At 40.8% G+C, this 72,089-nt stretch overlaps 2 protein-coding genes across 8 annotated transcripts; one reads left to right on the top strand and one right to left on the bottom strand.

The window, feature by feature from the left end:
- Positions 1-17,536: 17,536 nt before the first annotated feature.
- LOC133781619 (pentatricopeptide repeat-containing protein At5g11310, mitochondrial-like) lies at positions 17,537-21,074 on the top strand. Of its 7 annotated transcripts, none has more exons than XM_062220668.1 (3): positions 17,537-17,802; positions 18,474-18,586; positions 19,090-21,074. In XM_062220668.1, exons 2-3 carry the CDS (start codon positions 18,497-18,499, stop codon positions 20,794-20,796), a joined length of 1,797 nt encoding a protein of 598 aa, XP_062076652.1. In that variant the 5' UTR covers positions 17,537-17,802; positions 18,474-18,496; the 3' UTR covers positions 20,797-21,074. The 7 variants fall into 7 exon arrangements, 6 of the variants coding, with proteins under 6 accessions (XP_062076652.1, XP_062076651.1, XP_062076647.1 ...); XM_062220667.1 differs by having other exon boundaries at positions 17,537-17,813; XR_009870173.1 differs by lacking the exon at positions 18,474-18,586 and having other exon boundaries at positions 17,537-17,813; positions 19,090-19,201.
- Positions 21,075-21,294: 220 nt separating this feature from the next.
- Positions 21,295-25,346, bottom strand: LOC133781620 (probable CoA ligase CCL12). The gene is made up of 14 exons (XM_062220669.1): positions 25,090-25,346; positions 24,758-24,887; positions 24,427-24,686; positions 24,134-24,335; positions 23,884-23,924; positions 23,369-23,497; positions 23,211-23,284; positions 22,905-23,125; positions 22,721-22,815; positions 22,418-22,634; positions 22,172-22,297; positions 21,937-22,035; positions 21,642-21,848; positions 21,295-21,531 (listed from the first exon to the last, which is right to left on the bottom strand). The coding sequence occupies exons 1-14, from the start codon at positions 25,344-25,346 to the stop codon at positions 21,418-21,420; spliced, it is 2,172 nt and encodes a 723-aa protein (XP_062076653.1). The 3' UTR covers positions 21,295-21,417.
- Between the last annotated feature and the right edge of the window lie 46,743 nt (positions 25,347-72,089).

Here is a 72,089-nt window from a genome sequence, read left to right as displayed (position 1 = left end):
CCGATCGACCTTAGGCTCTCCGGGGTAAACAAAGACCCAAGGGCCCCGAGCAGTGCCGAGGCTAGTCGTGGGGTCCAGTCCCGGCCGTTGGAACCAGGACAAAACCCCCTGCAATCAGTTAGTCGCGACAACAACTTCTTATTGAACGGTGAAAGGAAAAATCTCTTAAAAACCAAAGGAAGAAGCAGTGTTTAAAATTTAATTACAAGCTAAACACATTAACAAAAGAACGAGGCCGAGACAAGGGCCTACAGCGCGTCCGCCCAGAGGTCCGCATCCTCCCTCTCCTTGGCCTCATACTCGGCACGCTTCGAGTCAGGATTAGGGAAGACAAGGAGGTTCATGTTCTTGTCCTTGCACCAGGCCATATAAATGGCCTCGTCAAAGGTGACATCCACTAAGTTGTTGGCCTCCTCCTTCTCCTGACGGGTGGTTTCGTGTGCCGCATTCTCCTGAAGAAGGGAGTCGCCCAGCTCAAGGACTCGGGCTTTCAGGATCTAGATCTCCTCCTTGTCCTGGACGGACTGTGCCGCAGCCGTCTCCAAGAGAGTCGCCCTTTCGTCAGCTATTTTTGTCGTCCGGGACAACTCCTCTTCCAACCCGGTCTTGGCACGGCTAATTTCCTCGCGCTCCGCCTTCGCGTGGGCCAACTCTTCTTGGAGGCGGGCTGTCTCATTGTTGAGATTTTCCTTGACGGCCTCCCTCTGGTTCACGGCCGCCTCTATTTCCAGCTTGGTCGTCTCCATCTTAAGGGCAAGCTCGGCCATCAAATCAGCACTCCTTTGAGATAGCAAGGCAACCTAGAGCAAACGAAAGTCAGAAAAAGAAATCACCACCAACAAATGACTAAGGAACATGAGTTGAAAATTACCGCGGTAGCCTGGTGGCGGAGAGCCTGAGAGATGAACAGCCCGTCCGGATTGGCTATCGTGGCGTACCTCTTCAGCTAGAGGTTGGACATAGTGCTCCCGACCTGATCGAGCAGATCAGCAGCCATGGGGGCAATGTCCTGGCCCAGCTTGGGGCAGAAGCCCATCTCGGCAGCTAGCCGATCCACGATCGGCTGAGGAGCGCTGAACTCGGCAGGACGATCCGAAAACTTGACCTGATGACGGATCGTCAGGGCCTTGTAAACATCGTCTCTCCAGCATCGGCCGCTCTCCCAGGTCCGGTTGACCAGCCGGGACTGCTCGTCCCGCTGAGCGGACTCCCCCTCCTCGAGGAGGGTTGGGCGGAGGGGAAGAACAGGCAGAGCAGGGATCTCCTTCGCGGTTAGCCTACTCTCCCCATGTGATTCCTCGGCTGTCTCTGGCAGCGTCGTCGGAGGCCTCTTCCCGAGGTTGCCCTCCCGGGCATCATCTACCGGGCCTTTCTTCCCTGAGCTCCGACTTACGGCCTCGCCCGCTTCCAAATCAATTACCGGGGGCTGGTCCGAGGGGCCGTCTGCGGCCGGCTCCACGGCCCGGAGAGGAACCACGACCAATGTCTCGCCTGGGCCGGGCGCTGCCCCGGGTTTTTCGCTGGCGGGGAGGAGCTCCGTGCCGGCCGCGACCTTTGGCCTTCTGGCCGCCTTCAAGGTCGACCTTTCCTTGATGAGCCTCCTCATCTCCCTGGCCGGGTCAGACATGTTGGAATCCTCTGCAAAAATACAGGAAAACGAAGTTAGTGTGATAAGCCAAGCGGGAAAGCACAACAGAAACAAGAAAGTATAGCCCGGGACAAACCCTCATCTAAGCCCCGGGCGAGACTCAATTCCCTTAAAGCAAATGAGTGTATCCGGTCTCCTACGTCATCCGGGGTTAGAAACCCCCCGTACTGGAGGAACCCGGACAGGAACATTAGGGTCTCTGATCCTACAGGGATGGGAGATGAAGGCCTCATCCCCCCATCAGCCCCAAACGCGGGGCCCGGCGGCTCTAGCCTATCCCTAGCTAAGTCCCCGAATTGAGGATCATAAGTTAAGACTAAAGGGGAGTTACCTCGCCCCGATACGCTAGCCCCGGGGGTCCCAACGTTTGGTAGGGCATCTTCGAAAAGCTCCTCCAGCTCTTCCGAGGTGGCCTCTTCCACCGGAAGTTGATTCTTCTTACGCTGGGTTGCGGTGGCCCGCGCCGCTCTCACCACCTCAGCGATGTGGTCAAGGGCTAGCCGCTCCCGGGCCTCGACGTTCTTCTCAAACGGGATGCCCCGGAGGCTAGGGACAACGATGGTCTGGGTGGCCGCGAGTAACCCTACTAGCCGGAGGTTTCTATCATTGACATAGCCCCCAACGTCCAGCTCCTCCGCGGTCAGCTTGGCGTAGAGCCTCCTCCTTTCCAGGAGAAAGTCGGTGAGGGGGGTTTGGATGAAGGGACCTGCGACCCGGAAGATACGATGAGAGATGGAAAGCGAAAGATGAGTAAAATAGAGGGACCGGGGGAATACTTACCCACTCGCTGGAAGTCTAGCAGCAGCGTGGGATTCTTGTCAATAAGGAACCCGGATGTCATAAACCAGTAATGCCTGACATCCGGGGGGTGCTTCCAGGTGCTGGTAGGGGCAGGACAGCCACTCCGCGGCTGCAGCCTGTAAAAGCCGTCCAGGCTCTTGTCTTTGACGCTGACCTGCGGCACCAACTTGTAGAAGTACAAGACTTCCGTCGGGGTAGGCTCCGCGATCTCTTTCGCGACACAGAACACCTTCCACCCAGCAAGCAGGCGGTATGCTTGTGGCAGCAGTTGGAATGGTGCGATCCCCACATACGTCAGTAACCGCACGAAGTAGTCATGAAGCGGGAGCGTAGCTCCCGCGCTGATGTGGTCGGCACTCCAGGCCCCGAATCCATCCACGGACGTATGCGCCCGCTCCTCTAACCTGGCCATACGATTGTGGAATAGGCCCGGAGTCGATTCGATGCCCAGCCCCGTCTCCAGGAGCTGCATTATCCGGTAGTTCCGGAACAGGTTGGGCGTTACGTCCATCTCCCACCTGTTGCCTTTGGGCGTCTTGGAGCCGGGAATGACTACAGGAGCCCTATTAACCTCCTCTTCGGAGTGAAGTGTGACGCCCGTGGCCATGATTGACGATCTGGGAACAAAGAAAGAAAGGCCAAGCAGTCAGTACCTAAACCCAAGAGAGTCAGTCGAGGTACAGGGAGTCTCCTAAGGATTGCTTGGAGTCCCGACGGATCAGGTCCGGGACTCCGAAAAGCCCTGGGACCCTGATCGGGAGGAAAGGCTACTAAGGTCCGTCCCTTGTCCAGGGAGCATCTGGAATGGTGCAACCCAAACCGGGCAGCCTTCCTAGCAGATTCTGAGGCGTGGAGCCTAGGTACATGAGTTTAGAAAGCCTAAATTCACAAAGTTGGCAATAGAATTAAAAGATACTTACTGTGTGGTGTCGACGTTTGAGGCTGGCGGTTGTCCAATCATAAGGACAGCAGGACCTCGTTCTTGAAGTGGCACAGCCGGTGCAGCAGTTCGTCGGCGGGGCAAGTCTGAGAAGCGCCGTCAGGTTGCAGAACGAAGGTTGAGGCCCTGGGAAACAGGCGGTGGCGCAGAACTAGCAAACGGCGAAGTATTTCGTCGGCGAGGTCGGACATGCAAAGCTCTAGCGAGCGTTCTGGTTTTTCTTTTTCTTAAGCTGGTTCGGAAGTGGAAAAGTGCCGAATGTTTGTAGTCTGAGTCTTTATATCAGCCCCCAAATCCTGGCCCCCAATCCAACGGTCAGATGCCTCTTCATCCGACGACCAAGGATCGCGCAGAGGACATTTATGAGCCCTATTTGGTCTGGATCCTCAGTACCTCCAATCCGACGGTCCAGGAGAGGCGGATGCCAAAGGATGCCCCATCCTACGGTCCACCCCATTCCAAGGAAATTAATGATGACTCTCCCCGTGCGGATGGGACGCCTCGTGACGTGCGCTGACACCCTAACCTAGGCCTAGCGAACTTTGGGAGGCCTAGGCGACTCTTCGAGGCCCTTGCTGCAGTTACGTGGCGACACGTGTGTCACTATTCTTGAAGCGGCCCAAGGGTAAACGTCCTCGGAGTACATCAAATGGTCCGGGCTGGGTAACCTGCCACAACCACGGCCTTCCCGCCAAGCCTCCTGGGCTTGACAGAAATTGGGGAGGTAACTTGGCAAGAACCGCGAGGGTGGTGCAACCCTCCCCCCGGCTAGCCCGGGTGAAGGCTTAGGGGGTAAATGTTATCACCATTTCCTGTCAGGGTCTTGGGCCTTCACCCCGGCCCACGGTCAGGGGACCAACTCGGTATTTGGGCCTTGCCCGAGGACTCCGAACTATGCCTGTATAGGTGGGTCCGGGACGTTCCTCCGGGTTCGTCTCCAGCTTGAACGGTCCCGGCAATGTCCGTAGTGCCCGGACTGTCGCGGCCATCGCATCCCTGTCCCGACCCTGGAATGGTCCGGGCTCGGAGTAAACGTAGCAGGCCAGAAGTAAACGAACTTGGACCGCTTCTTCCCCAGGCGTCCAGGACACTGAAACCGCCTCATTTCGCATGAGCCTTGTCCCCCCACTTTTCACCTGCAGAAAGGGTCACCTTGGGATTATCTGCTGGCGTGTCAGGACTGCGCAGCCAAGTACTCTGACCGGTCTTGTCTCCCAAATCGGCCTCGTGACTCGAAGTGGTCAGAGCCAAAGTGCCGTTTTGTCGGGGGAATGCTTGCGTCTCAGGGCAACTAATTGGGCCTGAGCTAGTTTGGGTTTGGTGTACTGTATATCTTTTTAGCCTGGGCCTCCACTAGGAAGGTCCCTTGTGCACGTTCCTCGGATGGGTCCGGGTCGGATCCGGCCCAAACCTGATGTCCCCCCTCGTCCTATAAATATAAGTTGTAATACAACGTAGAGAGGGAGGCAGAACCTCTGTTCAAATATAGTTAGAAAACTCCATTGTAAAAGCTTATCCTAGCTCTAATACATATTTATACATGGACTCGTGGACTAAGGCTAGTTAACGCCCCAACCACGTAAAACCCTTGCGTCGATCTTCCATTTTCATTATTATTATCAGTAAATATCCTTCATTAAGATAGTTGCCGAAAATCTCGGTAAACACTAGCTAAGTAAAGTTCTTGGACTCCACAGTGCTCGAATGTGTCGATCATGCTCGGGAGCTCACCAGTAGATGGGTCCATCTAAAAAAACAAATTATTTAAACATTGTGACATTTATAATATTTTCGTAAATGTAAGGATATAGGTTATTATAATTTACGTGATCATAAACATGGGCAACGATGGATTTGGAACCGTGTCCTCCTGATGTGGTCATTTTTGCTCGAGCTTCTTTATTTTTCTTCGATATACGCTTCAAACAGAAAACAGTACTCATTAATCTAGATTGTAATTTTATAATTAAAAATTAATGTAAAATCTACTACATACCTGGTGAGAATCAGAAGCCCAAAAATCACATAGAATTGCCCAATCAGAAGAAGTAATCGACCCAAAAGGTTTTGACTTCGCTCTCTCATTGTCCACCTCTCCTCCAACCTCTACCCAATGCTTCTTCATCGTGTGGCGCCAATCAGTCAGATGTTTTTGCATTTGTCTTACCATGGCATCGTTGATTACTGGATTGTCTTGTGGATAAATGAATTTGTCCTAAAATCACAATTAAATTTGGAATTTGTTAAAATATTATGAAGATAGACAAAATATTTAATAGTGAGTTATTAAAGGTTTAAAAAATGCTTACAGATAGCCTATTTCGAATAACTTGGATATCAGCTGGTTTTAGTTGTTTCCAAGCTAGTGTAGTTGGGGGTACGGTGTTATGCAAATAACGAGCCATGGAATTGTTGAACCATTTGCCGTATGTTTGAATAGATTTTCCAGTTTGTGCATCAAACTCTACTTTCAGATGGCTAACTTTTTTGGTGGCCAGCTCTCTCTCGATATTGGCACCGTAATAAGCTCCTCTGCCCCTCTTGGAGCCACCACCTATGTCATTACTTGGTTCGGCCATTCTACATTAAAATATTCATTAATTAACTAATTCAAATTATGTATGTATGTTGTTTTTTGTTATAAAATTAACATTTATTCATTATGGTATTTCCAAACCTACCCTATTCCGACCTAGTGGATCCATTGGAGATAGTAAGGAGTCATGTACTTCTCCTCATTTTTTAAAAATGTTTCTCAAACATTTTTAAAAAAATGAGGAGCAATACATGAATACATTAGCTATCCCCAAGGCATCCACTAGGTGCATCACTATTTTTTTTTGTTATAAAATTAATATTTTATTACTTATTGTCTTTCCCAACTTACCATATTTCGACCTAGTGGATCCCTTGGAGATAGTAAGCAGTCATGTAGTAATTCTCATTTCTTCAAGATATTTCATCAAATATCTTGAAAAAATGAGAACCACTATATGAATACATTAATTATCCCCAAGACATCCACTAGGTGCATATCAATTGTTTTTTTTTGTTATAAAATTAACATTTTATTACTTATTGTCTTTCCCAACCTACCCTATTCCGACCTAGTGGATCCCTTGGAGATAGTAAGCAGACATGTGCGAATACCTATTTTTTCCATGAATACATTGACTATCCCCAAGACATCCACTAGGTGCATCACTATTGTTTTTTGTTATTGAATTAACATTTTATTACTTATTGTCTTTCCCAACCTACCCGATTCCGACCTAGTAGATCCCTTGGAGATAGTAAGCAGACATGTGCGAATACCCATTTTTTCAAAATATTTCATCAAATATCTTCAAAAAATGAGTACCAGTATATGAATACATTGACTATCCCCAAGGCATCCAATAGGTGCGTGTGTACCTATATCTGATACTATCATTAATTAATGATAATAAACAAAGTTTTCATTGAATTAAATAAAAAGTTACATACACTTGTTCAAATTACATATCACTGTCCTCATCATCACTAACTACAACATCATTACGAACATCACTATCACTATCACTATCGACTAGAACATTATCGTCATCCTCATCGTCTTCATACTCGGCTAACGTGTCGTCTTCAAATTCAACTTCATCATTGACAACAAATTCATCTGAACCTTCGCCAACCAAATCATCGACGTTGTAGACTTCAGTGGCATTGACATCAACCCGATCATACTGAAGATTATCAAAAATTGGAAGTTCTACCCACAACTGAAATGAAGAAGAATTAACTTCTTGCAATATTGGTATATCATTTGTGGTCTCAGTATCATCAACATCGGAATTTGAGAAATCCCATACATTCCTCGGAATGTATTCATTAACGAGCCTCCAATCATCCCCATTTTTCACATCTCGAAGATAATACACCAACTTCGCTTGAGATGCGAGAACGAAATGATCATCTTTATAACATTCTTCTTTCACATATACGCTCGTAAAATTGGATTCCACTTTAATTCTACTTGTATTGAACCATCTACACTTGAATAGGACAACACTGTAACCCATCAAGTAGGACAATTCAATTACTTCTTCCAAAACTCCATAGTAGTTCACTCCTTCCTCACTTGGCACCGTTACACTGCAATTTTGTGTTTTAAGCTTCATATCACGACCACGAGTCACAAATTTCACACCATTCACTATCATCCCTAGATATGAGTACACGGTGCCGCTTGATTTGTTTGCGAGAGCATACAATTCATTATTCACTTCAGTAGGTGTTGACTCATGCAAACCGTTCACCTATCAACATTAACATTGAAAGTTAGTTTTGGATTGATTAAGTGGGGTTTCGGAAAAGAATTGACTAATATACATACTCTTTCTTTGAACCACTGAGGAAAATCATTTTCTTGTTGAACTTCAAGATTTGAGCCCCCCCGTCTTCTTAATTCATCCATATGCTCACTACAAATGGACAACAATATTATGATTTTGGCCTTTACTCGGTATATAAACCAAACATCATTATTGAAAAAAGACTAGAAAACACACCTAAGGTAGTCCTTAATTTCGGCACAATTGTTCAAGATATACCACTCAGCCTTTTGCTTTAACTGCGGATTGAGGAGCATACTTGATTTCTTACCAAATGGACGACCAACAGCCTTATAAATAGAATATTCTCAATTTGGTTGGGATTCAACGCGATCGTCATTCCTCTCAGGTCGATTGAATCGAGTCTCAACCCCCCGAAGGTACATTGAGCAAAAGGTTAAGGCCTCATTCACCACGTAAGCTTCTGTGATTGAACCTTCCGGACGTGCACGATTTCTTACTTACTGTTTATAAACTGCCATCGAACGTTCAATGGGATACATCCACCTAAAGTGGACGGGACCGCCAAGAATTTCCTCTTTCGGAAGCTGCAAAACCAAATGCACCATAATGTCGAAAAATGCTGAAGGAAATATCATTTCCAACTTGCATAAAATGGTGATAATGTCTGTCTCCATCTTCTCAAGGTCTTTCACATTCAAAGTCCGTGCACAAAGTTTTTTGAAAAAACCGCACAACTCAATAATTGGCTTCCGAACTTCAGGAACCAAAAACGACCTAATTGCGGCGGGCAACAACTGCTGAAACAACACGTGGCAATCGTGTGATTTCAGCCTAGTTATCTTGCCATCATTGACATTGACATTCTTCAAAAGGTTTGCAGCAAAGCCGTCCGGGAATTCAATTGACTTCACAAATTCACAGAAAACTCGACGCTCCAGGACACTGAGGGTGTAACTGGCGTGCGGTTTCTTCCACTTGTTTCCCTCTTTGCGGAGGTGGAGTTTTTCCCTAATTTTCATGTCTGCTAGATCAAGTCTTGCCTTGTCAGTATCTTTAGATTTTCCCTCTAAGTTCAACAAAGTTCCCAAGACACTGTCGCAAACATTCTTCTCAATGTGCATTACGTCCAAGTTATGCCTCAACAATAACTCCTTCCAATAATCAAGCTCGAAAAATATGCTATTCTTCGACCAATTAAGTTCAATCGGAGCCCTTTTGCGTTTCACACCACCAAATTCTTTGTGTTTCCCAGGATGTCTAATCTGCAAATTCTCTAATTGCTTCAACACATCATCACCGGAGTAATCTTTCGGTGGTGGCCTGAGTTCCTTGTTACCGTCGAATAGTGCTCGTTTGCTCCTCCATTCATGATCCATATCAAGAAACTTCCTATGGCCAATGTATGCAATTTTACTTCTAATCCCTACAGAGGGAGTTTCTTCATTGCATGTGGGACACGCCTTGTACCCTTTTGTGCTCCACCCAGACATCATAGCATAAGCTGGGTAGTCGTTAATGGTCCACAAGATTGTTGCACACATATTGAACAAGGTACTATTGTATGCATCTCGTGTCTCGACACCATTCACCCATAACTCCTTCAACTCGTCAAGCAAAGGTCTCATATAGACATCGATATCTTTTCCAGGTGAAGAAGGACCTAGAATTAGAATAGACAACATTAATGATTGTGGTTTCATGCACTTCCACGACGGCAAGTTGTATGGGACAAGTATCACAGGCCACATGCTGTAAGAGTTGCTCATGTTCCCAAAAGGATTAAAACCATCTGTAGCCAACCCAAGCCTAACATTTCGAGGTTCGGCTGCGAAAGATGGGTACAACTCATCAAGGTGCTTCCACGCCTTACTGTCAGCGGGGTGCCTCATCACACCATCTTCCCTTGGCCTTTTAGAATAGTGCCATCTCATATCCTCTGCAGTATATCTAGAATTGTACAGCCTTTTCAATCTCGGCGTCAACAGAAAGTACCGCATGACCTTATGGGCCACTTTCTTCCCGTTCCCACGATTATCTTGCCAGCGACACTCACCACAAACCGGATAGAATTCCAAATTCGCATTCTCCTTCCAAAACAGTGCACAGTCATGCTTGCAAGCATCGATGGACTCATATCCCAATCCAATACTCCGCAACTTTGCCTTCGCCTCATAGTTAGACTTAGGTAAAATTGTTCCGTCAGGCATAGCGTCGACTAACAATTCCAGCAAACCATCAAAGTAATGATTGCTGCACTTGTTAATAACTTTCAGATGCATCAGCTTCACCAAGAAGTTCAACGCGAAATACTTTCGGCAACCCGGGTACAGTTCACTTGACATCTCCTTAAATAAATTGTCATACTTGTCGCGATGTTGAGGATCATCTTGGGGAGGATCATTATAGTTTCTAGCGGGAACGTCATCTTCAGCGTAAACATCCTCCAGGATATCCGTTATCTCATCTCTATCATGATCTCGTATCACAGCTGGTGGCGATGGCAGCGCCTCTCCATGGTAATGCCACACTTTGTAGGACTGTACGATGCCATTGTTGAATAAATGCATTGAAATTGCATTTATAGGCTGGAACTTAACATTCCCACATTTCTTGCACGGACAGCGAACCAAACCCCGATCGTTCAACTGATTTTTGGCGATATCGAAGAACTCCTTAACACCATTTCTATACTCCAGAGACCAACGATTCCTCACACTCATCCAGCTCCTGTCGCTCGCCATCTTTAAGCGAAATAATTAAGAAAATATTAATAATTGTCTTAAAATGAGGGAAATGATAGTCAAAGTATTTCATGAATGTTTGTCTCCCTAATTATCACTAACTAATAATAATATCCTATCTCTGGCAAAAATAATTATTTATAGGGATATTTGCGGCTAAATTACTCAAACTTACAACTTACTAACACTTAAATGACACGTGGCACCACATGATTGGTACACATTATTATTATTATTATTTTAAATAATTTTTCATAAAAAAAAAATCATTTTATATTTTTCATTTTTAAAAAAAAACCCAATTTATTGTTTTTTAATTTAAAAGTAACAAAAAATAACTTTTTCTCATTTTTTTAAAAAAAAAATCAAATTTGTTGCTTTTAATCAATTATTTAAGATTAAGTAAAAAAATATATTTAATCTTAAATTATTGCTTGGATTTTAAACAAAATTACTTAATCTTTAATTGAAAAAAAGTAGACAAAATGATAAATAGGAAGATTTTAATAATAATAATAATAATAAATTAAAAAATTTGATGATATTAACAATAAAAAATTAAATTTTAAAAAAATGTATTTTTCATACTTATTCTTAAATTGAAAAAAAAGTTTGATTTTTTTATTCAAAAAATGTAAATTTTATTTTTTGTTAAATTGAAAAATAAATTGAAAATTATTTTAACAATAATAACAATGTGGACAAATCATGTAGTGCCACGTGTCATTTGACTAGTCAACTTTAACATTTACTTATTTATTACTTTTATTTTAAAATTAATTTAATTATACATTAATTTCATTTTGTAATTTTTTATTAAATTCTTCAATTTGTATTGGATTATTTACTTAATCAATAACAATTTTATTATATTTATATTTTAATTAATTATATTTTATTAAATCATTTTTATTTTTAACTTTTTTCAATTACAAAACATCTAATATTAATGTTAAAATTAATTATTATGATTGGTAATTTTATTTTATTTAAATTATAGTTAAAAATTATTTTTTTTGATGAATTTTTAATTATACTTAAATTTTTATTTAATTAATTATTAAAATTTTATTAATTTTACTAACTCTAACAAAATTTGGGCAGTATAAAGACAATATTTCAAACTATCCCAAAAATTGAAAAACCTACAAATTAAATACATATATACCCAGAATATTCCTAGATCATACAAAACATATATATACATTAACAAATACATCAATTTACATATATACAAATATTTAACCACAAAAAAACATATACCAAAACTGATTTTTTTTATTAATACAAAAAAATTATTAAATACATATTTACAAAAATATCACATTTAATATAAAACAATTTAAAAATATAAACATACATTATTAATCTGATTTTTTTAAGTTCATACTTTAACTAAAATACATATATCGCAAAATACAATATAATAAATATTAACAAGCAAAATTAAACAAATACATATAACACATTAAAATAAAAAAAATACATATTCAAATCTGTTTTTTTAATTTTACAAAAAAAATTAATAAATACAAAAAACATATATTATAAAAGTAACTTAAATATAGTTGTTATTAAGATAAACAAATACATATAAAGTATTAAAATAAAAATTAATGTTAACGGCTATATTTTTTGTAATTAATGTTAATTTTCCTAAGACTAACAAAATTTGGGCAGCATAACAGCTATATTTTAAACTATCCCAACATTTTATAAAACCTGCAAACTACACACAAAAATATACATAATATTACTAGATCTCAAAATACAGAATTTTCTCAGAGCATGCATAACATAAACGCATATTTACTTAAAATTTCTAAAATATTTTAAAATTTGATTTTTAATTGCTAAAATTTAATCTTATTATAATACCAAATCTAATCTCATAATCTTAAGATTAATCAAATACTAATTAAATTAATTTCTAATTATGAGATTATATTAGATCATCTAATGTAATGATTTTTACTATACTATCATGCACAACATAAAATTTGATTTTTTCTTGTACCTCTTTTTCTAAAATTTAAAACAGAAAATAAAAATAAAAAAAAACAAAAATTAAATCATATATAAACATAAATAAATAAATAAAATAAATAAAAAATAAGAAAATACAAAACAGAAAAAAAAAACATAAATATAAATATAAACATATACATATACATTTTAAAACATAAAATATATATAAATATATATATACCGTTTTAAATATATATTAGTTTAAATATATAATATATATCAGATTATATATAATATATAATATATTTCAGTTTATATATATAATATATCAGTTTATATATATAATATATAACATAAATATATATCAATATATACCTGTGCAGTGTGGTGGTCCAATGGTGGCGGGGTGGTCCGGTCGGCGGGGTAGTTCGGTGGTGGCGGAGTGGTCCCGTCGGCGGCGTGTACAACTGAGAAAAAAAAATGAAATGAGAAGAAAATTTATGGGCAAAACAAACTAACAAACAAAAAAATAAAATAACTTACCCTTGAAAGAGATGGAGCCGTTGAAGAAGAGAGAATATGGGGAAGAAATGAGAGAAATGAGAGAAAATGAAAAAAAAATGGAGAAGAAGACTCGGGCGGTTGAGTTATAATGTTATGACTTTTGCCGGCGCGTTTCGTTGCGCCGGCAAAAGTGTATCAGAGAAACCCTAGTTCAAAACGACACCGTTTAAATAAGCATACTTTTACCGACGCAATTTTTGACTTTTGCCGGCGCAACGAAACGCACCGGCAAAAGTCTAGCCACCTACCTCCTTGAAAACGTGCACAGCATTAATTCCACGTTCACTTTTGTCGGCGCGTTAGGTGAATTGCGCCGGCAAAAGTCCCTTCATAATATATTATTAAATTTTTGCCGGCACAACTCGGAATTGCGCCGGCAAAAACAATGACTTTTGCCGACCCAATTCACTAAATGCGTCGGTGAAAGTTATTTTTGCCGGCGCAATATGGGATACAAAGAAGAAGCAAAGAAGACAATCTCAGCTCTTGTTTCTGATACTTTTTTTCTAAGCAAAATTACAATAATGGGATACAACTAATAATGTTGAAATTATATAAAAAAAAATTAAATAAAAATGAGCTTTTGTTTTCTTATAAATAGGTTGACATTTCATATCTCTCCACACAAAACAACAAAACAAATAAGATTTTGGGTACACAAAACAAATTATGAAATCTCACGCTGCTACTATACTCCTTCTGGTCAGTGTATATATATATATATATTCATTTTCTTAGTGTGTGTTATCTTTCTCTGATTATTTTTTCTATAATTAATTTTAGAGAAATTTACATCTAATATGGTTTTTTCTTTAAAAAAAATGTATTTTTTTTATGTGTTATTCATTTTGATTTATTTAATCAATATTTATTAGTTTACATATTTGTTCATGCCTCTTAAGAAATTGAAGTATTTATTATTCTTATTTAAAAACAATATTAAGTTAGTATTTTTTTAATCTTGATCGTTGAATTTATATCGTACATATCTTATAAAATTAGACATATTCAAAATATATTAATAAATAAAATGATGTTCCCAAATAGTGTAGACAAAATATTTTGGTTACTAATTAGAGAGCACGTGATTACTTTTGTACATTGGTTAATTAGATTTGATCAATCCAACGGTATCTCTATACATATTTTTTCTAGAGTTAATTAAGCATTAATTAACATAATACAAGATAAATAAATGAGTAAATAAAATAACTAAGAATTTCCTAAATTTTTCATCATAAATAATGGTTTGGTTTGACAATTGTGATGCGATTTTACAGTGAAACAAGTGCACAATACAATATTATCTTCAAACTAAAAATTTTATAGAGTCAATTTATATAATTACTTCATTATAACTCTTTTCTCTTTTGATTTTATTTCTCTTTTGATGCAGTACTTTGTGAGTATTACTACTGAAGCAAGAAAAAATCCAATGGGAAATTCCTTTGTCAAGAAATTAGATATTGGTGATGTTCATCATGAACAACAGTTACAAGAAAGTTCTGAACCAAATAAAAATATGGTGTTCTATAGCTATTATGGGAAAGAAAATAGTGATTCAAAATCAGCAAAAGTCACACTTAAGAATTTAGGTCCAGCTACAGTCTACCAAGATAATGATGTTCGTCCTAATAAGCAACAGACACAAGAAAGTTTCGAACCAAGTGAAAACATGATGTTAATTTATAACTATCATGGGAAAGAAAATGGTGATTCAAAATTGACAAAAGTCACACCTAAGAATTTAGGTCTAGCTACAGTTTACCAAGGTGATGATGTTCGTCCTAGACAACAAACACAAGAAAGTTCTGAACTGAATGAAAATATGGTGTTCTATAACTATTATGGGAAAAGAAATATGGTGATGATTCAAAATCAATATAGTCCTTGGGTAATAATTTAGGGCATGCCAAAATATAGTTTATCAAAAAGCTACTACTATGGGGTACCATCAATATTAAGAATATGTTTATGTTGGTGTATTTTACTATTTTCAATAAGCTTTACTTAAGATACAAAATGGAATGGAGTAAAGCACATGTTGTTATTCTAAGAAAAATCTATTATTTTAAGTAAAATGAGGTGTTTCTATTGAATTAAATATTTATTGTTTTATATACGTTAATATATGATTTGTGTGGTGGTGAGTTAGTTAAAACTTTCCTGATATTCACTAAACTTGATTCTAATTACTTTTATTTAAAAGAATAGAGAGTAAATCCTCTACTTCAATTCAGCATTAAAATTAAAAGGAAAATTAGAAATAAATTCAAACTTAGAAATAGCAATGACTCGGATTGTTAACTTCAATATAATAAGTTTGTGTCTAGAGCCCTCAATTAAAGAGACTCCTAAATTTAGAAAAATACTATCTTTCTTTTTATATACACAAATGACTAAAATTTAAAAAGTTACCTATAACACCCCAATTTTCTAAACTAGTTAATACTTAAGTATTCTAGGGAAAAAATATATATATAATTTTACACTTTAAAACTCAAAATTGAACATTTAAAATGAATACATAAAAGCTTTATTTAAAATATGCAAATTCTCGGATAAAAACATAAAAACATGCTCTTTCGACATCGAGGCCCAATTCAGAAAGAGTAGTTCTGTGCTCTTAACATTCTATTGAGGCCCAGTCCGGAAAAATCCTAGTTTTGCCTAAATATCTAAAAATAAAAGATAAATAAAAATTTTCATTTCTTTTTCATGTTTAGATAATTATAATATCAAAATTTGTTATTTTTTAATCAAATACTTGCAAAAGTTTTTTGGTAGAAATTAATTTTAATACAACAATAATATCCTTAATTTATTTCTCTATTTACTCTTTGAAATAGGTTTTTATTAAATAATAAAGTATTTGTGTTAATATATATATATATATATATAAATTCTTCCTAGTATATATAAGTTAGATCAAATAAAAAAATAATATTGTTGACTGTCTTTTTCGCTATCAACTTATTTTGAAAGATTAAAGGAAAAATTAGGAAAGAACACAAGAATTTTACGTGGTTCAGACTATAAAAGAGTCTTAGTCTACAAATCTCTATTATAGGGAGTTGGAAGCTTGTTATGACAAACTTTAATGGTAATTATTAGACAGCGTGTATATTGCACTGAGTTATAGAGTTTATTTCGCTCTCTCTAAAAAACAGAACCATTTACAAGGAGATACCCCATCCCTATTTATAGGGGTTGTGATCATTAATACTAATAATCTATCATTAGTCAGAATTGTCCACACAGTTTTGCTGCAAATGCTCTCCAAAAGTTTGTAATCAAGTATGCATATCTTGCCAAGCATATACAGAAAACCTGCAGTAGATTGATAGAGAACAAGAACATCTTAAGTAAAGAATTCAGGGGACACAAATGGGAAAAGAGTTGCTAATAATCTGAATTTCCATTCCTTAGGATAGCAATCTCTGTGGAATAAAGTAAACTGATATTAACCAAAATGAACAAAGAAAAGAAAAGACTGAAAATAGTGTCTTAAATTTAGTATTTTGCTCAAATTGTGAACCACAATATCAACTCACCGCATCATCCCCAAATCTCACATTCACCTGCTCCAGAATCAAGCTCGTCTTCATTAACATTCCAATGCTTAGTTAACTTGGAAGCTTTACATCTTCCCGCTGCAGTAATTCATGTCAAATTAAGCAAGCAATTGCATCACTTAGTGATGAGATAATAAGTGAAGAGATAAAAAATAATGAAATAATAAGTGATGAGATAAAAAATAAAGAAATTAAAAATTACCAGAGAGAGTGATGAGACAAAAATGAGAGATAAATTAATGATGGAGAAAATGATGTGTGATAATAATAATTAAAAAGGTTATGTAAGAAAATAATTGACAAAAAAAAGTATAAGAATAACTAAAAACAATTTTTTGTTGTACTCAAAATTTTCTGTTTTTTGTAACTTTGTTTTCAAAAATTATTTTCTGGAAACAATTTTTAGGTTTTAAAAATAAAAAATAGTTTTTTAGTTAAATAGTCAAGCACCCTCTTATATTTTTCTTTTACTTTTCTATTATTTTTCAAAATAAAAATAAAAAATAAGTATAGAGGCGCAACATTTTGAAAATATTCAATATATTTACTGTAAAAAAAAATTTAAGTATAAAAGTGCAACATTTTGAAAACATTCAATATATTTACTAGAAAACAAAAAAAAGTTTGAGTATATTATTTTAAAAACATTAAGTATTTTAGTCCTAATTTACTCATTTAATAAAAATATATTTATATAAAAAAACATTAATTAATAATTTGTAACAATAAATATAGATGTTAGTTGAAAATTATTTATTTAAATAATTAAAAAAATAATATTAATTAGTTGTTAAATTTTTTATAATATTGTAATTTTAATATTAATTAAGTATATTATATTAATAATACATATTAAGATCAACAAAAGTTAACTCAAATAAAAAATATTATAATTTTTATAAATAAGAATATGTGTTTTTATTTTTTTAAAACAAAAAAAAATTTACATAATTTAAAAAAAAAAACCGGCAAAGAAAGGATATCTCTCCCTCAGTCCCTCTGTCTTTCTCGACTCTCTCCATCCCAACGCCGACCTCTTCTCAACTCTCTCCCTCTTCTCTCTCGGCAGCGGTCTTCCCACGGCAGAGGCTGTACAGGCACCACGGCAGCAGCAGAGCCAGAGAATTCTTCTGGTCTTCTTCTTTGTCTCCGGTTCTCCTTGAAGCCAGCTCCAGTCGAGAATTTCGACAAGCTCCGATTGTGGACTCCAACAGATATTGACTCTTGAGTAGTGAGTTTTAGGTGATAATATTGTTAATGGCGATAAGCTTTAGATAGGGTTTATAGCTTGTGAATAATTGATGTGAATATATTTTGTGGTCTATAATTATATGTTGCTTAATTTCTTGTTTCCATTGAAATGGGTTTATATGTTTCTGCTGAAAAGATTCATTTGCACATTTGATTTCACGTCTTCTATGTTGCTCAGCTTTTCAATTCAAAAGCACACAAGGTGTTTGACAAAATGTCTCAGGGAATTTTAAGCATATTTGAACTGATTGTTTGTTTGAATATTAAGAATATCTCAGAGAATATATTATATATATGTCATGATCTTGGTTGTGTGTTTTCCATACTTTTTGTGTAATATAGTGTAGTAGTAGATGACTTGGTTGTGTGTTTTCCATTCTTTTGTGCCCACAATATTCCACTATGTCGTCTCTATTAAGGAATTGTTTCGTAGCGGAGAGAGTCAGGGATCGCAATATCACCACCAATATTGATATTTAGTGACTTTGACTCATGTTATGAATTACTCTTGGTTTTCCTCTATTTATTAGCGTTATTACCTCTTGCTGACAGGTATTGTAATGGTACAGTTTTCTTTGTTAGATTCTTGTTTTGAGCCATTGTACCAACTAGTTTTTGTTTGACCTTTATTTTATTTTTATTTTTGGTTAGGTTATGAGTGTTTCAAGGCTAAAATGGAAAAGACAAAAGTGGCTAAATTCATTTTGCAAGCTTTGCGTTGTTTTGACAGAGACATATTAATTGAAGAAATGACTGAGATTATGGTATCAAATTTAAATTAAAAGAACAAGTTAACATTTATTTTATGCTCAATGATTATGTTAAAACTGTCATCCCACGTCAATTTTGTAGTGGTGTGTTGTAGTTACATGGTGTAGTTTTTTTTTATCTCTTTCTTGGATTGAATCTAGTTCTAGACTTTGGCTTCTTCTCTGTTGCTTTGCTTGTATGTTTGCTGCCTTTGTGGCTTTTAATGGCATGTTCTGGTATTCTCCTTTTTTTAGGAGGCATTTTCCTTCAAATGAACAAATGTGGCTAGATGTATGTGGATGGTTCTTGCTCTTTTTCTGTGCTGTATTTTTTCAATTTATTTATAACAAATATACACTTTGCTCTTTTCAAAGTGATTTATGTGATTTGCACTGTTTATATTTTGCAGGTGTAATTCATGTTCATGGTTCTCAAACGTTGCCGCTCTATCCCACTAACCCCTCTTCTCTTTGGACCAAATCCTAATTCCAAACCTTTTCATTTTCACTACTTGCAGTTCTTCTCCTCCGATCAGTCATGGCTGTCCATACCTGGCAAGCCCCTGATCAAGTGGCCTCACGACATCCTCACTCCGCCAGCCACACAACTAGCCCCGGTTCCTGACTTAGGCACTAAAGTTTCTCAGAATGAGTTCCTCACGGTTTCTGAGCTCGTTACCAACCCTGACATTTCCTCTGGTCCTTCCCTCCATGATGCCTTGGACAGGACAGGAATCAAGCTTGATTCAAGTTTGTTACAAACTGTGGTCGACCACTTTGATTCTTCCCCCAAGTTATTGTACTCGCTCTTTCTTTGGGCAGAGAAGCAAACCACATTTCAATCATCTGCTGCGCTCTTTAACTCCATGGTCAATGTACTTGCGAAATCTAGGGAGTTTGACTCAGCGTGGTCTATGATTCAGGATCAAATTGACAAAGAGGATGAACCCGCTTTGGTTTCTGTGGATACGTTTGTGATCATGATCAGACGATATGGTCGTGCAGGTATGCCCGAATCTGCAGTTCGAACTTTTGAATTTGCGAGTACTTTGACTACAGTTGTTAGTTTGGGTTCAGAAATGAGTTTGTTTGAGATTTTGTTGGATTCTCTTTGCAAGGAAGGGCATGTTAGAGATGCTTCAACTTATTTTGATAGGAAAAAGAAGTCAGACTCAAATTGGATTCCGTCGATTCGAGTTTACAACATCCTGTTGAATGGTTGGTTTCGAATGAGGAAGCTCAAACACGCAGAGCGACTCTGGATGGAGATGAAAAAGGAGAGTGTGAAGCCTACTGTTGTGACATACGGTACTCTTGTCGAAGGTTACTGTCGAATGCGTCGGTCTGAAAGGGCAATTGAACTAGTTAGTGAGATGAAAGCAGAAGGAATTAAGCCGAATGCTATTGTGTATAACCCAATAATTGACGCGCTGGGGGAAGCCGGGATGTTCAAGGAGGCATTGGGCATGATGGAGCGCTTTTTTGTTCTGGAATCAGGACCCACTATCTCAACATACAATTCTTTGGTGAAGGGTTTTTGCAAGGTAGGAAATCTTGTTGGGGCAAGTAAGATTCTCAAGATGATGATAAGTCGGGGATTCGTCCCAACACCAACAACTTATAACTATTTCTTTAAGTACTTTTCAAAGTTGGGAAAAATTGAGGAAGCAATGAACTTGTATACTAAGATGATTGAATCTCGATATTCTCCTGATCGACTCACATACCATCGGTTGTTAAAGATGTTGTGTGAGGATGGGAAACTTGAGTTGGCAGTTCAAGTTATTGAAGAAATGAGATCCAGGGGATGTGATATGGACTTAGCTACAAGCACAATGTTAATCCATCTTTTTTGTGATATGCGAAAATTCGAAATGGCGAGTTTGGAATTTGGAAATATGATCAGAAGGGGCATAGTTCCTCAGTATCTTACTTTCCAAAGACTAAATGATGAACTAAAGAAACAAGGAATGACTGAGATGGCACGGAAAGTATGTGGCCTGATGTCTTCTGTTCCCCACTCTACGAAGTTGCCAGATACTTATAAAAAAGATGGAAACGCATCTCGTGCGCGGAGATCCTCCATTCTTCGAAAAGCTGAAGCAATGTCGACTGTATTGAAAACTTGCAAGGATCCAAGAGAATTAGTTAAATATCGAGGTTCGTCTAAAAATGTTGTTGCAACAGCGAACCCGTTGATAGAGAATATTAAGAAGAAAGTATAGCAACTCGCTCTCTTCTCTACCGCCTTGGGGAGACGAAAAGGGAAAGGGTGCAAGAGTAACTGGACAAGTTTGAGAATCATTTCTTTGTATAATAATAATCAAGGATGAAGCTCTCTCCTCGGGGTAACTGGTCCTTGTTCTTAGCACTTTTTTTTTTTTGGTTTATTTATTCCATGTTTTTAACCTTATAATGTAGTGTTGCAGTTGCTCTCCTTTTTCCTTAAACTCCAACTACACTTCTAAAAACAGGGTAAACTAAAGGCCCTTTGATTGCAGCATATTCATCTCCTTTTTCTGGTAAACTTCATTTAATCATTGTTGTCTTCACTTTTAAGAATGTGCCATAAAAAGAATTTGTCCATATATCATCATTCACTATTATAAATACTATAATTAAATATCAGATATTAACATTAATAGCATATAAATTATTCACACATTATACAAAATTATAATTTTTGTTTTAGATAATGTCTACTTTCTCAGTTTCTGTTTAAATATTTATAATATGAAAATTTTATAATTTATTATCATATGAATATTTAAATTCCAAGCATTTGATCACATTACACATTGGTTATTGGTTAATATATGTAATCAGCAGAGTCAACAATGTTTACACTAAATTTTACTTCGAACCAGCAGTTCATGCTTCATTTGGTCCCTCAGAACTCTCCTTAGTAACTTGTTAGATGCTGTTCGAGGAAACTCTTGAACAATTTTCACAAAGCTCACCTGTTATAATCCAAGTGTTGGAAAATCACACAAATGAAGAAGCAATTAAAACTAGGCAATAAACAAATAAATATATATATATATAATAACTTGGAAAATGAGAGTCAAACCTTAAACAACGGATTAAGATTGCTCTGAATGGCTTTTGAGAACTTCTTCTTAAGCTTTTCTGCTTTGTTGTTATGTCCACTTTTTAAAACTACAAACATAACCAGCTGTTCTGGACCTCCATTGACTGGAGCTACACTAACTGCTGCTGTCTCCATGACACTCTCATCAGCTCGGTTGCATACTCGTTCAATTTCGATAGAGCTTGTCTACAAATCAAGAATATCAATGTAGTAAGTTAAAGGACTAATTCAAATTGAAGAGAGGAATGATCATAAGTGTTTAAGCTCATTATACCTTAATGCCACCAAGGTTCATGGTGTCATCAGCCCTGCCGTGTACTATGAAAAAGCCTCCAGCAGTTCTCTTGAGGATGTCTCCATGTCTCCTAAGACTCTGGTAATACATGTGTCAGCTTTTAGAATATGATTCTTCAGAAAACCACAGGTTACTGTAGTTTATATTATAAGAACACAGAAAGAGCTTGGTCTCTCTACAAAGAAAAGTGAAAAGGGTAATTTTAAGCTCTTACCATTCCATTATATAAAGGCATTCCCTTAAAGTAGACTTTTTCATTATCTGCATTGAGTAGTCTATCAGTTGCTCCCAAGTACAGAGGGAATAAGCCAACTTCACCGGTACATTCTTGCTTATCTGGCTGCCAAGTTGATCAAAATGTTTTTATTTTTTTTATTTTACTATTAGCATAACAAAATTGAATTGCGATATGGTCTAGTGACAGGTACTTGAAATTGGAAACTAATCAACACCAGCTTACATAAGGAATTCCATTTTCATCAAGAATGACAAGACCAACTGTCATTGCTGCTGTGCTAAACGCTCCGAAAGCTTGTGGTTGCACTAGACTTCCTTGTATGTAAGATGATGCAAGTTCTGTCCCTCCACAGCATTCCATGATGGGTTGGTAATAAGCTTGTGAAGAGAGCCAAAGGTCATCATCAACATTAGAAGCTTCCCCGGTGGAAGCAAACACCCTGTACATATTATACATCGGTTCATACTTCCATGTCAAGCAAGCAAAGTTACCATAAAAGAGTTTGAATTGTAAGATTTTTCTTACTTTATCTTTGTCCAATCCAGGCCTTTCATACACTGTGTGCTTTTCCAAACTTTAACGAGGCTTGGAACTGTGCCTAAAATAGTCACACCTGAATCCTGGACACGCATCAAGTAGAAGTTCTAGTGAAAGTGTTTAAGTAAGAATAAACCAAGTCACTGATGGAAACTATTGCAGCAGTTGTTACCTGAACAAATTTTCCAAAACCATGGCCTAGAGGAGAACCATGGTAAAGAGCAAGAGTTGCACCAGTTAGAAATGAAGAGAATAGTAAAGCTGGACCCATCGCCCATCCCAAATTGGTAGGCCAGCAGAAAACATCTCCAACTTGAGCATCAATATGAGCCCATGTATCAGCTGCACAACAAAGCGGAGAAAGTTGTGTCCATGGAATGGCTTTCGGTTCTCCTAAGGAATATGGGAAGATAAAGAAACTGAGGTTAAAGAGGCTCAAACATACTAAAAACTAACTATATATCAACAAATGTTTTACCTGTGGTTCCAGAAGAGAATAGTATATTTATCAGAGAGTCTACAGGCTGATAAAATGGAGTGTAATGGTTCGATCTGCCACAAAAGAAGAGATTAGTCTGGAAAAATTCAAAAGACTGTCCTAAATATGTCAAGTAATATAGTCTTGTTATGCATTACCTTGCTTGGTTACTAACATTGGAAAGAAATTCTTCCCATGATATATCTTGTTCTCTTAACTGAAGTCCTAAATTACTGCCATTCACAGGGAGGACAATAGCCTTATGCGGTGCAGCATCGACAACTCGACTGCACGAAGGAATAACAGGTGAGGCATGCTATTCATCTTGTGAGCATAAGAACGGCAAATAAAAAACTTGAACTCAAAGGCTTATAGAAAAGCTCACACAAATTCTAGACTTTGCATTGTAATAAACATTACATAAAAAATCTTCTACTTGCCTCAAACCAGCCTTTTATATAGTGAAATGTTCCCAACTTATAGCATAAAGTTTCTTTAGTTCAAATCACTCACATATTGGAATAGGTGCAAGGGCTCCAGTCACACCTATTATGTTAATTTTTACTTGAAGAGAATTTAGAATGTTCATTTTCAGTTGGTCATTTCACTTGTTATGAATTGTCTATTATAATAGATTTCTCAATAAAGTGCAGTCTTTGGTATAGTATTATACCTGTATAGTGGAAATTTGCGGCCTCCTCTCAGTATGAAATCCTAAACACAAATTTGAAAAGATTACACTACTGTGAGACAAGTAAATGCTTAGTGAAAATTTCTAATAATGTATATGTATGTTTGAACATATTAGCAGGTTGCTCTCAATGTGCTTTTCTTCATATATAGTGTACCAATTAATGAAGAAACAAAACAGTTAATACATTTTTCTAAACATACAAACTATCTCTACAAATATAAAAAATAACCTGAGTAAAGATAGCCTTGGCATTTGACACGCGCAAGCGAGTAGCAATCTCCTTTGCAGCGAAGCTATCAGCTATGGATACTACTACAAAACCAGATAGTATGATTGCCAAATATATAACAACAGCATTGACTGTCATTGGCATGTTAATTGCAATTGCATCGCCTTTTGAAAACATTGCATCAAGTGCATTCGCCACCAACCTGAGAATCATTTCATAGAAACATGACCATGAAAACATCAAGAGTAGTTTACATAAGAACTTGAATGAATCTGATTTAAGAGCATACATACATTACTTTCTCTCTGAGTTCCTTCAGTGTTAGAACATTTACTTCAGAATCATCATAACCTTCATCTCTCCATACAATTGCAGGACTATCATCCCTTTTCATTGGATATGAAGTGGGCAACAAGCAACATTCAGCAATGTTCAAAACCGAACCTGGCAGCCATGATCCGCTGCGCTTTGACTTGTCTGCACTGTCTAGAATACACTTTGGAGCTTCTTGGAATGAAACTGAAAGCTCTTTCAGAACAATTGACCAGTATGCCTAATAAGCACCATGTCAAAAAGATTAACACTGAGTAAGCATTATCTTAAAGTAAATAATATGCATTGTACCTCAGGTTGCTGAACAGAGAACTTTCGGAAGAGGCTAAAACTTGTTATGGGATCCTTATACGAAGGCCCTAAAACTTCTGAACCATACTTCTCCATGAGACGTCCCAAGTTCGTTTTTTTCGACTGATGTCTTAGAAATGGAAAACATAGAAGTTAGCATAGATTAAGTTTATCTCAGCCCATTAAATTGTGTGTGTTAAGCTAAGAGGAGCAAATTTAGACTATTGCAATCATCAAACATAAGAGGCTGAGTTTCTTTAAATTTTGAATACATTAGCACTTAATTAAACATAGTAAGAGAGTCAAAGTGAAGTATTAAGTTGTGAGATTACAGAGAAGGAAACCAGTAGAGAGGGGGGCCTCTGGTTGAGACATCCCAGTTGGCATAGACAGAGTGGTAAAGCAGTTGGTGGAGCTCATGTGGGTGTGATGGTTTGAGCAGTCTCCGAGCCACCACCTCTCTCCAGACCTCACTTGGGTCCAACCCTTTGGCTCCATTCACTATATCTTCAAGGACCCTTTGGAAATACTTGGCCTCCTCAGTGCTTAGCCCAGCCTTGACCAAGTCCTCTACTCCCACCTCACACATGCTTCTCTTCTCTTCTCTCTCTCTTTCTCTCAGATAAGTTTAAAGCACAGGTTCTGTGCATTCCATTTTTGAGTCATAAACTCTTCAATTAGTCAATCATTTCGATAGTATCAATAATGTCCCTTGTTTTTTAGCTAACTCAAAGTTTGGCTTATCATAATTGATGACAATGACACTGTCATTTCGATGTGTGTAGTTTTTGTTAGTATCAAGATAGTCCCTTGTCTTTTAGTTAGCATTGGTTACTGTGAAGATCCAAATTCCAATCACATGAAAATAATTTATTCATTAAAAGATTATTCTCCGAGCGCTGTGATGATTTATATTATATCATTATTCATCGTTAAGTGAAAATGTTAATAACTACTTAAAAGATATAAATTCTCCACTTTAAAAAAATTATAAAATAAACATAAAAAATATAATTTGTAGCTTCTCGAAACTCCTATATGATTAAGTACTTTGATTATTAATTCGTTGTCAAAAGTGCACATTTTTTGGGTTTAATTGTTAAAATAAATTAAGTTTTAATTAATATTTTCATGAAATTAATGTGATATATTTATAATTTAAAATATTAAATTTTGATTTGATTTGATTTGATTTTGTAGGAAAATGATTCATTTTTTGTTGAATAAAAGAAAAAGAGATAAAAGTGTTAGAAAATGAAGAAAGTTTTTGAAGAGGTCAAACCCAATCTAATTTATTGGTGGAATTTTTTCTCCACCAATAAAAGATGTCAATTACAACTCATTCTAACAAACATTGGCAATCCACTTCTTTCATTTTCAACTAATAAAAGTGTCTTCTTTTCAACAAAAATTAGCAATTCATGTGCTTCCCTCTCAACCAAAGTGTCTTCTTCTCATTTTGAAACATTGTATTTTGTATTCTCTATTTATTTTATAAATAATTTTCAAAGCCTAATATTTGAGTTTTATTATTTCTTTCATAATTTTGTTAATGCAATTAGTATTTATTATTAATTTTATATAGATTCAATCAAGCTTTTTTTTTTATGTAATTATAAAAAAATAATTTATATTAATTTAATTATTTTGTGAGTAGTCTTTTACTGCATTATCGCCAAAATGGTATAGTGTCGATTTATGATTTCTCATAACAATAGTATTAGCATGAGATCTTAATTTGTAATTTTGTGAGTAGACTTTTACTGCATATTGTCAATGGTATTATGTTGATTCTAGTTTCTCATAACAGTAACATGTGCATGTGACTCGAGGTAAGAAAACTAGTATATGCACATAGAGCATGACATTGGCCCCAATATTGATATGCGAACAGTTATGACATTATACTTGAATGTTTAAGTTAGGGTTATGTAACTCGTTTTATATTTGTACTTATTACATCTGATTGCGTTATAATTATCTGTGATTGATCGGCATGGGTTGTATTCGACGATAAACATGTATAATGTAGGTGTTGTGTAAAATCGATATGCAAGTGCACGTAATCGTAACAAGTAATAAAGAGTAAGTGAGATCGTTCCCACGAGGACTGTATATTAAGTACCAAGACTTAACTCCTATTTCTATTTGGCTAACGATAATTGAGTCTCAAGAATTAACTAAAATTATAAAACAAAAATATGAAATTAATTTCAAAAACTGAAAATAAACAACGTTAAGAAAATTCAATGGATTAAAAACTAGAGCAATCAATTTCATCAACCATCCTCTTTAAGTCTTATTAACACAAATCTTACTATTCAATTCTTCTCTTGTGATGGCAGGTCAATAATAATAACTTATATTCGTACTAGGATATATAAGTCTCAATCCTATGCAAATTTTCTATATATCTGTGATAAATAAACATAAGATAGACATTAAGATTAACAACCCTAAAACTACACAGACCACACAGGTACTCTCGTCCTACTATGAAATCTATGTTTATTCAATTCCAGCATATTCAATTCTCACTTCTCAGATTTTGAATCAAAATCATATATTTCATGTCAATGGTGATCAATCATTCACAAGCATTAGATTCAAATTGAATAAATCACAAGATGAAATTGAAATCATAAAACTTGCTTTAATTTAAAATAAAGGTTTAGGAGAGTCCATTAACACCCTAGAAAAATAGTTTAGTTCATGATCAAATTCATAATAACCATAAAAGAAATAAAAAGCATCCAAAATACAGAAATTCAAAGTAGAAAAGAAGAAAACTGGGATGAATTCTTCTACTCCACTTGCAATCCTCCACAATGTGCCTTCAGTCGTCTCCTAGGGTTAATCTCCCCTTAAAAACGTCATTAAGAAAGCTTTTATAATCCATAATTAATTCTGTGCGAAAGGACAAAATTGCCCTTGAAAAATACCCTAAATTTGGCTTCCGTACGGACTAGCACCACGGCTCCATGTGATAGAGCCGCAACTCTAGTGCATTTTACGATCTGGATTCTGTCTCTGGATGTTGTAGCGCTGCAGCGCTTCCTGATAGAGCCGCAGCTCTAATTCTGATTTTAATAGAGCCTCAGCTCTGTCTGATAGAGCTGCAGCTCTAATGCTGACATATTTTTTTTCTCTTCTCTGAAACCCTTAGGGCTGCGACTCTACACCATAGAGTTGCGGCTCTAATTCCAACTTTTCACCAAATCATCAATTTGACCCCCCATTTCGCCTAGTTTCCATTCCTTAGCCCGTTTAACACCGTTTCTTCAAGAATTAAGCATTTTTCCTCAAATTTCAAGCTATTTCCTTCATAACCACACTAAATCCTGAAAACACAATAAACACCGGCATAATATCGCACAAAACAAAATAAAAGATTAAAATTGCATCTTAAAACACGCCATAAAAACATACCAAAACTAGTCCTAACAATAGGTCATGATGGCAAGGCTATTATGGGATTGTTGTACACACCTGCCAGGTATAGGGCGACTATTTTGTAAACTATAGTTGTGATTATGTATTTTTTTAAACGTTTTGGGATCTCATGTAAACCTTTTTATAACCTTAATGAAAAGTTTAAACTTTTTTGGCAAAAAAATTTAGTACTTAAACCCGTATTTTATTTTTAATTATTGTTGTTATCCCCATTTCCTGCAGGGGCTTTGGGCCTTTGCCCTGGCCCACGGTCAGAGGACCAGATCGGCGTATGGGCCCGACCCAAGATCCCTTGGTTTGAATATTGCCCAAGGGGACTGGTACGGACCAGGGACTCCAGACCGGGCCCATTGGAGGGGTCCGGGACGTCCCTCCGGATTCGTCCTCAGCAAGAACGGTCCCGGCGATGTCCAGAGTGCCCGGACCGTCGCGGCCTACGCGTTCCTGTCCCGGATCCTGGTGTGGTCCGGGCCTATGGTAAATAAAGCGGGCTAAAGGTAAACGAACCTGGATTGTCTCCTCCCCGGTTGAAGGGCCAAGCGCCCAGGATCTTGAAGCCGCCTCATTTCGCATGGGCATTGTCCCCCACTTTTCGCCTGCAGAAAGGGTCGCCTCGGGATTGCTCACTGATGTGTCAGGACTGCGCAGCCAAGTACCCTGACCGGTCTTGTCTCCTGAATCAGCCTCGTGACTCAAAGTGGTCAGAGCCAAAGCGCCGTTTTGTCGGGCGAAGCTTGTGTCTCAGGTCAACCAATTGGGCCTTAGCTGGTTTGAATTTCGTGTATTGTATATCTCTTTGTATTGGGCCTCCACTAGAAAGGCCCCTTGTACTCATTTCTCTGATGGGCCCGGGTCGGATCCGGCCCAGACCCGGTATTCCCCTCAGCTTATAAATATAAGCTGTAGAACAATGTAAAGGGAGGTGAGAGAAAAAAGAAGGCAGAAACTATGTTCAGATATAGCTAGAAAACTCCATTGTAAAAGTTTCTCCTAGCTCTAATATATAGACTCGTGGACTAAAGTTAACGCCTCAACCACGTAAAAACTCCGTGTCGATCTTCTACTTTCAGTATTATTATCAGTAAATATTGTTCATTAATATAGTTGCCGAAAATCTCGGTTAACAGTTTGGTGCTTTCATTGAGAGCTGAAGGAGGCTAGCGCCAACGTCAGGCCTTTTACTACGATGGTGAACACACGACACACCACCTTCGACCCTACCAATCCAGAGCAGAGCAACGGGGACTCGCTGCCTTCTCAGAACATTCCTCTGGACCCGCCCGAGGACGTGCCTCAGGCATCCCACCAAGACGAGTCGCAAAACTACGAGGGTGGGGCAGAGTACGAAGTAGAAAACGAAGAAGATTACTACGAGGAGGAGAACGAGGGGGAGTATCACGATGAAGCCGTGGATCCTGGAATCCCCCGCGACGATCAGCAGGCTACGGAGGTGACTAGACTAAGGCAGCAAATCCTGGATCAGGAAGCCAGGATGGCTGAGCAGGCAGAGGCACACCGCCGGGTGCAGGAGTCTCTACGAGCCCTACAGGCACTTATGGCCGCACAGGGCCCAGCAGCCAACCCCACAGCTGGCCCGCTTCCAGAAACGCAACAACCCACTCCCCAAGAGCAAGCCGGGGGCCTCAGGGGTGCTAGTCCGATCCGTCCCCCAGAGCCTTTTCCCGACACGGCTCCGAGAGTCTCGGACAAGGAGCGACGGAAGACCCGAGAGAAGACCACCCCCGTCGAGAAAGCCGGGGCACGTTCACGGCCGTTGCCTAGGAAAGAGAAGGTGCGCCTCGTCCCAAGACGAGGCCACCCAATCGATCCGCAAGGAGCGCGGCCACAGAACGAGCAGCCCCGGCACGCCCCAGGGCCAAACGGACGGGAAAGGTCTTTGCACCCGAGTGCCTTGGTCAACAAGAACCGCCGGGAACGATCTCGCCGCGAGGATCGTCACGCTCTCAGCTCAGGGGACGACACTTCCCGGGTAGATTTACGTGATGGACTGAATGCCCGGAAGGAGCGGGCCCGCAAGGAAAAAATCCTCCCTCGAGGCGGCGACCTCAGGAACGACATCAACGACAGGAGGAACGAGAGAATCCCCCTGGAGGATAGCACGGCCAAGATGCTCATGGAGCAAATGGCCGCATTAAAAAAGGTCACTGATCGCCTGGTCCGCAAGAGGAAGGCGCGGACACTGACTCCGACGAAGAGGATAAAGAGCCGTGCGCGAGGCACATCCTGGACGCCGTATTGCCCAAGGGGTTCAAGATGCCGAGCCTCACTGCCTATACTGGAAATACAGATCCTAGGGATCATCTGTCCCGGTACAACCGACTCATGACCGTCGCTCACGTCAGTGACGACGACAAATGCCTTTGCTTCTCCATCACGTTGGGCGGTCCCGCCGAAGAGTGGTAGAAAAGGCTTAAACCGGGGTTTATCCAATCGTGGTCCGGGCTACAGTCAGCATTCCGGAAGCAGTTCGTGGCCGCCATGAGGATGGACATGCAAATCAGCGCCCTCGCCAATATTAAGCAGCTACCCGCGGAGACATTGAGAGCCTACATCCAGCGCTTTACTGAAGAAGCCTCCAAGACAAAGGTCGATGACGGACAGCGCCTGGTGGCACTGCAGTCTGGAATCCGGGCCGGGTCCTCACTTTGGGACGACATGCAGCGCAGTAAAGCCGCTACGTTGGAAGAATTCATCAGGAGGGCCCAAGGATTCATCAACTGGGAGGAGGCTCAGATCCAGGCCTTCGGATGGCCCCCGGCTCCTCACCCCATCCCTCCGACGATCCCTCAGACGATTCCGGGAGGTGCGGGACAATTCCCTGCACAGTCCTACGCCACGCCCCCCATAGTCCCGGGGACGGCCGTCACGCCCGGCATCAGTTACACCCCTACGGTATACGGCCCTGCCGCTTCGGGGTACGCCCCGGCCCAATCAACGCACTTCTCCGGTTATGGCGTCGCGCCGGCAGGCCACAGTATGACTCCCGTCGTAGCCCAACAATCGCAGATAGGAGTAACCGAGGCAAGCGTGAATCCCTCCCGGGGGAAGCGATCGGGCAAAGGCCAGAACCGGCCTGAGTTGGCCAAAAAGGGGAAGAGGGGCTACGAGCCCCAATATTCGGAATACACCAACTTGGTGGACACCCGGGAAAACATCTACCTGGCGACAGAAAGAGCGGTCCACTACCGGAAACCTAGCCCCATGTTTAAGGGGGGAAGGAATCCAAGAGACACCAGCAAACGGTGCGCCTATCACAAAGACGTGGGCCACACCACCGACGAGTGTCGGCAGCTCAAAGACGAGATTGAAAACCTCATCAAGCTCGGGCACCTCCACCAGTGGGTAAGGATGCCCATGGGTGTCCTGGGCATGTCAGCAAGCCCCAGACAATCCACGGCTCCGGTAACGACTTGTGCATACCCGCCCCAGGGAGGGTATGCACAGGGACCTCCAGCGCAGGCCCCTCAGGGGACCATCGCCGCACCGGCTCCCGGCCCTGGAATGCCCTATTCTTCTGGGGCAGCACCCCCTCGGGTGGACGGACATGTGGCGACCATATCGGGCGGACCCCACCTAGGAGGACCTTCAAAGAATGACCAGAAGCGCTATCTGAGCGAGCTGGACCACGACCAAGAAGTTTGCGCCCTTGTCCAGGCCCCGGCTCAGCGCCCTAAACTGATAAACCTCCCCATCACTTTCACGGAGGACGACGCCCGCAACGTCCATTTTCCGCACCACGACCCGCTGGTCATAGATGCTCAAATCGCCAACAAGTTGGTATCCCGCGTGTTGGTGGATGACGGAAGCTCCATCAACTTGTTGTTCAAACCCGCCTTTGCCGCCATTGGCCTGACGGAGGCGGATCTGGCGTCCTGCCCAACCCAAATCTACGGCTTCAACGGAGATGCACTTCTCCCCATGGGAAAGGTCCAGCTGCCGGTGATGCTGGGGGATGAATTGCAGCACTTGTTCAAGTTCAGCACCTTTGTTGTGGTGGATTGCCCAACCGCGTACAACGTTATCTTTGGCCGGCCCGCACTGGTCGAGTTCGGGGCCATCACCTTTATCCGCCATCTTTGCATGAAGTTCCCATGCGGCAACGGAGGAATAGGGACTGTCCGGGGAGACCAAAAAAGCGCTCGGAAGTGTTACCATGTCTTTGCCCGTCCCATATATATGGTCCGGGAGGGGCCTGTCGAGCCGGCCATCCTTTCGGCCGAGCAAGCAGTCCAGGAAGAGGATGATCTGGACCCGCGAATAGGAGACGATCGCATCCTGGAGCCAATGGACGAAATAGAAGAGGTATGCATCAGCGAAACCGACCCGGCCAGGATCATCCAAGTGGGAAAGAGCCTGCCGGCGGACATTCGGGCCGTCATTATCGCCCGAGTCCAGGAAAACCAGGATCTTCTGGCCTGGTCCCACTCCGATATGACCGGGGTCGACCGCAATATAATCTGCCACGCGTTAAGTATTGACCCAAACGCGACCCCGGTCCGCCAGAAGCGCAGACCTTTGGGGACGGAAAGGGCCGAGGCCCTCAAGCTGAGGTGGAGAAGTTGTCTTCCATCAACTTCATCCGCGAAGCGGTATATCCCGTGTGGCTGGCCAATCCGGTCTTGGTGCAGAAACCGAACGGGACCTGGAGGACTTGCATTGACTTCACGGATCTCAACAAAGCGTGTCCGAAGGACTGTTTCCCACTCCCCCGAATCGACCAAATGGTGGATGCTACATCTGGTTACGAGATCTTGAGTTTCATGGACGCTTACTTCGGCTACAACCAGATCTCCATGCACGTGGCGGATCAGGAGCATACCAGCTTCCAGACTGACAAGGGCATCTATTGCTATATAGTCATGCCTTTCGGACTCAAAAATGCTGGAGCAACGTACCAAAGGCTCGTCAATCGAATGTTTCGGGCCCAGCTAGGGCGGAACATGGAGGTGTACATCGACGATATGTTGGTCAAGTCCAAGACGTTGCGGGACCACTCGAACGATTTGGCGGAGGCTTTCGCAGCTATCCGGAAGTACGGGATGAAGCTGAACCCTAAGAAGTGCACTTTCGGCGTAGCTTCTGGGAAGTTCCTGGGCTTCATAGTGAGCTTCCGAGGAATCGAAGCCAACCCAGAGAAGATCAAGGCACTGATCGACATGACCTCTCCCCGGAAGCACAAGGACGTCCAAAGCCTGACGGGGCGAGTGGCCGCCCTGAGCTGTTTCGTTTCGAAGGCCACGGACAAGTGCGTCCCTTTTTTCAACGTCCTTCGAGGAAGCCAGCGGTTCGAGTGGTCACTCGAATGCGAAGAGGCCTTCCAGAAGCTGAAAGAACACCTGGCCAAAGCCCCCATCCTGGCGAAGCCAGTCGAAGGGGAGCCTTTGTATCTGTACCTGGCCGTGACCGAGAACGCCGTCAGCGCCGCGTTGGTACGAGAAGAGGAAAGGACACAACTCCCGGTATACTACGTGAGCAAGCGGTTACTAGACGCCGAATCTCGATACCCGTTGATCGAAAAGTTGACCTTTTGCCTATTGATGGCTTCCCGGAAGCTTCGACCTTACTTCCAGGCTCATGCCATAAAGGTCTTAACCAACCATCCCCTGCGGCAGGTGTTGCAGAAACCCGAGTCGTCGGGGAGACTCCTGAAGTGGGCAATGGAGCTGAGCCAATTTGATATATCTTACGTGCCCCGGGTGTCCATCAAGGGACAAGCCCTGGCCGATTTCATCGTCGAATGCTCCGGGACCCCCCCAGAAGAGAGTATCCCCGCAGCCCCTGCGGCGCCCGTTTGGAAAATCTTCGTGGATGGATCCTCGAACGAGAATGGGGCCAGCGCCGGGATCATCTTGGTGTCACCGCAGGGGCACCAGCTACAAAATGCCCTCCGTTTCCAGTTCAAAGCATCGAACAACGAGGCGGAGCATGAAGCTGTCCTAGCCGGCCTGCGTCTGGCCCGGGAGGTAGGGGCAGCGAACCTCGAACTTTACAGCGATTCTCAGCTAGTAGTCAGGCAAATCTCGGGGGAGTATCAGACCAAGGGAGAAAGAATGGCGGCATACGTGACTCAAACGAGGGAGATGCTCCAGACGTTCGTGGCGCATTCCATCCGCCAGATCCCCCGGGAGAAGAATGTTTTCGCGGATACATTAGCGAAGCTGGCAACCGATGCAGAGGCCGAACTGGCCGGACTGGTTCCCGTTAACCATCTCCCTGTCCCGAGCATCAGGGCTCCCACCGCCCATACCGTCGACCACTCCACTTCCTGGATGGGGCCGCTGATCCGATACCTGTCTACCGGGGAAGTTCCGAACGATCGAGCCGCGGCCAGGAAGCTCCTATACCAGGTCCACCGGTACGTCATGATGGACGGAAAACTCTATCGCCGGGGATGGTCTAAGCCTTATCTCAGGTGCGTGTCCGGGACTGAGCTGGGCGCCATCATGCATGAGGTCCATGAAGGCTTTTGCGGAGATCACACGGCCGGGCCCAGTTTGTCCAAGAAGATTCTGCGCCAAGGATACTTCTGGCCCACCATGAAGAAAGATTGCATAGACTACGTCCGCAAGTGCGAGCAGTGCAAGAGGTATGCGAAGATCCCTCGGGCCCCCCAACAGAGATAACCTTGATGAACAGTCCCTGGCCCTTCGCAGTGTGGGGGATCGATCTTGTGGGATCTCTCCCGACCGGGAAGGGAGGGGTGAAGTATGCCATTGTGGCTGTAGACTATTTCACGAAATGGGTCGAGGCGGAACCCATGAACGCGATCACGTCCAAGAAGGCCTTAGATTTCGTCGTCAATAACATAGTGTGTCGATATAGCCTCCCCTACAAAATCGTGTCCGACAACGGGAAGCAGTTTGACAGCTTCCACTTCACGGATTTTTGCGAAAGGCACGGTATAGTGAAGAGTTTCTCGGCAGTCGCCAGACCACAGGCGAACGGGCAGGGCGAAGCCGTGAACAAAATCCTAAAAGGGACACTGAAGAAAAAGCTCCAAGCCTGTAAGAGCAAATGGCCCGAGGAACTCCCCCGCGTATTATGGGACTACCAGACGACCGAAAGGACGTCAACCGGGCACACCCCCTACTCTATGGTTTATGGATGCGAAGCCGTCATCCCAATTGAAACGACCGTCCCGTCCCATCGACGCGACACGTATGATCCCACCCAGAACCACGCCCTACTCCAGGAGTCGCTGGATCTTATCGAGGAGATTCGGGAAGAGTCGCAAGTACAGTTGAAGATGTACCAGGGCAAGATCGCGCGGCATTTCAACTCCAGAGTCAAGAGCCGTAAGTTTGAAACCGGCGATCTAATCCTGCGGAGGGTCTTCCCTGCCACTCAAGATCCGAGAGTAGGGGTTCTGGGCCCTAATTGGGAAGGGCCATATGAGATCCAGCACGAGGTCTGCCCCGGGACGTACCGCTTGAAGCGGCTTGATGGTTCCGAGGTTCCGCGAGCCTGGAACGCGAAGCATCTTCGTAAATACTACCAATAGTCCTAGAACTCGTCCCAGTTTAGTGTTTACGTTGTAAGCAATGTACGCCTCAGGGCTAGTTCCCTTTTGAACAATGAAAATGACGTGTGCAAAACGTCATAAAGGGCTATTGTCACCATGGAAATGTACGCCTCAGGGTGAATTCCTTTCGATTTTCTTTCTCAAGTGACCCCAGACCCGTCTCCGCTCACTTGCGGGGGGTGTCATCCCAGGCACAAGAGAAATACGAGGACCGAGCCTAAGGCCGGTCCCACCCCGGACGAACGATGTCTGGGGGTATAAAATTAAGAGGACCGTGCCCAAGGCCGGTCCTGCCCGGACGAACGATGTCCGGGGGTATATAATAAAAGGGACTAAGCCAAGGCCGGTCCCGCCCGGACGAAACGACGTCCGGGGATATTAAAAAAGAGGACCGAGCCCAAGGCCGGTCCCGCCCCGGACGAACGATGTCCGGGGGTATAAAATTAAGAGGACCGTGCCCAAGGCCGGTCCCGCCCCGGACGAACGATGTCCGGGGGTATAAAATTAAGAGGACCGTGCCCAAGGCCGGTCCCGCCCCGGACGAATGATGTCCGGGGGTATATAATAAAAGGGACCAAGCCAAGGCCGGTCCCGCCTGGACGAAACGACGTCTGGGGATATTAAAAAAGAGGACCGAGCCCAAGGCCGGTCCCGCCCCGGACGAACGATGTCCGGGGGTATAAAATTAAGAGGACCGTGCCCAAGGCCGGTCCCGCCTGGACGAACGATGTCCGGGGGTATAAAATTAAGAGGACTGTGCCCAAGGCCGGTCCCGCCCGGACGAACGATGTCCGGGGGTATATAATAAAAGGGACCAAGCCAAGGCCTGTCCCGCCCGGACGAAACGACGTCCGGAGATATTAAAAAAGAGGACCGAGCCCAGGGCCGGTCCCGCCCCGGACGAATGATGTCCGGGGGTATAAAATTAAGAGGACCGTGCCCAAGGTTGGTCCCGCCCGGACGAACGATGTCCGGGGGTATATAATGAAAGGGACCAAGCCAAGGCCGGTCCCGCCCAGACGAAACGACGTCCGGGGATATTAAAAAAGAGGACCGAGCCCAAGGCCGGTCCCGCCTGGACGAACGATGTCCGGGGGTATAAAATTAAGAGGACCGAGCCCAAGGTCGGTCCCGCCCCGGACGAACGATGTCCGGGGGTATAAAATTAAGAGGACTGTGCCCAAGGCCGGTCCTGCCCTGGACGAACGATGTCCGAGGGTATAAAATTAAGAGGATCGTGCCCAGGGCCGGTCCCACCCTGGACGAACGGTGTCTGAGGGTATAAAAAGGGGCCACGCCTAAGCTTGGTTCCGCCCGGACATTTTCCGGGGATATAAAGATATCCGGTTTGCCCCGGGGCAAGGCCGGGGCCTAAAACTGAAAAGGAGGACGAAACGCCCAGCTGAGCCAAGCCCCGAGAGCCCTGGGCCAAGCGCCAAGGCTAGAGACCTGGAAAATTTAGTTGGGTCTAGTCCCGGCCGTTGGAACCAGGACTAAACCCCTGCAATCAGTTAGTCGCGGCAACAAATCGAAATCTCTACTGAACCATGGAAGGAAGTTTTCTTAAAAAACCAAAGGAAGTAGCAAGGGTTTAAGTTTAATTACAAGCCAAACAGTAACAAAAGTACAAGGCCGGGACTTGGGCCTATAGCGCATCCGCCCAAAGGTCCGCGTCCTCCCTCTCCTTGGCCTCATACTCAGCACGCTTCGATTCAGGGTCAGGGAAGACAAGGAGGTTCATGTTCTTATCCTTGCTCCAGGCCATATAGATGGCCTCATCAAAGGTGACATCCACTAAGTTATCGGCCTCCTCCTTTCTCCTGACGGGTCGTCTCATGCGCCGCCTTCTCCTGCAGCAGGGAGTCGCCCAGTTCGCAGAATCAGGCTTTCAGGGCCAGGATCTCCTCCTTGGCTAGGGCGGACTGTGCCGCGGTCGTCTCCAAGAGCGTCGCCCTTTCATCGGCAACTTTTGTCTTCCGGGACAACTCCTCTTCCAGCCCAGCCTTGGCGCGGCCAATCTCCTCGCGCTCCGCCTTCAGACGGGCCACTTCTTCCTGGAGGTGGGTCGTTTCCCGGCTGAGGGTTTCCTTGACGGCCTCCCTCTGGTTCACGGCCGCCTCCAGCTCCAGCTTGGCCGTCTCCATCTTTATGGCAAGCTCGGCCACAAGATCGGCGCTCCTCTGGGACAGTAAATCAACCTGGAGCAAAGAAAAGTTAGAAAATAAAACCACCGCCAACAAATGACGAAAGGAATATGAGTGAGGTGAACATTACCGCGGTGGCCTGGTGGCAGAGAGCCTGAGAGATGAACATCACGTCCGGGTTGGCTATCGTGGCGTACCTCTTCAGCTGAAGGTTGGACATAGTGCTCCCAATCTGATCCAGCAGATCAGCAACCATGGGGGCGATGTCCTGGCCCAGCTTGGGGCGGAAGCCCGCCTCGGCAGCTAGCCGGTCCACGATCGGCTGGGGAGCGTTGAACTCGGCACGACGGTCCGAGAATTCGACCTGACGACGGATTGTCAGGGCTTTGTAAGCATCGTCCCTCCAGCACCGGCCGTTTTCCCAGGTCCGGTTGATCAGCCAAGACTGTTCGTCCCGTAGGGCGGATTCCCCCTCCTCGAGAAGAGTTGGGCGGAGGGGAAGGACAGGCGGAGCAGGGATATCCTTCGCGGTTAGTCGACTCTCCCCATGCGACTCCTCAGCTGTTTCCGACCGCGTCGTCCGGGGCCTCTTCCCGAGGTTGCCTTCCCACGCGTCGTCTTCCGGGCCCCTCTTTCCTGAGCTCCGGCTTACAGCTTCGCTCGCTTCCAAATCAATCATCGGGGGCTGGTCCGAAGAGACGTTTGCGGCTGGCTCCACGGCCTGGAAGGGAACCACGGCCAGAGCCTCGCCTGAACAGGGCACTGTCCCGGGTGTTTCACTGGTGGGGAGGGGCTCCGTGCCCGCCACAACGTTTGACCTCTTGGCCGCCTTCTTGGCTGACCGTTCCTTGATGAGTCTCCTCATCTCGCTGGCCGGGTTAGACATGTCAGAATCCTTTGCAAAAGTATAGGAGAAAGGAGTTAGGACGATAAGCAAAACAGATGAAAATGCACAATAAAAAAAGACGGCCCGGGACGAACCCTCATCTAAGCCCCGGGCGAGACTCAGTTCCCTTAAAGCGAACGAGTGGATCCGATCTCCTGCGTCATCCGGGGTTAGGAACCCCCCGTACTGGAGGAACCCGGACATGAACATTAGGACCTCTGATCCCACAGGGACAGGAGACGAAGGCCTCATCTCCCCGTCAGCCCCAAACGCGGGGCCCGGCGGTCCTAGCCTATCCCTAGCTAAGTCCCCGATTCGGGGAGCATAAGTTAAGATTAGTGGGGAGCTTCCTCGCCCCGATACGCTAGCCCCGGGTGTCCCGGCGTTTGGTAGGGCGTCTTCGAAATGCTCCTCCAGCTCTTCCGAGGTGGCTGCTTCCGCCGGAAGCTGATTCTTCTTACGCTGGGCTGCGGTGGCCCGCGCCGCTCTCACCACCTCGACGATGTGGTCGAGGGCCAGCTGCTCCCGGACCTCGGCGTTCTTCTCGCACGGGATGCCCCGGAAGCTCGGGATAACAATGGTCTGGGTGGCCGCAAGCAACCCTATTAGCCGGAGGTTGTCATCATTGACATAGCCCCCAACGTCCAGCTCCTCCGCGGTCAACTTGGCATAGAACCTCCTCCTTTCCAGGAGGAACTCGGTAAGGGGGGTTTGAATGAAAGGACCTACGACCCAGAAGATACGATAAGAGGTGGAAGCAAAAGGTGAATAAAAGAGAAGGTTCGGAGGAATACTTACCCACTCGCTGGAAGTCCAGCAGAAGTGTGGGGTTCTTGTCAATAAGGAACCCGGATGTCATGAACCAGTAATGCCTGACATCCGGGGGGTGCTTCCAGGTGCTGGTAGGAGCAGGGTAGCTGCTCCGCAGCTGCAGCCTGTAAAAGACGTCCAGGCTCTTGTTTTTAACATTGACCTGCGGCACAAACTTATAGAAGTACAAGACTTCCGCCGGGGTAGGCTCCACGATCTCCTTCGCGACACAGAACACCTTCCACCCAGCAAACAGGCGGTACGCTTGTGGCAACAGTTGGAACGGTGCGATCCCCACATACGTCAGGAACCGCACGAAATAGTCATGAAGCGGGAGCGTAGCTCCCGCGCTGATATGGTCGGCGCTCCAGGCCTCGAATCCATCCACCGACGTGTGCGCCCGTTCCTCCAGCCTGGCCATGCGATTGTGGAAGAGGCCCGGGGTTGATTCGATGCCCAGTCGCGTCTCCAGGAGCAGCATCATCTGGTAGTTCCGAAACGAGTTGGCCGTTACGTCCATTTCCCACCTGTTGCCTGTGGGCGTCTTGGTTCCGGGAACGACTACAGGGGCCCTATTGACCTCTTCTTCGGAATGGAGTGTAACGCCTGTGGCCATAACTGACGATCTGGGAACAAAGAAAGAAAGGCCAAGCAGTCAGTACCTAAACCCAAAAAAGTCGGTCAAGGTACAGGGAGTCTCCTAAGGACTGCTTGGAGTACCGTCGGATCAGGCCTGGGACCTCGACAAGCCCCAAGACCCTGATCGGGAGAGAAGGCTACTGTAGAGTCCAAGAACTTTACTTAGCTAATTATTTAGTAGTATTATAGTATGTTTAGTGTTATCTTTGTTACTATGGATTTTTGGTTCAGACCGGGAGTTATTTGGACACTCATAGTAGTACTTATAGATTTTCTAAGTTTAACTTATAGTTTAAGAATATTAAGTATAACCTAAGGTTTGATTAATGTGACTGATATTAAGGATTATATTATTATATTATAAGGTTTAGACATCAACCAATAGGATTTTAAGCACATGTTTTGAATGGTAATTAATGATTAAGTATTTTTGAGGATTAAATTAAATAAGGGTAAAAGTTTGAATGTATAGGGTCAGTCAGCAGCTTTGAGCACGTTGAGGGCTTAGTCAAGGCTGTTTACTCCATTCAAACTCAGCTAAAAATGTGTAAATTCGTGTTTAAATATTCAGTGTATGCCGATATATCGCAGCTATAGGGGGCGATATATCGCAGCACGTAGATACGGAAAACACGAATCGATGCACGGTCGCCTCGGGAACAAAGGTCCAGGCGATATATCGCCTATAGGGGGCGATATATCGCCTCCACCAGCATGTTTTCAAATACATTTGAATTCTTTTCCCTTCAGCCATTCAAAATCCTTCAACAGTCCAGCATCTTCTGAACGAGTCTTCAGCCTCTGCTGAACGATTATTCAAATGATTTTCACTTAAAAAGCCATTATTTTTATTCAAGTAAAATCAAGATATTTTCATTCCCAAACTCTATAAATAGGACCTAGTACCCAGCCATTATTCACCATTTGCTCTAAGTTCAGAGGCTGCTAGTGTTAAGTGAGTGTGAGAGTGTAAACACTTGGTTTGGGGAAAAACTATAAGCTTAAACATCATAAGCTTATCAAACACTTTGGGAAGTGAGTGCTATAGTATTTCGGTGGATGTTAGATTGATCTTGCAATCTTTGAGGTAAACCCAAAACTCTAGTTCTTTTCTGTATTTTTATGTTATTTCCTTTCTCAAAACCTTCTACTCAGTCCCCTAACCTTATTCTTATTTTGGTTAGGGAATCCAAGCTTTTAAGCATATAAGTCGGTAAGTGTGTTTTCTATGGTTTAGTCTTTCCATCTCTTTCATTTCATCGCCTTCTTTAGACTTACTCTTTCTTATGGTTTTAGGAGTGTTCCAACAATCCCAACTCAGTCCATAATCTCGGTAACTTTGGTAAGGAAATAGGCTAGAATCAACATGTTATGTGATTATGTTATCTATATGTTTTATGTTATTAAAAGTGTTATGATATATGTGTATGTTTGTAGGCTTGGGCATATGACCCATATGACTAACAAGACCCCAAATGGGTTATGGGCATATGACCTACTTAGCTAGTAGGACCCCACTAATCCCATGGGCATATGCTTGTTTAGTCTATGGGACCCCAAGTAATAATGACCATTATAATAAGTGTATGTTATATGTATTATGTTAAGTCTTTATGTTTTCTTATGAAATTATGTATGTGACTTTGTGTTAGATTTTCCTTACTGGGCATTAGGCTCACTCCTTTCTGTTTATGTGCAGGAAAATAAGTTTAGAGGCGGAAAGATTCGTGACGCTTGGAGAATGTGTATCGATTATGAATGGAGTCAAGGGGCCGAGCGTTATTCGATTCGAGGATATAGTCTCCTTTTATGTTTTTATGGTTTTTATGTGTATTTTCCGCATTATTATGTAATGTCTTTTATTTTAAATCTTGTTTTGTTTTAAAGACAATGGGATTCCAAAATCCTTCTTAGTATTCTGTTTATTTGTAAATAACTCTTATTTTCAAGTTACTCAATAAATTATGGTATTTTCGTAAAAATGTAAGTTTTATGTATAGTTTCGATAATGGTCCAATTAGTCTAGATTAGTGGGTCATTACATTTGGTATCAGAGAAAACGGTTCCTTCGCATGAAGTTCTCCTCGATACACATGCTCAAAGCTCCGAATCGGACCGCCAAGTAAGTGTTTAAGTTACAAGTTACAAGTTACTTTGTCTATGTGTATAGCTAACAACTTTAGTGTTTATGTTTCAGTTAAAAATGAATGGAGCTTTAACCTACCAAGATATCCGAGCCATTAAGGCCTTAAAAAGAATAAGGGAGCCAAGAAACACCGTAGGAGCCTTAGAAAGGATTACACGAAGGTTGCTTTTGTTTCACCAAGCAATAGGTGGCCTTCAAGAGGCTAAACAAATAATGCTAAGATCAACAGAACAATATGTATTAGTGATTAGGTTGTTTAAAGATTTCCATCCTGTAATAGCAGCCTTAGAAGAAATATGGGAAGAAATGAATGATGAGGATGAATCACCATTAGCAATGAGATACTATTTCCTCTTAGTTAGGTTCACCGCAAAATTTGAATTTCAATTCACCAAGGAGCAAAAGAATAGGATTCTCACAAACCTTCCTAGAGGGCATTTTGATGCTCATGATAATGATGACTATGAGGCTATAGATGATGATATGTTAGATGACGGATCGGATGTAGAAGATCCCGATTTTTAGATTAGTAGTTTTTATTTGTTTTATTTACTTTTATGTTATGATTGTAATAAGTGAAATTGTTTTCCAAATAAATAAACATGCTATTTGAATATCATGTGTGAGTTTGAATTTTTTTTTCACAATCATAATAAATACTAAATAAAATGAATAATGACTGAGTTCGGTGATGGTGGATACAAATCAATGAACCTGGTTTCCTTATTGAGAGTTAGGGGGCCTTAGTAGTGGGAACGATTTTACTGATCCCAGCCCTCCCTCAATATGGTTAACTTTGGAACAAAGATAAGTTTCGAGCCTGAGAATTAAGTCATATAGGATGATTAGAAACACACTTAGAAAAAAAAAAAAAAAAGATGACTTGTTTTTCTAAGTATAGAAACCCACTCTAATAATAAATAAAGACCTATATAATTTTTCATAAAAAGTCATAATAAATAGGTCCGAGATATGTTTGTTTTAGAATAAGTTTTTGCCTTAGAGCCTATTAGGAAAAAGTTCTAACATGTTTCTTTTAACTGTTAGAACTCTGCTACGATGTCTCTCCGAAGATCTGCTCGCACCAACGGGAACGCTTCCAACGATGTTCCAGCGACCAATGCGGTCCCTACCGTTCGCCGAAGGAGAGTGCGTGTTATTGCTCGCCGCAACGCGCCGGCACAGCCAGCTGACAACACTGCAGAGATTGCCAGACTGCGACAACAAGTTGAGGAACTTCTGCAGCAACAACGCCAACAGGCTCAATCTCAGCCTCAGCCTCCGCCACAGCCGCAGCCGCAGCCGCAGCCGCAGCCACAGCCAATGGCCCCAGCACCCCAACAAGTTGGTCCGTATGGGGGATGGCCTATGAAGAACTACGCTCCTTATCCTGTACAGCATATGGAGCCGGTGTACGAAAGGTTCCGCAAGCAGCACGCTCCGAACTTCGAAGGGACTACGGACCCCTTTGAAGCAGAAGAATGGCTAAGGAATGTGGAGCCGATCCTAGCCCACATGAACCTTAATAATGCTGACCGCATATCCTGCGTCTCATCTTTACTCAAGAAAGATGCCAGGATATGGTGGGATTTGGTCCAGCAATCCCACGATGCTGCCACCATGACGTGGACCCGATTTGTGGAGCTCTTCCACAAGAAGTACTACAATTCAGCGGTACTTGCTACAAGAGTTGAGGAGTTCACCAATCTGAAGCAAGGGAATTTAACAGTGGCGGAATATGCTCGTCAGTTTGATCGCTTAGCCAAGTTCGCGGCAGAGTTAGTTCCAACCGATTATCTGAGGGTGAACAAATTCGTGAGAGGACTCCGACCAAAGATTGAGATGGGGGTGAAACTAGCAAACCCGGGAAACACTTCATATGCCGACGTTCTTGAGACGGCAATTGAAGTAGAAAGGTTGCAAGCCAACGTGAGCAAAGAAGAAGCCAGCAAGCCGGAACCTAGGCAGCAGAGCCAACCTCAGGCCAGTCGGAACAACAATCAGTCCAGCAACAATCAGTCCAACAACAACGGTAACGGACAGAAGAGAAGGCATCCTGACAACAAGCAAGCCGACAACAATAAAAGGGCACGACCAAGTAATGGGGGAAATAGGTCGGGCTACGTGGAATACCCGCCATGTGCCAAATGTCAGAAGAAGCACCCCGGAGAATGCCGTGCCAACACCAAGGAGTGTTTCAACTGTGGTCAAGAAGGGCATCGTAAAAGAGACTGTCCTCAGCAAAAGCCGGAAGGAAAGAAGGACGAAAAGATGGTTCCTGCTCGGGTTTTTGCTTTAACCCAAGGAGAGGCGGATGCTAGCAACAAGGTGGTCACAGGTCAGGTTTCCATCCTCAATAAATTATGTCATGTATTATTTGATTCGGGAGCCACCCATTCGTATATTTCGTTAGGAATGATAGATAAACTAGACAAACCTAGTGAAAGATTTAGAACTAGGTTTGCAACCGAGTTGCCTTCGGGCAAAGTAGTTCTATCATCACGAATTGTACGAGGCGTACCAATCAAGATTGAGGACAAGGAACTAGAAGGAGACCTGATAGAGCTGGTGATCAAAGACTTCGACGTCATACTAGGCATGGATTGGCTAGCACGGCATGGCGCAACGATCGACTGCAGACGCAAGAAGGTGACATTCGATACTCCTGACGGCCAGAAAATGTGCTTCATGGGACAAGCTTCAGGACTACGCACACCGTTAGTGTCATCTCTCAAAGCTCAGAGAATGATGGAGAAAGGATGCCAAGCATTCTTAGCCAACATCACGAATGTGGAGAAGGAGACATCACTCAAAGTTGGAGATGTTCGAGTTATACAAGAATTTCCAGAAGTTTTCCCCGATGACTTGCCAGGATTGCCGCCAACTAGAGAAATAGACTTCACGATAGAATTAGTACCCGGCACCGAGCCTATCTCTAAGGCACCATACCGGATGGCACCTACGGAACTCAAGGAGTTAAAGACACAGCTACAAGAACTCCTAGACTTGGGTTTCATTAGGCCAAGCCATTCACCATGGGGAGCTCCGGTACTATTCGTGAAGAAGAAGGACGGAAGTATGCGCATGTGCATAGACTACCGAGAGCTGAATAAAGTAACAATTAAGAACAAATACCCGCTACCTCGGATTGATGATTTGTTTGATCAACTCCGAGGCGCAACTGTATTTTCTAAGATCGATCTACGGTCCGGGTATCATCAGCTCAAGGTAAAGGGAGGAGATATCCCTAAGACAGCCTTTAGGACTCGTTATGGACATTACGAGTTCTTGGTAATGTCTTTTGGTCTTACTAACGCGCCAGCCGCGTTTATGGACTTAATGAATAGGGTCTTCAAGGACTACTTGGATAAATTCGTCGTTGTGTTCATCGACGACATTTTAATTTACTCCAAGGATGAAGTGGAGCACGAGGAACACTTGAGGATGATTTTGACGCGATTAAAGGAGCACCAACTCTACGCGAAGTTCAAGAAATGCGAGTTTTGGCTCTCACAAGTGGCGTTCCTCGGGCACATCATATCGAAAGACGGAGTTGCAGTAGATCCATCGAAGGTAGAGGCCGTGAAAGATTGGCCTAGACCAAAGAACGCGTCGGAAGTAAGAAGCTTCTTAGGGCTAGCAGGTTACTATAGAAAGTTTGTAGAGGGCTTTTCTAAAATAGCCACTCCACTCACCAACCTGACCCGGAAGCAACAAAAGTTTAACTGGAGTGATAAGTGTGAGGAAAGCTTCCAGTTTCTTAAGGATAAGCTTTGCTCAACACCAGTACTTAGTGTCCCAACACCCAACGACCAGTTCGTTGTTTACTGTGATGCATCAAAGTTAGGATTGGGATGCGTACTGATGCAAAATGACAAGGTGATAGCCTACGCCTCACGTCAGTTAAAGGAGTATGAACAACGCTATCCAACTCACGATATGGAGTTGGCAGCGGTGGTCTTTGCGTTAAAAATCTGGCGCCATTATCTTTACGGAGAACGGTGCGAGATTTATACGGACCACAAAAGTTTAAAATACTTCTTTACTCAGAAAGAGCTTAACATGAGGCAGCGCAGGTGGTTAGAGTTAGTAAAGGATTACGACTGCGAAATCCTATACCACCCGGGGAAGGCAAACGTAGTTGCCGATGCACTTAGCCGAAAAAGTTATGGGAACTTAGCAGCCTTATCCGGAATAGAAAAGCCACTGCAACAGGAGCTTATCAGTGCCGGAATAGAAGTGGTTGTAGGCAAGCTGGCTAACTTGTCTATCCAATCGAATCTGCTAGAAGACATACGGAATGGTCAGAGACATGATGATTCACTAGCAACGCACATGGATGCAGTCAGAGAAGGCAAGACTACAGATTTCTCAATATCCAGTCAAGGTTTATTGAGATATAAGGATCGAGTATGCGTGCCAGACAATCAGAGTATTAAGAAGACGATCCTAGAAGAAGCGCACAATACTCCGTACTCAGTTCATCCAGGGTCTACCAAGATGACTCATGACATCAAGGCAGTCTATTGGTGGCCAGGGATGAAGAAGGACATAGCGGAGTATGTATCTAAGTGTCTGGTATGCCAGCAAGTGAAGGCGGAGCATCAGCGGCCTGCTGGATTATTGCAACCGCTTAGCATACCGGAATGGAAGTGGGACGATATAGCCATGGACTTCGTGACGGGTCTGCCAAAGACAAATAAGCAGCATGATTCTGCTTGGATAGTCATAGATAGACTAACCAAGTCGGCTCATTTTCTGCCTGTTAAGACTTCTTATACGGCAGACCAATATGCAGACATCTACATCCAAGAGATTGTACGATTGCATGGAATCCCCAAGACGATAGTATCAGATAGAGGATCAGTGTTTACGTCAAGATTTTGGAGAAGCTTACAGCAAGCCATGGGTACTAAGTTAAGTCTTAGTACAGCTTTCCATCCTCAGACAGATGGGCAGTCCGAGCGTACGATTCAGATTTGAGAGGATATGCTACGCGCATGTGTACTTGATTTCGGAGGATCGTGGAACAAGTACTTACCGCTGATCGAATTCTCGTACAACAACAGCTACCAGTCGACGATCGAGATGGCACCTTATGAGTTGTTATATGGAAGAAGGTGCCGATCACCGTTGCACTGGGACGAGGTAGGAGAAAGGCAGCTTCTAGGGCCCGAAGCTGTTAGACAAGCTCAAGAAGCAGTAGCGCTTATTAGACAGCGTATGCTTGCTGCTCAAAGCCGTCAGAAAAGCTATGCGGATACCAAGCGACGCGATGTGGAGTTCCAAGTTGGAGATCAAGTCTTCCTGAAGATATCTCCTATGAAGGGTGTCAAGCGGTTCGGGAAGAAAGGCAAGCTCAGTCCCCGATTCTTAGGTCCTTTTGAGATATTGGACAAAGTGGGACCAGTTGCGTATAGACTAGCCCTACCGCCAGCACTAGCCGATAGTCACAACGTCTTCCACATCTCGATGTTACGCAAATATGTGTCAGACCCATCTCACGTCCTCAAGTACGATACCATAGCGCTCCAGAAAGACTTAAGTTACGAGGAACGACCGGTTAGCATCCTAGATAGGGGGATGAAGCAGTTACGGTCCAAGAGCTTTCCTATAGTTAAAGTCCTATGGAGCAATAGTTCTGAACGCGAGGCAACGTGGGAGTTGGAAGAGGACATGCAGAGCCGGTATCCGGAGTTATTTGGTAAGTAAATTTCGAGGACAAAATTCTTTTTAGTAGGGGAGAATTGTAGAGTCCAAGAACTTTACTTAGCTAATTTTTTAGTAGTATTATAGTATGTTTAGTGTTATCTTTGTTACTATGGATTTTTGGTTCAGACCGGGAGTTATTTGGACACTCATAGTAGTACTTATAGATTTTCTAAGTTTAACCTATAGTTTAAGAATATTAAGTATAACCTAAGGTTTGATTAATGTGACTGATATTAAGGATTATATTATTATATTATAAGGTTTAGACATCAACCAATAGGATTTTAAGCACATGTTTTGAATGGTAATTAATGATTAAGTATTTTTGAGGATTAAATTAAATAAGGGTAAAAGTTTGAATGTATAGGGTCAGTCAGCAGCTTTGAGCACGTTGAGGGCTTAGTCAAGGCTGTTTACTCCATTCAAACTCAGCTAAAAATGTGTAAATTCGTGTTTAAATATTCAGTGTATGCCGATATATCGCAGCTATAGGGGGCGATATATCGCAGCACGTAGATACGGAAAACACGAATCGATGCACGGTCGCCTCGGGAACAAAGGTCCAGGCGATATATCGCCTATAGGGGGCGATATATCGCCTCCACCAGCATGTTTTCAAATACATTTGAATTCTTTTCCCTTCAGCCATTCAAACTCCTTCAACAGTCCAGCATCTTCTGAACGAGTCTTCAGCCTCTGCTGAACGATTATTCAAATGATTTTCACTTAAAAAGCCATTATTTTTATTCAAGTAAAATCAAGATATTTTCATTCCCAAACTCTATAAATAGGACCTAGTACCCAGCCATTATTCACCATTTGCTCTAAGTTCAGAGGCTGCTAGTGTTAAGTGAGTGTGAGAGTGTAAACACTTGGTTTGGGGAAAAACTATAAGCTTAAACATCATAAGCTTATCAAACACTTTGGGAAGTGAGTGCTATAGTATTTCAGTGGATGTTAGATTGATCTTGCAATCTTTGAGGTAAACCCAAAACTCTAGTTCTTTTCTGTATTTTTATGTTATTTCCTTTCTCAAAACCTTCTACTCAGTCCCCTAACCTTATTCTTATTTTGGTTAGGGAATCCAAGCTTTTAAGCATATAAGTCGGTAAGTGTGTTTTCTATGGTTTAGTCTTTCCATCTCTTTCATTTCATCTCCTTCTTTAGACTTACTCTTTCTTATGGTTTTAGGAGTGTTCCAACAATCCAAACTCAGTCCATAATCTCGGTAACTTTGGTAAGGAAATAGGCTAGAATCAACATGTTATGTGATTATGTTATCTATATGTTTTATGTTATTAAAAGTGTTATGATATATGTGTATGTTTGTAGGCTTGGGCATATGACCCATATGACTAACAAGACCCCAAATGGGTTATGGGCATATGACCTACTTAGCTAGTAGGACCCCACTAATCCCATGGGCATATGCTTGTTTAGTCTATGGGACCCCAAGTAATAATGGCCATTATAATAAGTGTATGTTATATGTATTATGTTAAGTCTTTATGTTTTCTTATGAAATTATGTATGTGACTTTGTGTTAGATTTTCCTTACTGGGCATTAGGCTCACTCCTTTCTGTTTATGTGCAGGAAAATAAGTTTAGAGGCGGAAAGATTCGTGACGCTTGGAGAATGTGTATCGATGATGAATGGAGTCAAGGGGCCGAGCGTTATTCGATTCGAGGATATAGTCTCCTTTTATGTTTTTATGGTTTTTATGTGTATTTTCCGCATTATTATGTAATGTCTTTTATTTTAAATCTTGTTTTGTTTTAAAGACAATGGGATCCCAAAATCCTTCTTAGTATTCTGTTTATTTGTAAATAACTCTTATTTTCAAGTTACTCAATAAATTATGGTATTTTCGTAAAAATGTAAGTTTTATGTATAGTTTCGATAATGGTCCAATTAGTCTAGATTAGTGGGTCATTACAGCTACTAAGGTCCACCCCTAGTCCGGGAAGCATCCGAGTACGGTGCAACCCAAACCAGGCAGCCTTCCTAGCGAATTCTAAAGCACAGAGCCTAGATGCATGCATCTAGAGAGCATAAGTTCACAAAGTTGGTAACAGAGTTAAAAAAGACTTACTGAGTGGTGTCGACCGTTGAAGATGGTGGTTGTCCGACCGTAAGGATGGCAGAACCTCGTTCTTGAAGTGGCACAGCCGGTGCAGTAGTTCGTCGACGGGACAAGCCCGAGAAGCGCCGTCAGGTTGAAGAGCGAAGGTTGAGGCTCTGGGAAACAGGCGGTGGCGCAAAACTAGCAGGCGGCAGAGTATTCCGTCGGCGAGGTCGGACATGCAAAGCTCTAACCGCGTTTGGGTTTTCTTAAGCTGGTTCGAAGATGGGAAAGTGCCGAATGTTGTTCTCTGGAGGTATTTATACCAGCCCCCAAATCCTGGCCCACGATCCAACGGTTAAGTGCCTCTTCATCTGACGATCAAGGATCGCGCAGGGGGCATTTATGAGTCCTTGTGGTCTGGATCCTCGACGTCTCAAATCCGACGGCCCAGGAGTGGCGGATGCCAAAAGACGCCCCATCCTACGGTCCACCTCGTTCCAGGGACATTAATGATGACCCCCCGTGCGGATGTGACGCCTCGTGACGTGCACCGACACCCTAGTCTAGGCCTAGGCGACTCTTCAAGGCCCTTGCAGCAATCACATGGCGACACGTGTGTCATTTTCTTAAAGCAGGCCAAAGTTAAACGTCCCCGGACAACGGTAAACGATCCAGGCTAAGCAACCTGCCAATGCCACGGCCTTTCGGCCGAGCCTCCTAGCTCAGGGCAGGAACTGGGGAGACGACTTGGCGAGCGCCGCGAGGGTGATGCAACCCTCCTCCCGGCAAGCCCGGGTGAAGGCTTGGGGGGTAAATGTTATCCCCATTTCCTGCAGGGGCTTTGGGCCTTTGCCCTGGCCCACGGTCAGAGGACCAGATCGGCGTATGGGCTCGGCCCAAGATCCCTTGGTTTGAATATTGCCCAAGGGGACTGGTACGGACCAGGGACTCCAGATCGGGCCCATTTGAGGGGTCCGGACGTCCCTCCGGGTTCGTCCTCAGCAAGAACGGTCCCGGCGATGTCCAGAGCTCCCGGACCGTCGCGGCCTACGCGTTCCTGTCCCGGATCCTGGTGTGGTCCGGGCCTATGGTAAATAAAGCGGGCTAAAGGTAAACGAACCTGGATTGTCTCCTCCCCGGTTGAAGGGCCAAGCGCCCAGGATCCTGAAGCCGCCTCATTTCGCATGGGCATTGTCCCCCACTTTTCGCCTGCAGAAAGGGTCGCCTCGGGATTGCTCACTGATGTGTCAGGACTGCGCAGCCAAGTACCCTGATCGGTCTTGTCTCCTGAATCAGCCTCGTGACTCAAAGTGGTCAGAGCCAAAGCGCCGTTTTGTCGGGCGAAGCTTGTGTCTCAGGTCAACCAATTGGGCCTTAGCTGGTTTGAATTTCGTGTATTGTATATCTCTTTGTATTGGGCCTCCACTAGAAAGGCCCCTTGTACTCATTTCTCTGATGGGCCCGGGTCGGATCCGGCCCAGACCCGGTATTCCCCTCAGCTTATAAATATAAGCTGTAGAAAAATGTAAAGGGAGGTGAGAGAAAAAAGAAGGCAGAAACTCTGTTCAGATATAGCTAGAAAACTCCATTGTAAAAGCTTCTCCTAGCTCTAACATATAGACTCGTGGACTAAGGCTAGTTAACGCCCCAACCACGTAAAAACTCCGTGTCGATCTTCTACTTTCAGTATTATTATCAGTAAATATTGTTCATTAATATAGTTGCCGAAAATCTCGGTTAACAATTGTTGATGCCGGTTTTCGTCAACTTGAGAACATAAGAGTATGGATTCAAGAATAGAGATATAATCAAATAAATAACACCATATTTTATAGTGGTTCGGCTCCAAAAAGATGACCTACGTCCACTTAGTCACTTTTATTAATATTTAAGCTTGAAGAACCATAGTTTCCGGCGAACTTGCGTCGTCGGTTGTTCTATAGTCCTCATTCGCTTTATATTACATAAGGACTGTGTTTACAAGAATGATCATTCGGCATTATCAATTGCCTCCCCTATTTCTATCACATCTCCTTTTATTTATAGTGAGGAGATTAGGGTTACAATTAGATCATGGGCCTAAGTTATTGGGCTTGGCCCGCAAATAATGCATTACAACATAAATACATTTATATTTTGATAAATGACAACTTAGTACTTATTTGCTAACTCTGTTATCATGGATGTGGTGTGTTGAACGAACAGGATCACTTGCCTTGTGCAAACAGAGGTGGAATAACTTGTCTTGTGCGAGCAGAGATTGAGGAATGCAACTACGCGACCAAATCCCTTCTATTAGTGCTTGGTAGTCTGCTTTGTCCTCTGTGAGAATAGGAACAATTTTGCACTGCGTGAGAATAGGAAGGCAAAATGTTTCGTTCATACTCCCTTCATAATTGCTATTTTTAAAAATGTCATAAATGCCCAAAAAAATGGGTATAACAATTATACTTTTGAATCTAAATGACTCGCTTAACGAGCTAAACACTATTTTAAACACCCAGTGTAAAGGTCCTAGATTAGTAGGGTGTTACAAAATTTCAATTGTGATAAAGATCCGCGAGGTGCAGTTATATTACCTAGTTAAAAATAATACAAAGTAAATATGAATGGAGAAAACAATGAGAAGATAAATGTACAAAAGGAAGTTATATAAAAGAGAAGAAAAAAAAAAGTAGAAACCACAAAATAAAAACATTAAATCTATAAATTGGACCAGTGTTTTGCAAAATAGATCGAAATAAAATTATGAGCCCAATTTTGATCAAACAATTTATCAATACGACTAAAATAGCCCATATTTTTTATTTAATGAAATAAATCATACCAAATAAAATATTATTGAATTAAAATTTGATATAAAACTTAAAGAATAATAAAAAAAACTATATTTTAAATAATCATCGTAACTCAAGCGGATTTACTTTGTTAAGCATTAGCTAGTTGGAAAGAGAGAGTTCTTTGTGTTATTTGTTTTCAAACATTAGCCAATAAAAAAAATAGCATTAAATAAAATTTTAGTAAATTTATATTACTGTTTTATTTATTTTGTATAGTTTAACGTCAAATAAAATTTTAGCATTAACATAATACTTTATGTCGTTGGTTGAGAAGATCAAATTTTATTTGTTTGGCAAGGATAATAAACCAAAAAATGTATTCTTCTTTTATTTTTATACAACTGTTTTTTTTTTTAATTTAATTTTTTTATATAATAAACATAAAGGATATTTATAGTATAAATACTTAATATTTTACATTTGTTACAGTTAAATACCTAATTTTTATTTTTACGGTAAAAATATTCAATCTTTAATATATATTAAAGATAAATACCTAATATGTTTTCTTTGTAGCAAAAATACATAAAGTTGCTAAATTTTTTTTTCAATACCTACTCTGTTAGAGTTGTTAAGTATTTTCTCACCAGATATGTATCATTATGAAATTTATGCATTTTTGTTCTCAAAAAATATATTTTTATTAATTTAAAATATCTTTTTAATTCATTTTTTTAATTTAAAATATTAAAAAAACATAAATATGAAATAGATCGATTACAAAGTGACAAATGTCTGCTTAGTTAACATGCTTAACAATTCCAACATAGGTTGATGACAAAAGTAATGTTTTAGCAACTTTAGGTATTATTGCCGCAAAGAAAAAAAATTAAGTATTTATCTTTAACATATATTGAACATCTTTTATTTTACCGTAAAAAAAAAAAATAAGTATTTAACTGTAACAAATTTAAAACATTAGATATTTTTGCCACAAATATCTCTAAACATAATATACTTTATTCTTTTTTTTTTTATATATAATCAACATAATATTTTATTGCTCAATGCTAGACTTTTATGTCTTTTTATTTCTTATTATAAACATTTTCCTTTATCTATATATTTATATTACTAATAGTGCTTTGATTATTTATTTTAAGAATTTATAACCTTTTTTTTTATACATATTCAATGCTAAACTTTCACGTATATATTTTTGTTTTATAAAATGTTGTGTTTATTGGAATCAAATAAAGACATTTTTTTTGGGCAACTTAAATTCACAGTGAATCAAACACATATATTCATTTAATCACAAATTTTTTTTTAAAAAAATAAACAATCATGTGGTTTATATTGCCGCCAAGGTCCCTGTAACGCTCTACTTCCTTAGAGCCGTTACTAAGTGAGTTTAAAAACGTGCCTTCATCTCGCTAATCGATGTTTTAGATCAAACAGTGTAATTAAGCTATAAACAAATGAAAACCTTAGAAATATTAATTTCCATAGAAAATCATAAAAGTTTTACACTTGGGATCCCAAAATATAGTTTAGAAATGTTTACAACACATTAATTCAACCAAGTCGACTAGACGACAAAATCAGAGTTTATCTACAAGCATCTCCCAAATAAATCACTAGTCGTGGCGGCCAGGCTGGCCAAACATGTACACGCCGCCTCATGCCTGCTGTACTCATGGTTGGTTGATCACCTCTGTACCCTTTACCTGCACCACAGAGCATCTGTGAGCCGAAGCCCAGCAAGAGAACCCACAAGCAGATAACATATGCAACACATAAATCAAACATATAAACATGCCACCAATGGCTAAACACGTACGGCCTAGCCGTCCCAGGCATCTACCAAGCCCTGGATACGCGGACCATGCCGTGAGGATATCCCAGGTATCCTTCTGGGAACTCGCCCTGGCAACTCGCACCCCACGTGCTCAGCGCTGCTTCCGGCCCCTTGCCGTTCTCGGCCTACACCATTCCCGGCTCTTGCCAATCACTCACATATTATCATACATGATATAACAACAAGTACATAATTCTAGCATAAACAGATAAAGGGCAATGCCCCGCAGTTCTAACATTTTGGGCTCGGCTCTGCATACTAATTCATTCATTCACATTGGGCCCAGCCCTGCACACAAGCTCTATGGGAACAAGGGTTCTCTTACCTGAGTTCCGAGCTTTCTGAGCACCGATGTCCCGAGCACAGTCCTCAAACTGGAGCCTCGTCAAAATCCCTAGTCACAACACATCACCAATATTCAGTCATCAAATTCTAATCCAATGAATAACTTCAAGCCATAACCCTAACCTCCGGAACCTTGAATTCTATCAATCCGGGTGATAAAATCCATCCCGAGCCTTAACCATTGAATTCCCAAGCCTAAACACCCTTAAAAATACATACTGGCACTAAGGGCCGCGGCCCCACCCTTAAGAGCCGTGGATAGCCTCAAAACAGAGGCTAACAACACACTGACCCCCATGCGGGCCGCGGCACGCCCACCAGGCGTCGCGGCGTGCATGAACCTTCTCAGCCTCCCATGGCTGCGCGCACACACGGGCCGCGGCGCACCCCTCCTAGGGCCGCGACGCTCCTCCCTGAACCCATAATTCTTCATCAATTTCCTCCCTTTTCATCAAGCCAACCCTCACCAAAACTCACCTATCTAACCTAGATATTGAACACATACTTCAGCCCAGCAACAACTCAGTAACAACATCAGAATCCATCAAAGTCTACTACAAAAATCCAACTAAAACCCCAAGAACAAGTCAAACTTAACTAGCATGCATACTCTAGCAAACCAGTAGCAATTCTCAACATAATCCCAATAATTAAAGCTTACCTTGCTGAATTCAATCCCTGTAGTTGATCCTCTAGCCTTAAGCTTCAAACTCCTATAATCTCACAGCTGAATTCCCCTAGACCTTCAAGTTGAGTCCCTTAGTTTTTCCTTATGTTTATCTTAGAGAGTGAAAGAGTGAGGAAGATGAGAGCTATCTCAGCTAAGAGAGGAAGTGTTAGTCGGTTCCCACAAGGTTCTAATTAATTCATCTTTTTTGTTTTATTTGACTTAAGTCTAAAGGGTTGCCTCAAGGCTCGGGGTACCAAAACGTCCCCGAGGGCAAAATGGTAAAATTCCCCAATATTCCCGCCTAGACATTCTATCCTCAAATATATCTCCAAATATTTATTTTCATGCCCCAATAATCCCATAACACTCCTAGTGCCCAAATTACCCATCGACTCGCCCCGAGTCAGAATCTCAACCCCGTTGTGACTCTCTAGCTAACCGCTCCCCAGAATTGTCTCGGGTCGTGCTGCACAGACATCTCACATATATACAACATATATCACACTCATGCCCCCAATTTCCAGACGGGGCCCACATGCGCATTTAACTCACTAAACATGCATCACTATCATATATTCACATTAATTCACCCATTAACACATAAAGCATAATAAGTCATTTATTGCCCCTCCAGGCACACTAATCAAGGCCCTAAGCCCGATTAGCAAATTCGGGTCGTTACAACTATCTCCTCCTTACGGGAATTTCGTCCTCGAAATTTTCCGAACAACTCGGGATATCGCTCCCTCATCTTTGTCTCAAGTTCCCATGTCGCCTCCTCAATCTTGCTATTCCTCTACAACACTTTTACCAAGGCAGCGGTCTTGCTCCGCTAGACTTTGTACTATCTCCTCCTTAATATAATTCCATCCTTGAGATTTACTTAAGCACATCAGGCTGTAAACCTCATACCTCTGATGACAATTCCCAAGGTCCAATGCCTTTATCCTTATTCATAAATAATACCCAAGCGCGAGTACAATCTTGTTCCACAAGGTCTTGTCTGATAACCATACCTTCTTTAACTTTTACTTATACATTAAATCTACAGAACTCCAGTATCTGCTTGATTCTCATCAGTCCCTTCGTTGATTATTCTTAATGCCAGAATACTTATGAATCATCATCCTTGCCAGGACAATATCAACTTATAGGCTCGCGGACAAACCCTTAGTACAACTTTAAAACTCCTGTCGAAACAAAGATCATATCTCCCTTTCTGGAACCCCGTACTCCTAAGTTAACAGTTACAGGTTCCTATAAACTTTCAAATAGGCAGACATCCTCTGCCCTAAGAATTCCAACATCCTCTTTGCTTTTCCTCTGAATTATTACTGAACCACAGTGTCCACTAACTCTTAATTCCTTGCTTTTACCTTACCAAGTCTTATGCCTTGTCACCTTAGCTGTACTCCAGCATCCAATACCATGACTATCTCATCAAAGAGTACATTTCCCTTGATACTCTAGAAGTTGCACGTTCAACGCTTAAACCCTTAACATAATTGTTAAGCCTTCAGACTGCTATCCTTTTTGCAACCAGTCAGTAATTCCAGATTACTACTCTGTTTTCTTCGATCTCAGGTTCCTCTCCATAAACTAGAAACTATAGGGTCTCAATTCAACATTACCAATGCCCTATTTCATTACCAGTTTATACAAACCAAAGTATGCTATCTTGTTCAGCTGAGTTATAACTCTTCCCATGATCCATCACCTTATCTACAGGTTAATGTGATCCATTCTTATGATCCATCACCGCATTATTTTACTATTCAATATTCGAGTATCTCAGGTTCTGCCGTCAGCTAAAGCCTCCCAGTACCACAAACCCTAGGAGGTGAAACAACACCCACTTATAATTCCCATCTCCATATCAAATTATCTCTGGCCCATTCATCTGATGCTTGTACCTTATCTTGTATCACACTCGCAGGGTTCTTCCCTGTTTCCGCAAAACCCAAGCTTTGGATTTCATTATCCAAAGAAAACATATGTGTTCATCACCACACACTAACACTATACCAGTTTCAATCATTATCCTGTCCATTCCATTGTAACCTGCGGCGCTCTACTAACTGATACACACCTCCCAAGTAAGAGATCCACCTTGTAATAAGTCTCCTCCTCGCACAGTCGAAGACTTATAACATCAATCTACCATCTGTTGCGTTCCACTAAATTCCAGTCTCAAGATTATCTTTCTTACTAACAATCCAACACTTAAGTACCTTATGCTATGCATAACTGTCACATTCCAAGTATATCAACCATGTTCCATTCTTTCACCTCCCGCGAGGTTCGACCCATCCTCGCGCCAAACTAAGCCTGGGCGTGCCTAACCTGTGGTGCATCCCCCCACGGTTCCATACACTAATCATAGATCAGGTCTTTCATGCTACCCCTTTATACTTAACCATAACACACACATCTTTCTGCATCACCAGATACCAGTCAACTCTTGCCTTGTCTTCTGAATTCTGATTTGACACCACTCATTCCGTCTAACCCCAAGTTTTACTGTTCTTCCCATCTCTGATGTAGTTGTCTGCGGAGATACTTATGTGATAGATGACGCGCTTACCAGTCTTGCTATGCTTTCTGTTCTTCAGACGTTCTTCATTAACTTCTTCGTGATTTCAGATCAAATCTTCTCATACCTGTCCTTTCTTCTTGTAGCTCTACTTTGAGTACTCCCAATGGAACCCAAACTGTCACTTCGTAGAACCTTACCTATGACCCTGCTTTCTTGGTACCAACTTCTTCAACATAACAGACATTCGCTCTCCATTTCCGTCTGGAGGTAGTCCATATATACTGCTCGTGAACTTAAAGGAGACTTGCCCATACCATTCCGATATTCTCTACTTAAGAACTTACCTGTGCTGCTGTAGCTTGAACCATTCTAGAACCTTTGTTACCAACTCCTCACACCCTACTCAATACAAGATAAAAACTCCTGAAATGTCTCTGTTGACGCAGTTCTTCGCCAACAGGTAATTAAGAGAAGAAGAGAAAGGGATTAGTGCTGAATATAGAACCGTCGCAGATATAAAATCTTAGAGAATGAACTAGGTGACTCAAGACACGTTTTTAAGTGGTTCAAAGGTTAAAATCCTTCTACTCCACTAGTCAATATTATTGATATACTCTGGGTATTTGGTTACAAAGTATACATCTATTTAGAGACTATTTTTCCCAACCCTTATCAACTCCCAGGTTCTCCATATTTATAGGGGAAGGCACCTAGAAGTTGGTAAGGAGGTCATCCCGTGACCTTATTATTTGTCATATCAACTCTGCGACATTCATGATTAATTCCTAAACCTGACACATAAGTATGGTCAAATCGATAGGTAAGGAGGTAATGGGCCGCACGGCCCAACCCAGCCGTGGGTATCTGAACACGCACGTTCCTGCTGCGTGTTCGAGAAGTCAGGGAGATATCGGACACGTGATGTCAGATATATGCACGTTTATCTTGCGTGTGTTGACTTTACAGAGGGTCAGAGCTCCATACATAGCTCGTGCCACGAGCTGCTCCCTTCACCCGACCTTTGGCCTTCAGATTCCTTGCTCTAGTCCTGGGAAACTCTGGCGAGTCCTTAGGGATTGCTCGAGCTAAGAAGGTACGACCTCGAAACGGGAGCTCCGGTCTTGGGGATGTTCATGGACTAATCGTGATTAGTCCGTAGCTCGGCCTGCTAATCAGCCCGCGGGAAGATCAGGGCGTACAGTCTCTTTCTTTGATTTCCTGCTGGTAATAACCAGGTCGTAGATCAACTCCTGGAGACATTGTCCCATCTTATACCCAATATCCAACCTTTCATTCTTAACTGTTGATGCCAACCATTCTCACCATATAATGCACTGACTAACCCAAGGTCAAATTTCTTTAATTGCTTCAGGTAATTCTTTCTGTTAGCCAGCGCCGTCTACCACAACATTCCTGATACCAAATCTACCTGTAGCCCGACTTTATAATAACCCCAATCTTTCCTTATATACCTATACAAGTTTCCCACTGATTAGCTCAGCTTCCATTCAGGCCAATTAAAGTACTCGAAATGATACCCCTTAAAATCCATGGTTGTCTCTTAGCAGATCCACTTCCACTCCGCCTCATACTGCGGCTTCCTTAAGACGAACTTTATTATTCCCACTATGAACTTCTTAATTACTTACATCCCAATTCATTTTCCAAAAGTTCCTTATTCCTCCTCAATAAGTGCTCTTACCCTCAGCTTCTCACATAGCACCCTTGAGGCAAACTCTCTAGGTACAACTCTCTCTCCCTCAGAACATTCTCAACACTGAGTTCCTCCAGCTCGTTACATGCCCATAACATAAAACATCCAGTTAAATACCCCTCTTCGAGGGATCAGCCTCGAACTTTGTGTGTAAGGAGGCATTCCAGTCTTTCGTTCCCTTACCACGGAACATCCACCCTAACATACTGAATTATTTCATTTAGAGGCCATGCCCTCACCCGTCATCCCCTCAGGTGGCATCCTCTCCCTCAGGTACATACCAAATAACCTCCCTGGTTCTTATCACCATCTTGATAACTACCTTTCCAATCATGCTCCTTTCCAACCACAAATTAGGTGCCCTAGCACTGTCTGGGGTCCTTCTACCTCAAAACTGAGAATTCATCCTTACCGAATGTTACCAATAGAAGCACCACCGAAACATCCCTTGCCCAGTAGCACTCATTCTTTTTACCTCATTCCACAGATCTCAAATAACATGGCTCTCCCCACCACCCAAATACCATCAAAGATCTAATACACTGGAGCGGCCTTAACACCCTGAACCATTCCAGAATTTAATCCTTACATGGGTCATTATTTCCAACCACCACCATTTGCATAAATTTCCAAAGTGAGGTATCCAACCCCTAACACTCACTAACACAGATTGTCGTTGTCTTATCATTTCAAATCAAACTCATAGATTTATTAATCTCCTCATTCCTATAACTTCTTTGATCAAATCCCCATTTGAGTTATTTCCAACCCATCATGCCAATATCTCAACCTGAACATCACCTCCTAGTGTCCTCCTGTCACAAATACCTAACACAATCCTTTAGTTATAACCCTTCACCTCCATATAACCAAGAGTGAAGTTAGCTTTATCCATACACCAAACAATTTCCCAAACAACCCACACTTTCCTCTCCAACCGGAGGTTAACGCCTCTCAAGCCTTCCAGTTACTATCCTTTATCTTTCTTTATCCCAATACCGTGCCGATACCATTAACTCACATTCTAGCGGACATCTCCGGACTTTCAGGGTAGATGGAGATTCCAACCCTAATTATCATCTGCAACTTTCCTGTATTACAATGCCAGGTCTACTTAACCATCCTGGATGCAAACAATCTGAGTTCATCCGCCTTTGCTGACTAAACTTCTCTAACTTGAGGTTCACACCCCGAACCAAACCACATCCAAGTCCAAAAATCACAATATTCATACACACATAAAGCATATTAAGCCAAATCCACAATACCAAACATTTAGCTACCCAATTATATCACAACTATATATACTCTTGCTTCACTATGCCTCCTACAGGACAATAAACAGATATCGCATACTGATTCAATTTAAGCAGTTAACCACACACACTCAGTATGCAAGCCACTATCCCTATATTCATACTCATGCAATAGCAATGCTATTCAGCACACTCCAATCTCATCATGTAATAGTCAAGGGCCAAGCCCTCTCAGTATCTCATGCATATGTTAACTCATTTATCATGCTCTAAACAAGATAAGCAGGCAAACAGGGCATTCAAATACATATTCAGACATATTAACCAATCTTACCAACCAACCCTGAGTTAAGCCTGTCACTGACTGCGTGTGTACATGTTCGGTCAATCTCCAAAACCAATAACCTTGGCTTGCTCTGATACCAAGTTGTAACGCCCTACTTCCTTAGAGCCATTACTAAGTGAGTTTAAAAACGTGCCTTCATCTCGCTAATCGAGGTTTTAGATCAAACAGTGTAATTAAGCTATAAACAGAGGAAAACCTTAGAAATATTAATTTCCATAGAAAATCATAAAAGGTTTACACTTGGGATCCCAAAATATAGTTTAGAAATGTTTACAACACATTAATTCAACCAAGTCGACTAGACGACAAAATCGGAGTTTATCTACAAGCATCTCCCAAATAAATCACTGGCCGTGGCGGCCAGGCTGGCCAAACATGTACACGCCGCCTCATGCCTGCTGTACTCATGGTTGGTTGATCACCTCTGTACCCTTTACCTGCACCACAGAGCATCTGTGAGCCGAAGCCCAGCAAGAGAACCCACAAGCAGATAACATATGCAACACATAAATCAAACATATAAACATGCCACCAATGGCTAAACACGTACGGCCTAGCCGTCCCTGGCATCTACCAAGCCCTGGATACGCGGACCATGCCGTGAGGATATCCCAGGTATCCTTCTGGGAACTCGCCCTGGCAACTCGCACCCTACGTGCTCAGCGCTGCTTCCGGCCCCTTGCCGTTCTCGGCCTACACCATTCCCGGCTCTTGCCGATCACTCACATATTATCATACATGATATAACAACAAGTACAGAATTCTAGCATAAACAGATAAAGGGCTAGGCCCCGCAGTTCTAACATTTTGGGCTCGGCCCTGCATACTAATTCATTCATTCACATTGGGCCCAGCCCTGCACACAAGCTCTATGGGAACAAGGGTTCTCTTACCTAAGTTCCGAGCTTTCTGAGCATCGATGTCCCGAGCACAGTCCTCAAACTGGAGCCTCGTCAAAATCCCTAGTCACAACACATCACCAATATTCAGTCATCAAATTCTAATCCAATGAATAACTTCAAGCCACAACCCTAACCTCCGGAACCTTGAATTCTATCAATCCGGGTGATAAAATCCATCCCGAGCCTTAACCATTGAATTCCCAAGCCTAAACACCCTTAAAAATAAATACTGGCACTAAGGGCCGCGGCCTCACCCTCAAGAGCCGCGGCTAGCTTCAAAACAGAGGCTAGCAACACACTGACCCCCACGCGGGCCGTGGCACGCCCACCAGGCGCCGCGGCGCGCATGAACCTTCTCAGCCTCCCATGGCTGCGCGCACACACGGGCCGCGATGCTCCTCCCTGAACCCAGAATTCTTCATCAATTTCCTCCCTTTTCATCAAGCCAACCCTCACCAAAACTCACCTATCTAACCCAGATATTGAACACATACTTCAGCCCAGCAACAACTCAGTAACAACATCAGAATCCATCAAAGTCTACTACAAAAATCCAACTAAAACCCCAAGAACAAGTCAAACTTAACTAGCATGCATACTTTAGCAAACCAGTAGCAATTCTCAACATAATCCCAATAATTAAAGCTTACCTTGCTGAATTCAATCCCTGTAGTTGATCCTCTAGCCTTAAGCTTCAAACTCCTATAATCTCACAGCTGAATTCCCCTAGACCTTCAAGTTGAGTCCCTTAGTTTTTCCTTGTGTTTATCTTAGAGAGTGAAAGAGTGAGGAAGATGAGAGCTATCTCAGCTAAGAGAGGAAGTGTTAGTCGGTTCCCACAAGGTTCTAATTAATTCATCTTTTTTGTTTTATTTGACTTAAGTCTAAAGGGTTACCTCAAGGCTCGGGGTACCAAAACGTCCCCGAGGGCAAAATGGTAAAATTCCCCAATATTCCCGCCTAGACATTCTATCCTCAAATATATCTCCAAATATTTATTTTCATGTCCCAATAATCCCATAACACTCCTAGTGCCCAAATTACCCATCGACTCGCCCCGAGTCAGAATCTCAACCCCATTGTGACTTTCTGGCTAACTGCTCCCCAGAACTGTCTCGGGTCGTGCTGCACAGACATCTCACATATATACAACATATATCACACTCATGCCCCCAATTTCCAGACGGGGCCCACATGCGCATTTAACTCACTAAACATGCATCACTATCATATATTCACATTAATTCACCCATTAACACATAAATCATAATAAATCATTTATTGCCCCTCCAGGCACACTAATCAAGGCCCTAAGCCCGATTAGCAAATCGGGTCGTTATAGTCCCTTTTAAGTTTTCTTCACTTCTCTTAGCTAGGAGGCCGCCACAGGCTTCGGCAAGTTGCTGGTTGTCTCGTGGCCGAGAGAGGTGGTCATGTGGGTTGTTGCTATCTCGGTTGGTGGGTGAGACAGAGATCGGTGATGGAGGTGTGTCTTCCTATGCAGTAGTTTCTTCTTGACTAAAGAAAAATGCAGCCTGTCACCTTTGGGTGGTTTGCTGCCTTTTCTAGCACTAATAGGATCGCACAGTGTCGAGCTCCTTAGACAACGTAGTTGCTCTATTAGATCAGGGCTTGTGTCTATGTTCTTTCTTTTCTATCTTTTGTGTCAATTTTGTATTGCCTTTCTCATATGTCATCTTTAATTTGACTGTTTCATATTATATGTCTAGTGCCAAATTAACCTAAACAAACTTTGATCAACCAACGCAAAAAATAACAATAATTTGCTCAGGCAATACATAAAGAAAAAATAAACAACTAAATCAATTACATATACCTACTATATATTTATGGAAAATAACAATATTATTTAGATTAATGAACCCAACCATTATTGTTGCCTCTATTTTATATATAAGATTATGTTCCAACAAAAAAACATCAATGTATATATATAATTATATGTGTGGCCAATTATTCTATATTATTTAATTCCCCACATGTATACTCGGGACAATGATCAATGGTATTTTTTCCATCAAAAGAAAAATAATGCATTTTTACAATTTAACTAGAAATGACAATTCGAGCCTTAATTAGGGTTTTCTCTCTAAAACTCTATTGTCACCAAGATCCCCTTTGAGTTTTCTTCACTTCTCTCGGCCAGGAGGCCGTCACAGGCTTCGGTATGTGGCTGGTTGTCTGGGAGAGAGAGGTGGTGATGTGGGTTTGTTGCTCTCCTAATTGGTGGGTGAGACAGAGACTGGTGCTGGTGTCACTTTTGGGGGTTTTCCTGCATTTTCTGACACTAAAAGGATCACGCATCAAGCTCCTTCGACAACTTAGTTGCTCTATTAGATCGAGGCTTGTGTCTTCACTTTTTCTTTTCTATTTTTTGTGCAATTTTGTATTGGCTTTCTCATATGCCAACTTTAATTTGACTTTATCATATTATATGTCTAAAATCAAATTAACCTAAACAACCATAAGCAATCTAATCAACCAACACAAAAATTAACAGCAATTTGATCAACCAACACCCAAAGAAATAATGAACAACTAAATCAATTAAGCTAACGTCTAAAGTCCAATCATTACATACCTACTATATATTTATTTAAAATAACATTATTAGATTAATGAACCCAACAATTATTGTTGTCTCTATCTATATATAATAATATTGCGTTTCAACAAAAAAAAATACATGCATCAATTATATATGTTTGTTTATTTAAAAAATAATTACTTTATAAAAGAACACAATATAATAACAACAATAATAATTGAGTTCTATTAATTGTTATTTAGAGACTAGAATATATGATTTTTATTCACAAATTTATAACATTGTTTATATATATTGTATAATAGAAACTTGAATGTTTAGACCATATCCAATGCAAGATGTAAATTTTGTGTCAAATTTGGCACAAAAAATGGCTCAATGCTATATTTGGCTCAATATTTATAATTGTACGTCAATGCACAAGATGCAAATTAACTAAAAAAAGTCAACAATTCATTTAATATTTATTGATAATATACAAAAAGTAATATTTTATATTTTTTTATTGTAAAACAAGTAGTAATTAATTGTTAATTAATAAATTGGGATAATTGCGGTGAAACTCCATAAGTAGTCATTTTGTAACACTTAACTCCCTATGTAAAATATTTGGTGGCAAAACTCCCTATACCGTTAAGAATATATTTTTATAAAAACTATTAAACTAAACTATTTTTGGACTTAACAATAAGGAGTGGGGCTGCAACAAATTCTTAACAGTATAGGGAGTTTTGCCGCCAAATATTTTACATAGGGAGTGTTACAAAATGAACTACTCAGGGAGTTGTTCCACAATAATCCCTTAATAAATTAGTGGCAATATGGTAAATAAAAAAATGACATTTATTGTTGAGTCAAATTTGGCTTATACTATATCTTGTGTCAAATTTGGCACACTTTTTAGAACACCATTATTAGAGTAATAATTTTGCTAAAATGTGCTAACTATAATAATGCACTACCTTTTTGGCACTCCATTCGAGATTTTTTATAAAATAAATTATACAATAATGTTAAGCACAAAGAAGTAGTAATTAAATTCAATATACATTTTAGGTGTGCGGCATGCATGTATGTTATGAAAATAATTAATTGTTTTGAATCCAAATTTCCGTATTTAATATCAATTAAAAAAAGTATATATATTTATATATGAAATATTGTGTTTATAACCACTATAAAAAATGATTTTTAGCGGTGACGAGAAGTATTCCAAGCAACATAAAATTTACTCATATAAAGTAAAGTAAAACCTGTAGGGTGTACAAATAAATATTTGTACAATAAAAAGTAATTTAAATGAGAAACTTGTATATTTGTACACAAAATGAATTGTTGTACAAAATTTGCATAGACATGAGATTGGTTAAGAAAATGCATATTCATGTTGTTTTGAGAAAATATAATAAAGATTTTATTATAGCTTGGAGTATATATGTTTTATAAGAATTAATATGTGTCACATAAACGTTCTAACACAAATTAATTATTTGGAGCTCCTAGTAATATGAGAATTTGAAATATGCCTTATCGAAAAAAAAATTCCAGAAGAATTTAGCATGTCTTAATATAAAATCAAAGTCGCACACATTAAACAACAAAGATCTTTGTATGGATTAAAGACATGCAGGTAAATAATTATTTGAAATTACAAGTAAGATTGTCTATGCAATATGAATTTATAATCTGTATATCATAAAAGGCTCTTGAAGAGCTTATGATTATATCATAAAATTATTGAAGAACAAACTATTAGATTGAGGATTATAAAATATATTGTTTATTATCATAAAATTATTGAAGAACAAACTTTTAGATTGGGGATTATAAAATATATTGTTTATTATCATAATTTAGATTATGTGTAATGAAGTTCTGAAGTACTTCGTATCACTACTACAAAAACACCTTTTTAGGACACTCACATAAATGCGAGTTCTAAAAAAGTCTCCTGGACCTTTTAGGACTCGCACTATGTGTGTCCTAAAAGTTTGAGTTTTTTTTTAAACAAACACATCCTGGACTTTTTAGGACTCGCAACGTTAGTCCTAAAATAGTGTTTTTAGGACTCGCAAAAAACTTATGTGTATCATAAATTTTGAATTTTAAAAAACTGGGGTTTTTTAGGACTCGCATTGCGAGTCCTAAAAAATTATGTGTATCATAAAATTTTGAATTTTAAAAAATTTTGAATTCCCTAAATTTTTTTTAACAAAAGTTTTATTATTATATATTAAAAAAAAATCACACAGCCCATTTTCACTCTCTCTCCTCGGTTCCCTCTCTCTCTCTCCCAAAGTTCATTCTCTCTCTCCGTCTCTCCCGAAGTGCCAACGCCGAACGCCGCCGTCCCATCTTCGGCCACCGCAACGCGCCAGACCAGTGGAAGCGCCATCCCCCGAAAACCCCGACCCCCGGAGACGGCGACCTCACACGCGGCCTAAGGCCCTCAACGGGGCACTTGAAGTTCGGTTGTTCATGGGTTTCTCCCAAACTTTCTGAGCATATTCGAGCCACCTCGAGCTACCACGAGCTGAACCACCACCACCACCATACTCCTTACTTCTTGGGCTTTAAAACCCAATAGTTTGTTTTTCGAACCACCACCTTTTAATGGTGGCGCCGCCACCGTCGTCGGAGCCCCGCCGCCGGATTCAAAACCCACCAATAAATTTTTTAAAAATAAAAAATAAAACTTTTCAGGACTCGCAACGCGAGACCTAAAAAACTCAGTTTTTTAAGGCTCTCAAATAGAGGACTCGCGCCCCGCGAGTCCTAAAAAGCCTTTTTTGTAGTAGTTTATGCATAAAAAATCATAGTGTATATGATCACTTCATGTATAAATAATTAAAGAATATAACGAGAAAGCAACAAATATATGGTCTTGAAGTACTATCTTTATTGCAAATGAAAATTAATATTATCGAAAATATTCATTCATGTGTTCATATTTAAATTTCAAATTATGGGTTGAACATAGTCTTATATAATGATTATCCATAAATATGATGCATATTTATAACATTGTTGATATAATATGATAAATAATAATGTTATATAAACATGAATGATCTAATATGTTGGATAAATATTCATGTTCAATTCCACATACATACTCGAGAAGAGTTATAGTAAATATGTGGTCATAGATAATTTATGGTGATATTTAAAAGTGGTAATTTATAATTACTATAAAAATCATATGAGATATCTGATCACCAAAGTTATCATATATTTGCATATATATGTGTGTGTGTGTGTTGCACTCTTTTTCCCTTAGTTCAAATTTTGTCCCACTGGGTTTTCCTGACAAGGTTTTTAACGAGGCAACTTTAAATCATGTTCAGATACTTGCAATTCATGAAGAAAGTGGAGAATGTGTAACTGAGACCAATGACACAACATATTCGAAGAACATATGTGGATTATCACCTGACAAAGAAGTACAAACAATTCTCTTTAAAGATAATGGTGGATGCAATGCTTAGCTAAAATGAGATACATTAAAGAATATAGAACTAAACACATTTTGCCGAAATTCTTCTTTATACATAGTCTTCAAAAGAGTGGTGATATTAATGTTCAACAAATATGATCCATTGATAATCTTCCATACTTATTCACAAAGTCTTTACCAACATCAACATTTGAGAAGATTGTACATAAGATTGGAATGCGTTGACTAAAAGATCTCCATGAGCGTCAAAATGATGGGGGAGTAAATACATACTGCATTCTTTTTCCCTTGATCGAGTTTTTTGTCTCATTGGGTTTTGTGGCAAGGTTTTTAAAGAGGCAGTATTTATGGATATCCAAGGGGGAGTATTATATATATATATGTGGATGTACATAATAATGGAGAATCACCAGGTTACCCAAAGATAAATATCATAATTGATTATTGATTGTATTTGTGGTACTTACTTGCTTTTTTTAGATCATATTTATCTATATAATAGGGGTCCATCTCCAATGAAACAAGACAACAATAGTTTCACTGTCATTTTACACATCTCTATTACGTACTCTATTTATTTATTTTCTTTATACTTTATAATTCAATCTTCTTAATAGTTTTATAATAAAATTCAAATATTATTATAATAATAATATTTAATACTAGATATTCAATAATTATATTAATATAAATTCAAATATAATAAAAAATCGCTATTATATTATTTAATACATACTTCTAATTTTTATTATTTTTTTATCATTTATATATATTTAAAAAAAACTACCTTACTCTTTTTTTTCTTACTCAATCTATATTCAAATTAGGATCGTGCATTTATTACTTTATTTCACCAAAGAAATGAAAATAAAAACATCACCAACCGGATCATGCATATCAAATAAATAAGTTAGATTTTGCTTCTCAATCTCATGTCCCAAAAAATCATGTCTCCATTCTATCTCAACTCTCTTTAAATAACTAACACAACAATTAATTTTAAGTACTAGCATCCAAATGATGTATAGTTAATTTAGACAGTCTTGTCATATTTTTTTATTATTATTTCCCATCTAATTTCTATTTTTTTGTTCATAAATAAATAAATAAAAAATTGGATCATTTTAAACACAGCCCAATTTCAATACCTACCCACTATATATGTAAAATAACATATTATATATATATATATTAATATATATTAATGAACCCAATATTTACATTATATTAAGTTCCAACCAATAACACACAAATATTTATATTATATTAAGTACCATCCATGCACGCACATTATCTTATGCTCAACAACAAGAGATATTGAAAAGAAAAAATAATGGCACACGAATACGTTATAATACCTTTTTTTTTCTCTTTGAAAAACCAAAAATATTCAGATACCATTAATCATCTATAGGGATTCAGTACTTGGATCTTCTCACATGTCGAGTAAGAGCATCTTCAGTAAAGTACCAAATTGGTGATGCATTGTTAAAATAAAATTCATTTTACAAAAAATGTAACTACAATAGTGTGTGGAAAGATGTGTCAAATTTGGGACATGCTAAAAGTTGTGCCAAATTTTGCAAACAATATAGCATGATTAGGGCCGGTCCTGAATAGGATTGGGTTCTAGAAAATATTGAAGATTAGAGACTCTTTTTGTATAAAGTTTCTAAACGTTTATGGTATTTTTCAAAAGATTTTTAAAAAATAGGTCCTTGGGCTAATGGGGCCCTAGGCGTGGGCCTAACCCGCCTTAGCTCAAGGCCGACTCTGAGCATGATGGATATTTTACATCACCATAATTGATACACTTTTTTATTTAATTTTATGTAATCTTATATTAAATATTATTATAATAATGATATTTTATAATATTTAATTATATTAATATAATTAATAACAATCTATTTTAAATTTATTTTAAAAGTACAATATAAAAACTAAGAATTTCCCTTATTTACCTACTTTTTATATAATTTTTTTAATAATTGAAGATGACAAACAGATTTTAGATGGGATGTAATATTAAATCTACATGTTTAAGTGAGTTTTATTTTAACCATATGAGAACACTATAGTGAATATCAAGAGGATTTTTTTTTCTAGGAATAATAAAAAGATAAATCTTTGTTACAAACAATGAAACTTTTTAAAAAATTCATTCAAACTAACATATCTCGTACCAAATGATGAGCGGAGGTGGTGCTCTACCACAGAGAAGGGAGAAGAATTATGAAATAAATATTTAAGCATATATTTCCAATAATTTGTAAATTTAGCATATATAATATAGATATTTGAAAGCATATATCTTCTAATTCTCCAAGCAAAATTACAATAATGGGTAGCTAATAATGTTGCAATAATGATTTTAAAATTAAATAAACAAATAATATATAATATTATATATATAGGCCTATTACTTTGTGTTCCTATAAATAGAGTGACATGTTTCATATATCTCTCCACACAACACAACACAACAAAAACAAATAAGATTTCAAAACATTATGAAATCTCAGGCTCAGCAGGCTGCTATTCTCTTATCTCTCTTTGGACTACTTCAGCTGGTATGTACAACTTCTTATCTTTATTTATTTCTCTAAATAATTTTTATTTAATTTTGAAGTAATTAATTTTATCGTAGAAGAATTTATTATTTATACTTTGTACATTATTATCAATGTATATGTGTTATTCATTTTTATGTACGTACTTGATCAAAATTTATTAATTTATATATAAATTGAAGTATTTATTACTCTTATTTCAGCAATAATGGTTTTTTTTTGTAACATATATACAATGTTATATACAATGTTAAATTAGTATTATTTAATCATGATTATATATTGAATTTATATCAGACACACATCTACTAAAATTAGAGACGTTTAAAATATAAATAATTAACACCGCTAAAATGTAAATAATTAAAGTAAACAAAAATTGTTTTGACAAGAACAGTAAAAAAAAGTAAATTTTTTTGTTTGTATAAATCGGTTTTGAATGTAAATTTCTATACAATATTATCTTCAAATTTAAATCCATTTAAATTTTATTTATATAACTACCTCCTCATAACTCTCATCTAATATCTTTTTTTTTTCTTTGAATGCAGTACTTTATGAGTACTACTATTGAAGCAAGAAAAAATCCAGTGGGCGAATCCTTTGTCGAAAAATTGGATATTGGTGATGTTCAACCTAAAGAACAGATACAAGAAGAATCTGAGCCAAATCAATTAGCTCCATTGTTCTATACCTATTATGGGAAAGAAAATGGTGTTGCAAAGTTACTAAAATCCACGCCTAAGAACATAGGTGTGGCTACAGTTTACCAAGGGGGTGATGTTCTTTCGAAAGAGCAGACACAAGAAGAATCTGAGCCAAATCAATTAGCTCCATTGTTCTATATCTATTATGGGAAAGAGAATGGTGTTGTAAAATCAACAAATGTCACGCCTAAGAACTTGCGTGTAGCTACTGTTAACC

This window comes from Humulus lupulus, chromosome 6 (assembly GCF_963169125.1).
Source record: "Humulus lupulus chromosome 6, drHumLupu1.1, whole genome shotgun sequence".
NCBI classification, from domain to species: Eukaryota; Viridiplantae; Streptophyta; class Magnoliopsida; order Rosales; family Cannabaceae; genus Humulus; species Humulus lupulus.
Note: the sequence above shows the minus strand (reverse complement) of the source record. Positions and strands in the feature narration are given on the sequence as shown.

What these genes read in the sequence shown, in the direction of transcription:
- LOC133781619 (XM_062220663.1), top strand. Translation starts at nt 18,991, where the DNA reads ATGTTCATGGTTCTCAAACGTTGCCGCTCTATCCCACTAACCCCTCTT.
- LOC133781620 (XM_062220669.1), bottom strand. Translation starts at nt 25,346, where the DNA reads ATGTGTGAGGTGGGAGTAGAGGACTTGGTCAAGGCTGGGCTAAGCACT. An exon ending in GTTTTGGAAAATTTGTTCAG is followed by an intron (nt 22,816 to 22,904) that starts GTAACAACTGCT and finishes ATGCGTGTCCAG; the next exon opens with GATTCAGGTGTGACTATTTT. An exon ending in TGCCTTTATATAATGGAATG is followed by an intron (nt 22,036 to 22,171) that starts GTAAGAGCTTAA and finishes ATGTATTACCAG; the next exon opens with AGTCTTAGGAGACATGGAGA.